Genomic DNA, 70,768 nt, shown 5'->3' with positions numbered 1-70,768 from the left:
TCCCAAGTGTATGAGCCCCACACTCCTGCCACTGGCTCATCCCCTCACCCAGCCTTCTGGTGAGTCTGGCCCTCCCTGCTCATTCTCCCTTCGAACTGCCAGGCGCTTTTACATTCCCCCTCAAATTACAAGCTTTAATTTCTTTTGCTCCTGGCACCAGAGAACCTGTGGTTTCACCCTTTTGCAGAGAAATGGCATTCCCAGCCTGACAGCCACATGGAGTATGGACAGATGGACAGTACCTACAGCCTCCAAAGGATAAATTCTCTCTTACTCGTAGGTACTTTTCAGTTGATAACAAAAAATTAAAGGAAACCCAAATACTATGGCGATAAACCTCCTGTTAGTATAGACAACAAGGAGTCCTTGTGGCATCTTAGAGACTAACAAATTTATTTAGGCATAAATGTGTTAGTCTCTAAGGTGCCACAAGGACTCCTGGCTGTTTTTGCTGATCCAGAGTAACACGGCTGCCCCTTTGAAACCTCCTGTTAGCGGGAGTTTGGTCTGAGCCAGCTGAAAGACTGAGAGTCCTGCTGGGCCAAGGCTCTGACTCTGCAGAGTTTTGTAATTCCCAGCAGCAAAGGCAGCTCAGTGGACACAATAAATCCATGCTGGGACCCCAGGGGGGCTGCAGTCTGACACTGCCCATATTACTACCCTACCGCTCAATGGGGGCCCTGGCTCTCACCGGCAGGGAGTGAGAGCAAGAAAGACACAAAAGCCAGGGGAAGTGAATAAACTCAATTAGATCCTTGTAATTGCAACAAGGATGAGTGTGGGGGTTGGGCACATGTGCTGGCTTGGAGCAGTAATTAAAAGGACCGTGTTTGCTGTGCTGGAGAGGCAGCCTGCTGCGTCCCAGCAGTGCCCTTTGAAAAGCTCCACAACGGAGTGTCAGTACTTTGGAGTACTTTGGACTCGCAATCCCCAGCCCAGTGGGAGAATTCCCTGGTTTTCATTCCCAACAGTCTGGCTAATTTTGGAGTCAGGCTTTGATGTGCGCCGGGAGCCCTGTGCACCGCACACTTTCCCAGCCATGCTGCCCCCACTTCTCATAACGCTTTATCCTCCCTCCCCTCAGGCCCAGCCACCACTTCCCTCTTGTGCTCGCCTGGCAGGGCTCCTGGAGGGGAGTCTAGCCTTCTGAAATAGATTTAAAGAAGGGTTGGAAGGGAAGAGGTAGGAACCTGTGGGGATTAGAGGGACACATGATTAGCTGCCTCTGCAGTAACCAGCCCCTTGGAGTCAGAAGCCTCTTCTCCTTCCCCAGGGTCTGTCAACCACCATGTGCCCAGAGCTCTGATAGCACCAGGCTCCTGTGCTTTCCAGGTGCCCAGCTGCAACCAGTCCCAGTCCCTCTCTGCCTCAGCTGCCAGCGAGAGGTGGGGGGTCATTTGTCGTCCTAGAGACAGTGAAGGTGAGGTTGGACCACGACTTGTCAGGGAATTGACGGCCTGAAAAACGCCCTGCAGGGAGATGGGCACAGGCCAGGACCAGCCATGGAACTGCAAACCAGGAGTCTGCAGGAACGAACCGTCTGCGAGGGCCTACAGCCGTGGTAACTGAGCTCAGGCGCTGCATGCCCGTGCTGGGGTGAAGGGAATCAGCCCTGGCTCCTGATGAGGGCGAAAGAGGAAGCTGCTTTTCCCAACAGGGTAGCCGGCCAGATGCAGAATACACCACTGAAATCAAAGCTGCAGCGTGGATCAGAGAGGAGAGTTTGAACCTCACGCTCCGGCTAGTAATTGCCTCACACACCCAGTGCACGAAGCAGGAGCCTGGCAGTGCGCATGCTACTACCACCGGGTGTCACTTTTCAGCTGATTTGGGAGCAAAGGTGCCACTGGGTCTGGGTGTGGAACAGGTGAGTGGAGTTAATCCTCCTACTCTCTTGGTGTCTCTCAGGCTGGCAGCCCTGCCTCAAGCCCTGCCCTGTTTCTGGGAAAGTCTCTGGGCAGACTGGGGCTTGAGACTTGTGAAGGAGGAGCTCAGCTTTCATGAATCGAATGCCTAGAGCCCAGGGAGTATGAGTGGGGCAGACCCTACTCACAGAGCACTGGGGCTGGCATCTGCCAAGGGAATGGGAGCCCAGGGTGCATTCGCACCTTTCCTCCCCAGCTGGTTGTTGATAGATTGTGGGCAGGGTGCACACGGGATCCCATCCCCCCAACGCAGGAGCAGCTGTGAGAAAAGGAAATATTTGAGGACTCCATGCTGCAAGCCTGTTCCTTCACCACCGTGGCTCTGAAGAGGGATTGAAATATCACAGCAGTTCCCTGCAGTGCGGCTGGCAACACGGAACAGCCTTTTCCCAGGCTCTGCTACCGGTGCCCACCCAGGGCATGGCGCAGGGGCTGTCACTGAGTGGTGGAATGAGAGACTGGAGGGATGGAGCAAGTAGGTCATTGACTCTGGCTGCACAAGCTCAGGCCCTACAGTCTAGTCAGTCATAGAGCAGCAGCATGGCCACTAGCCTGGGGGCTCAGGGTTCAAGTCCCCGCTCTGCCACAGGCTTTCTGTGCGTGTGCGTCTGCGTGCGCATTGGCGTGTGTGTCATTGTCAAGTGGTCTGGTTCTGTAAGCATGAAGCTTGTTGCATTCACGGGAAGTATTATTAGCGGCAAGCAAAGGGACTGGGGCTAGTCCAGCCATTTCTTGGTGCTAGCTCTTAGAGTTGATGTCCGAGAGCCCTGAGGTCTGCTGACGAAACGCCAGCCTCTTCCCTCACGCCCAGTGAGGGTGACCAGACAGCAAATTTGAAAAATCAGGACTGAGTGAGAATGAGGGTAATAAGAGCCTATATAAGACAAAGCCCCAAATATGGGGACTGTCCCTATAAAATTGGGACATCTGGTCACCCTACGCCCAGCCTCATCTCCTTCTCCCTCCCTTCCCCTTCTACCGGTCCCTGCTGCTAGGTGACTGTTACCAAAACAACACAGCTTGCTGCCAACCCGTTCTTTACAAGCTGGCACTGAGCCCCGTCCCTGTTTTCTATTATCCTCTGTGTTTGGCACAAAGGGGATTTTCTCCCACATCCTTTTGGCACAGACTGGCTCTAAAACCAACAAAACCCAAGTTTGTACTTGCTGTCCTTCCCACCATGATCCCTGCCCTGCATGTTTTCAAACCCAGGAGTCAGGAATCATTGGGAATGGCTGGCAGGGGGTAGGGGCTCACTACAGAACTGTCCCTCAAGTCAGCCCTGACACACACACGGGAGGCCATGACTACATGGCCTTGAGCTCAGTCAGGGGCTCTCGGCAGGTCCCAGAAGAACTGATGCTCCCCACGGGGTAGTTTGTGAAGTTCAGGGATGATATGCACCCATCAGAGCTTGGCAGCCTTTACAGAACCGAGTGCCCTGTGCAGCCAGAGGAGGAGGATGTAGTCCTATAAAAGATCCATCATTGCCCTGGAAGAGCAGACAGCCCAGAGGTCTGCCAAAGGCTGTCTAGCTCACTGGTTCCTGACACTGTCAGGCCTGTGTTGTTTGAAGCCCTTTGTGCCTGGGTCATCTCGATGGCAAACACTAGGGCACAGTGTGACTAACCTTGCCCACGCTGGCGTCTCCACGTGGCACAGTGCCCGTGGCTGGGCAGGCCAACTCTAGTACTGCTGAGCTCTCCTAGAGCCACTGGGTGCTCAGCTCACTCCTGAAAAAGCCCTGGGCCTTGAATGCTCATGTGTGATTTGTTTCCGGGAGAGAGGTTCCAATGAGCTTTCTCTTGCCACGTCTCCCTCAGAAGAGTTCTGCTGCCCTTTCCTTCAATTCCCGGACCACACAGCTCAGCTCCTCCAAGAATACCTAAGCCACGCAGGACGGGACCCTGCTGTTCAGAGACATTGCAGGTTTGGCCCCTGCACCAAGCTGGGTTAGTTAATGCTATAACATGTGGTTCTGAACAGAAAGGCTTAGGGTGGAGGCCCAGATTTGGGCTTGAAGAACAAGATACAGAAATGAACCAAAGGCTGTTCCCATGACAGGGCGGCGGCGTGTGTGTGTGTGTGTGTGTGTGTGTGTGTGTGTGTGTGTGTGTGTGTGTGTGTGTGGTGTGTGCCTGCGCGCGCAATCCAACTGCAAACCTCGGCTCACGGAGGGAGGTGCATTGGTAGGGGAGGCACGCTGGTACTGGATAGCAACAGCCTCGGGAAACTCATTACTTACCTGGTTTGTAAACAGAAAACAAGACAAATATATTTGGGCAGATGGGAGGAACCCGAGAGCCAGGCTGTGGATTTCTGCAAGAGAGGAAAATATGGCTCCCTGCTCCAGACCGCAGGGTCTGGGCTGGACCAGCCACTGGGTGGCTGTTCCCCTTCCTGGCTGCACAGTGCTGTGCGTGATGCGATGACAAATCACCCAGCGCCAGCATGTCGCCATGGCAGAATTTACAAAGCACCAGGGAGAAATGGGATCAGGAGGGCAACCCGTCAGGGACGCAGAGGGCAGAGTGCCCAGGATACTGCTCGTGCCACCAGAATAACTGACCAGGCTCTCACCGGGCCCCAGAGGAGTCACTCTCTAAGTTAACAAACCAGACATTTCTGTCACAGGCAGGAGCCTGCCCTGAATTGCACAGAGGGGCTGTCAATTAGCCTCTGATTGGAACTGACTCCCAGGACCTCTCTTTGCTGCTGTCCAAAGCTCACTGTATCCTGCCTGTGAGGCCAGCCCAAGCTGTGGAATCGCCTCTCACCAGCACACCAGGGGCTTCTGTAAGAGGAATGAAACCCTAGTCCACACCCCAGCCTGTTCCACCCAATGGTCAGGGCATGCACAGCACCCACAGGCTGGGGCAGCCTGTGGAGGGAGAATACACAGCAGGAAAGGGGAGCCACTGCTCACCATCCCTCATATGTGACACTTCTCCCATCAGAGGCCTTCAAAGGCTGAACTCAGCTGGGAGGCTGATGTAGTCTGAACAGCAGCTAACATGTTTGTAATTTGATTATGCGACTTAATATGTTTACAAGCAAGGAATCCTACTCCAGCCTCTCCCACTTGATTTCATTCACAATTCTTCCTGGCCTGTCCAGGCTATAGATGGTGTTCAGATTGCTTTGGGAGGACCGTTCCTGACCACACAAGGATATACTCATAGCACCACTGAGTTACAGAAAGAGACTTTCGTTCATATCCACACTGAATTTAGGAAAGAACTAAAAGCACAGGAAACTTCTACAAAGAAGAACATTAATAATATTTGAGCAAACTGTTCAGTCTGAAGGGAAACACAGTGCTACCATAGCCCGAGGCACAGATTCTGGCAGCCCTCCATGTCCAAAGCATATATAGTGTATCTAATATAAATAATATACAGATGCACAAATGAATAGCTGGGTCCTTTCTTTTAAAATAATCTGTAACCGGGAGAAATACAAGTGTAAGCCTGCTTCGTGCAGAATAGGACCCTTATGTATCAATTCTCCCCCTCTCCACACCATCACCACCTCCCAAAAAAAAATACCACAACAACACTCTGCAGACACCGTTCTTCCTCAGGGAGAGGATAAGCGAGAATGGACCACGCCTTGCAGCTGTTAGTTATGCACAGCTAGACGGCACCCAGATACTAGGTGATGAGGCAGTGTAAGAACATATGTGGAATCAAATTGAATCCCTCTGCCAGCTTCCTCTCTATTTATTTTGCTCCATGGTTGGTAGAAATGAGTTTAGATTTCCTGTGTAATATCTTGTGATAAGCATCTGCTTGTTATCTCAGCACTTTTCTATGAAATAGTCCCTTTGGCTGCACAGATTAATTAATATGTGAGCCCATCTGTTTTATTTGTGCAGTTCCAGCGCACATTCACCCTTACGTGTGCTAGAGTCAGTCCTGCTCTTGTAGTAGTATTTATTCTGTTACGGGTTGTGAGCCAGCAGACAAATTCCCTACAGTCTATATTAGACAGAGATGCTACAGCTCAATATCAGGCCCACGAATAAGAGGAGACAGAACTGGCACAGAGGTGGGTGGTAGAAGGTTAAGAGAAAGAAGTGAGTTTTGAAGTAGGATTTTAAGAAGGAACAGAATGACACAACCCCACAAACTTCCACTGCCAACAGATGCAGCCTCATTCAAAACCATATGCTAACTCACTGTTCCTTGTCAGTTTCCGACAAGAGGAGTTGGAATTAGACTATTTATGAGCCATAGTGGGGCGACTGAAATTATGAAATGGATGCAATGAATTTTCTGGTTACCACAAGCCTGCATTTGCAGTTACAGATGCATGAAATGCAGCATCCTGTCTATGCTTCAGCATCGCCTGTAAATATGTTGCACATGTCATCTGTCCTCCCCTAAACTGCAGCACTGGGTCTGCAGCCAGGAAGCGGACTCTGGGCACCCTCGCTGTGACAACAGGGACAAAAGAAATTAACGGAACTCTTCCCTGGGGAAGTCAGCCTCTTGTAAACGTGTAACACGTGCGTGGCCCTCAGCAAACATCCATGGAAGCTGCTTGCATGTAGGGCAAGTCTGTGGTATTTATGTTGCGACAATTTTTCATTCCTTTGGCACATAAAGAGCAACGACCTCCTTCTTTCGGATTAGGCAATTACTGTCATTCGTTTCAAGTGAAAACTACTGGCTCATAAAAGAAAAGCATCTGAGACTCAAAAAACACTTCTGAACGGGCCTCAGGGGAATGTGGCTTGACTTACCCTCTCCCGGCAGTGCTGGGGTTGGGCACGGAGCCAGTGCTTTGGGGCTTCATCTCCATGAAATTTACACAGTGAAACTGGATGTTTGCACAGTGTTGTTACTGAAAAAGGCAGCTGGTGAGCAGTGACAGGCACAGAGCCAGAGGCTTTGACACGCGACCCATGTGCCAGGCATCTCATGGACAAAGCCCTCACTATTGGCCGGGATTTCAAAGCAGTTTAAAGGAGCAAAGGGCCCAATCCCACTGCAATCTTTGGCCACCCACTTGCTTGATGTGCCTGCAGAAATGCCAGGCTCAAAACCCATTGGTGCCCATCACTGGAGAGCTGATGCTTTAAGGCACTTGCCAAATCTGTCCAGACAGTCATTGCCAGGTGAGAGTAACAAAGTCTGTGTGTTGGAACTTCCCCGTCCTGGATCTAGAATAACCCATAACCTCTTCTGTAAATCCGACCAGTGTGACGAAGCACCCACCCCACCACTGTCTCACTCATCATCTGTTCTGCTCCCCTGTATCTCACAATAATTTGTTCTGAGCTACTGATGCTACCTGTTGGTTTTTTACCCTTCATTCACACTCGGTTTCCTTTGGTGCCTCAGTTTCATGGATTTTAACATTGGAAGGGACCATTCTGATCCCCTAGTCTTACCACTCTGAATTCTAAATTGAGTTACCTTTTGTTGGGTGCAATAATTTCTGTATTAGAAACTTGTCATCTATAATTTTTAGAAACTCCAGTGATGTTTTACTACAGGCTGCTTGAGAAAACCCCAAGCCAATCACTTAATGCTCCATCATGCAGCACTGTCCTTGCTCTGATTTTCATGGCTGAAGAAGAATACATGGAGAAGAGAGCTGAAGGTAAAATATAGTAGGGACGTTACTAGAGAAAAATCATAAATCTGGATGAGATGCAAACTTGCAAGGACATTTTAGAAGAGTCTATCAGATACCTGTTAAACTTCACAGCTTCAGTTTAAGAACTTCATGAGGTTATTGGAACAGCCTGAAAGAAAGAGGAAGATTACAAACACTTGTCATTGGCTTGAACTGAGCTGCAGCGACTCTAGAAGGTAATCCTTATTGTTATGTGAGATAGAATAGAATAGCCCTGATCAAGAATTCCTTTCACTTGCCTATTGAGTGGCCGCAGTGTGTTTTTGATACCAGTGAAATTAAAATCATGTTTGACAGGAAGCTTGAAGGTTCAGAAATGATCATGTGAAGGCGCTGGGCTTGTCCAAACATCTCTGTTTATTGGCCTTGGGGATAGCTGGGATCTCCTGGCCTTCTGTGCTCCAGATTGCACCCACCAATTGTTTTCCCTTTATATTACCATCCCACAAGGCTGCATGGCTGGACTTGAGTTTGAGAAGGAAAGGCTGAGGCATCTGTCCTAGCTGGCAGAGTTACATGAGATAATTGATGTCTGCAGTGTTGTTGTTGCCCCTTGGCTCTCTTGAAACAGGGAGCTGTATGGCGTGGGATGGAGCGGCCCACAAGCAATTCCACTTGCCCTGTTTCAGCTCTCCTTGGCCTTCCCACACTGCAGTGGTTTCACTTCCTGCTGGGCCAGATTCTTGCTTCTGCAACCTCCATTTGTTCTGCTCTTCCACACATCTCAGACTGAACTCACCTCCCTACAGCAACAGGGCAAATGGAGAATGTATTTGGGTGGACTTCATTTGAAACATTATTGCCTTGTTGGGTTTTTCCTTTCCATTGTTTCATTCTAGGTCTGTGTCTGGAGTCAAGGGATACAGTATGATGCTGGACACATTTATACTGTAACCCATGTAAGCAGTGGGAGCCTCTGCTGCTCAGCACCTTTGAAAATCAGTCGATTTTTATTTGGGTGTCCAAATTTGGGTTTAGCAACCTAAATATCAGGCCTCCAAGCTTGAAAGTATTGGCCTCTAGTGAGGGCCGGCTCCAGGCACCAGCATTCCAGGCTGGTGCCTGGGGCGGCAAGCTGCAAGAAGCGGCAGTCCCTGTTGTTTTGCCCCCAAGCAACGCGCCGAATTGCCACCACAGGCGGCGAGGGCAGTCCATGTACCCTTAGGGCGGCAGGCGCGTTTCCGTGATGAGGGCAATTCAGCAGCAGCTTCTATGTTTAGCTGTCCGGGGTGGCTTCAGCTAAACATAGAAGCTGTCGCCAAATTGCTGCCGCTGTGGAAATGTGCCTGCCGCCCTAAGGGCACACGGACTGCCCCCCCAACCTGCGGCAGCAATTTGGCAAGCTGCTTGAGGTGGTGAAAACTGTAGAGCCGGCCCTGCCTCTGCCTGTATAAGAAGTTGAAATAATAGGACTAGGGTGACCAGATGTCCCGATTTTATAGGAACAGTCCCGATTTTTGGGTCTTTTTCTTATATAGGCTCTTATTACCCGCTCCCCCACCCCCATCCTGATTTTTCACATTTGCTGTCTGGTCACCCTAAATAGGACTGAGCAAATTCTGAAGAATTTACACTTGCTAAGTACTGTAATTTGGTTACTTACATGAAGTATAAATATCCTTGAGAAACCAGTAATAATCCAACAGAACTGTTGGGTGGGAAAACACCTGGGGACTGATCCTACTTTCTTTGCTTGGGCAAAACAACCACTGGCTTCAAGTCAGGTGTGCAAGGGCTTGGAGTTGACAGGCTAGTCCGCTACTCCACTGTCTATTGCTAGGATTGAAAACAGGTGCATTTCTGCCCTGTGCTTAGGGCCAGAGCAAGCTCCATGCACAAGGTCCAGCCCAAGCCCTCCAGATGAGGGTATTGCACAGAGCATGTGCTCGTCCTTTGCACTGGGGAAAATTTCACCCCCTCGGAATCAATTTCGCATTTAATCTTTCTGTTATTTATTTTTCTGTAACAAAAGAAAAGCTGAAAAGCAAAATCTGAAGAGGCTCCAATGCAGGGAGCTGCTGGATCCAAACAAATGGGTCCTATCCTTTGGATTATATAAATAATTCACTGAATACAAACACATGTGACTGTGGTCTGTTCCTCACCCTTCCATGCTTTACTGACAACACAGAGGCTTTTGCAACACTTGTTTACTAGGGAAACTGCATATAGAGTGAAAATAATTTGCTAGGCCTTATGTTTCCACTTTGATTCCTGGAGTATAAAAAAACCTGTGAATTTGCTAATGGGTTATGAAAATAGATATTTAAAGGGAGGGCTGCATGGGTTGGTGAGTTACAAAGGATTAGAGAAGGAATGAGGTTTGCTGGAAAAATTATTCTGCTGAGAAAAATCCAGAACAGCTGAAAGATTGAGGCTTGTTTCCATCCAAGGAAAAAAAACAAACTGCTGCCCCCAGAATCAAATCTATTTCAGGTGTGAAGCAAGCTGATTTATTCCTTGCTTTTTATATACTTGCCTTGGATTTTAGTGTCTTATTTAATGTGTTCAAGGTCCAAATATAAGGTAGCATTTCCCACCACAAAGTAAAGCTTACAACACATCTTTACAACTCACTCTTGAATAGGGCAATTGGCTATGCTGAGGTTAGAACCAGAGGGCCACTGCAGAGCTCCTGGTGTGTTTATGTAGTGTACTACAGAGTTCAGCTTGCATGACAATTGTCTTTTAGCACTTACAATGCACTACAGGCCTGGGCAGGCCTTCTGGAGCTGGTGGATTTGCTAATATTCCTGTTTTGGGAATCACAAATTGTTTTATTCCCTTCAGTTCAATCCAAAGTTCTTTTTTTCCTCCCAAAGCTAATTCAGTTTTTTAAACAATGTTCATTTCTAGCTGAGAGCAGGCTGTGCAGCAGGGATAGAGGAACTCACTGTAAGTGAATTAATAATTGGGATGTAAGTGAACAACAATAATAATACTTAATAATGGAGTGGTACCTAGGCCAGGTGCCGGCCCACTGCACAGGAGTGTTTCACCCCAAATGCTTTGCAAACAGTCTCTAGTTCTTCCTCCCTGGGCAAGCCAGTGTGTGTGGTAGGAGGTTATTCCATAGTGCTCAGCCCTGTGTCAGAGTCACTTTCACAGGGGTTCCTGGCAGAGGCAGCTCTCATGTTCCAGCCGGTGGAAACAGTTTGAATAATATTTAAGGGGGGTCAACCAGTGGTTTCCCTTCCCCTTTATTTCTGCCTTTTTGTTAATAAATGCTCCCACCCCATGATACAGGAGCTACCAAGGGTGACCCAGCAGTTTCTTCCAGCTACAACATCTAGAAGACTGTGGCATAAACTTGAGATAAAAATTGATGGCTCAGCTGGCCTTGCTTCCTTGGTTTCAAAGGAGTTGCACCATAAGAACACAAGAACATAAGAGCGGCCACACTGGGTCAGCCCAAAGGTCCATCTAGCCCAGTATCCTTCCAACAGTGGCCAGTGCCAGGTGCCCCAGAGGGAATGAACACAGCAGGTAGTCAGCAAATGATCCATCCCCTGTCGCCCATTCCCAGGTTCTAGCAAGCAGAGGCTAGGGACACCATCCCTGCCCAGCCTGGCTAATAGCCATTGATGGACCTAGCCTCCATGCACTTATCTCATTCTTTACACCAATTTATGCCAGCTGAGGAGCTGGCCCTATATCTTTGTGTTAGTCAAAGTTCATCCCACTAGGAGCCATGAGAATGCCCAGCCAATAACCAAGGGGTCATTCCAGTTGATTATTGTATGAACCCTCCGCAGCGCTGCACACTCGCCTCGCCATGGACAAAGTGCAGAAGGAGGGCATGCTTCTCCAGAGCAAGGCAGAACTGGCAGCTGACAGGGGCTGGAATCAGAAGGAAGACTGCCTCCTGTCCTTCCCCGTTGCCCCAGCACTGACTGCACAGCTGGCTGCACTCCCAGGCTGGCATTGGCTCGCTCTCTGCTGCTGGGAGCAGGTGACCCGTCAAACAGGGGTGCACAGACCAGGCCAGTGCTGCCTTGAGCTATTCCCGTGTGCTTTGCCCTGAATGTCAGGGGAATGTGCTGTTAACATGGCTGCATCTCGTCTTCCCCTGCTTCTGAAGGACATGACAACAAGGGACACTAAGTACAGACCCTAGAGGGATTGTCAGCCACTGTACTAAATCCTGGGAGTATGTTTGTTCCCCTTGTAACCTTCTAGCCAGGGCTTTTGTAGCTTTTTAATCCCCACCGTGACATGCAACTGAGAAGAATATCGAAGCCTTCCTGCCCGGGCTTCCTAAGCTCTGGCCAGCTTTTAAAGAGCCCAGCAGCAAGAGACCCAGGCTGAAAAGGTTGGAAATAATCTTACAGATGATTCCATTGAAAGTAAATAATGTTGCTCACATGAAGGGGTGACAGCTAAGCAACAACATCTGCTTCAGTGAATTCTTATATTGCTATAAAATAATGCTTCCTGCAGATTTCACGTCATCGCTGTCTGGGCACCGCTGAACTGTGAAGGGAGAAACTTTTTTGTGGTTTCCAAAGGAGCCAGAGTAAATCTGGAGAGGTGTCATGGCAAACCTCTGCATTTCAAGCCTGGATCTGTCACTGGCTGCTTGGCCAGTGTGTCATGGGATATGAGTTGGACAACTCAGAGAGCACCACAAACAATGGCCTGGAAGGAGTCAATGCACACCCTTCCCTCCTGCACAGCTGCAACCAACAGGCGGGGCTCAAATCTAGAGCACCAGCAGCCATGCTATAAAATAAAGACACTGAGAGGAAATGCCTGCAAACCCCGCCCCACCTCTCCTCCTACCGAATGAAAACAAAGACGCTGAAATAAACCAGTTACAACATTGAGAGATTTCATGGAGTCCAGAAGGACACTTTCTGAAAGCTCCTCTGACCTCCTGCACAGCACAAGCCAGAGAACCCCACCGAATGATTCCTGCACTGCTGCCCAGAGAGATGTTAGTCTGCGTAATCAAAACCACTGAAGGCAGGCCAAGAAGTGAGGGCCTTAGTCTGCAGCAAAGGAGATGAGGTTTAGGTTAGATATTAGGAAAAACTTTCTAACTCAGGCTAGTTCAGCTCTGGAACAGGCTTCCAAGGGAGGTTGTGGAGTTGGCAGTTTTTAAGAACAGGTGGGACAAACACCTGGCCGGAAAAGTCGAGGTTTACTTGGCCCTGCCTCAGCGCAGAGGGCTGGACTGGGTGACCTCTCAGGGTACCCTTCAGCCTAACTGTTCGATGATTCCATAATTACCAGCATGCACTGCCCCAGTCACTCCCCCGGTGGAGGGATACACTCCCCTCCAACTTCCCATTATGGGTTGGAGCCATAGAAGCAGATCCTTTCTACTACTTTAGGCCACACTTTTCAGAACTGAGGGTCAAACACTAGACAGCTACCTCTGTACTTGGATCTCTGAAAACCACGCCCCTCTTGAAGGGCTCCGTCATGGACTTGGGTGTCCAACTTTAGGTACCTGCCTTCGAAAACATTGCCTGCCGGGGTCTGAGCATGGGGCTGGACATACATAATCTTCCTGAAATCACAAATCTGAATCCCCATCCAGTAAACCAGCCCTTCACCTGGCCCAGGCAGAGAAACTGAGGCGGGTCAGTGAACTTTGTGCACCTCTTCCTGGTGATCCTGTAACAACCGGGGTCCTTTCTGCTTTGCCTGGGCATCAGAGTTGGCAGGGCACTTTTCATAAGAGTAAAGGCTTGGATCCTTAGTCAGCAAATGTCCCCAGCCTGGGGTGTGCTGTTTGTCTGCATGGTAGCCAGAGGCAGCTTCCTGACCTTTGTGTAGGGTTTGCAATGGCCTCTGGGCTGAAAGACACAATGGAATGGGAATAATATTATTCAGATAATCTCCCTCACCCCAACAGCAAAGTGTTGCCCCAGCCAGTAATGGCACAGTGTGAACATGGTGTCTGCCCAGCCCAGTGACAAGTCACTGTCAGTCAGTGACCCTCTGTGTGGTGTCATAGCTTTGCTGGGGAGGACAGAAAGGCAGCAGAGGAGCAGGACCAGGCGGCTGACATGACGGGACTCATGAATGCTGATGAAAATCAAGCCCTTGTATGAGCCATTCCCCAAGAGGACTCTTTTTTTGTCCCCCAAGGCGTCCGTGAAGAGTTCTGCAATCCAGACAGTCCCCAGCTCGCTTAGGACTCTGCACCCTACTTCCCTGCTGATCACAGCCTTCCATCTCTTCTAGGAGCAGCACCACCGCCTGCTGCATAGGACGTCCCCTCAGAATCCTCCTGACTGTCACCGACTCTCCTCTTTGCTTGTAGCTCGGGTAAAAGAATCAGTCCATCTGTCTATGTGCTAGCGTGAGGTCTGTGAGGGGGTGCCTGCCCCACACTGGGCTCCAAGGGGTTAATAGAGCGGTAGGGAGGCTGTGTGGGAGGCAGCCAATCAGGGCTGGGCAGGCCCATATAAGAAGGGCCGCAGAGCAGAGCAGCTTCAGTCACTCCCTGGAGCCTGAGGAGGGAGGAGGACTGGCTGTCTTGCAGGCTGAAGGCAGCAAGCTCCCTGGGCAGGGCAGTGCTGCAGGCAGAGACCCAGGGAGCTAAAGGCAGCTCCTGATGGGCTGCAGGGATCTGCAGGCTGAGGCCCTGAGGCAAGGCCCAGGAGGGAGCTGGGGCCGCGGGAAAGTGGCACAAGGAGATCTATAGAGTAGTCGGAGGGGATGCTGCAAGTTGCAGCTATCTACTTGGTCCCTGGGCCGGGACCTGGAGTAGTGGGTGGGCCTGGGTCTCTCCGCCTCACCACTGAGGAATTGGCCAGACATTGGGCTGCACTCGGCACTGAGGGACATGGCTGGACCGTCGGGCTGCAGTACATTCTCCCGGAAGGGCAGAGCACAGTTTGTGGCACAGCCAGAGGGCTGCGTCATGAAGAGAACGCTGCGGTCCTGGGGGGGATGTGGGTCCCTGGCACAGCAGTGAGGGTGGTGAGATGCCGCCAGAAGATGGCACACTGGCTAGCAGAGCTGATCCCTGGGACATCCACCAGGGGGTGCTGCAGGGGTGAGTTGCACCCGTCCCAGGGTCATACAGTCATGTCTCCTGGGCATGGTAACTTTAAACCTTGCAGAGTCAATGTGTCCTTGCACTGGGATGTTCCCCTCACATTATGGAGTTCAGGCTCTATAATCAATATTTAACCCTGCTCTTATCCTAGCCTTCTGGGACTCTGGGAGGCCCCAAGTTGTTCCTCATTCCCAGTGCAGGCTCAGATGGGATGGCCTTACTCATGCTGAACGTATTTACTCCCATGGACGCCAATGGGCCACTCAGCAGGAATAAAGGCATGACAATCTGCCTTTCACACATCTAATTTCTCTTCCTTCCAGCGCTCTCTAGCTTTGTTTGCAGCTGGCATTGTCTGATTTCCCAAGGCATCTACGCACCATTCTGCCTCCACGGCTGTGACGCTCTTTGTCCGAGAACATTTCAAACGCAGAAGAAGACAGAGACACTCTTTGTGTCTCCACTTGCAGAGCTCAGGGGGCTCTTGTTCCCATTTAGAGCAGGGAGATGGCAGCCTCAAAGTGCCATAAGGCTAATTGATTGGAGACACCAGACTTATGAATCAATCTCTACAGGACGTTGTCCAAGACATGGTGCTATGAATCCTCACTCCAGTTAAGATCATGGACTAGTCTTTGGCTTAGTGATTCCACTGATCTGCAGCAGAGCCCCGCCAGAGTTACAGTGTTGTAGGTAGAACCCTCCCTTTACCAAAGTCTCTGGAGCAATATGTAATATGAAGGGCAGGGCATTTTCAAGGGATAGAACTTTTCTTCTCTTGCCTTCAGATCTCCTACTGTTGACTTAATTGTCTGTCTCCTGACACTGATGCTCACAGCTCTCAGACGAGGCCAAAGTCAGGAACTGCCCACTTCTTTGACTGGGATATGAGCACTGCCAGATGTCTGGCACTGCCCCTTAGAAGAGTTCTCCTTTAGAAGTGCCGCCTTTCACGCCACCACAGTCACCTTAGCTAGGTGACCCTTGTCTCTGTGACGCTGTACAATTCAGAGCAACATTTCCCAGGGATTTGGCTCCTGTACCAATGACCTAAGTGATCTTCCTAAAGGCAGGATGAGGGCATTCCTCCCTCATCAGCTGCACAACAGCTCCAGACACTTGGGCAAAGTGCAGTGAGTGGCCATCTGGCAGCATCCCCTGCAGTACAAATACCTTTTTCAAAAGCCCATCTACTTTGTTTTCCTCTGTAACACCGGTCCTGGTGCGCATAGAAGAGTGTGTTTCTCTCTAAGGTATTGATTTGCCGTACAGCCCAGCAGGTTCAGTGGTGACAAAGAGCACGAGGCCTTTCATGTTTTAGACACTTTGCACTCATCAGGAATCTCCAACTTTCTCCAGATCTTTTTCAGCATCTGAACTGCTGACCTGGGTGAGGCTTGGAAAGGGAAAGGAACAAGCAGTTTTGCAAACAACAGATGCTGGTGATAGCGCAGCAGAAAAAACAGTGGCAGGATTTATGTTCTGTCCCCTACAAATGATTTGGCTGATTTATTAAAAGCTGGCTGGAGCACAAAAGGATACGTATTCAAATTAAATAGTTGTAAATTTCAAACTAAATTTATCCAGCAAGTTCTCCTACATGCAGCCAACTAAATTTATGCTTCTACTGACCATGCAAACTTACCTACTGTTTATTACAAATAACATTATTGTCCCAGACATATAATTTCATATGTAAAGTACAATAAACACAGCCTGATGGGTATGACATGACCTCTTCAGATAGATTTCAGAAAGGCAGCATGTATTTTTCTAATTAATTGAATGAAAGCTGTTCCATTCCAGGTGACTAGAGAAATTATCTGCAGATGTGACTTTAGCAGCAGTTGTTTACCAATTGCCCTGCAGCTCAGAATCAATAAATCAGAAAATGAAAAGACAGTGAATCAAATTTTCAGCTGTGGCAAGTGATTTTGGACGTCCAAGCTAAGCTGCCTCAAAGGGGCCTAATTTTCAAAAAGTACTGAGCAGCCACCCTCTGAAAGTCATCTACCCTTAAAGACACCTTAAACTGAGTGGCAAAAGCAGAGGCACCCAAAATCACCAGTGACTTTTGAACATGTAGGCCTGAATTAAGGTACGAAATTCTGCTTCAGGTGCACCAATGCAACACTGCAGAAATCAGTGCGCTTGCCTGGGGGTAAATAAAGGCAGAATTTGGTCCCATATGGTTAAATTCTGGCCTGGTCTACACTAGGCGGGAGGCACTACACTGAAGTGCTACAGCAGCATAGCCGCACCAGCGTAGCTGTGCCGCTGTCACCTCTGAAGAGCAGGCACACCTAGATATGTAAATGCTGCCATGCATCTTTATCCTGCCAATTACCCTTTAGCAGGGAACACGCTGGGCCTTACTCCTAGGGGATTGTGAAATGTCTCCAGAGTGGTAGGGACTCCTAGGGGTGTCTAATTGCATCTCCCTGCTTTTATACTTCATTGATTGGTCTCTGTGACAGGATGGCTGGCCCTTGGGCTGGAGAGCCTGGGGCTAACCTGAGCCCTAAGGACAAGAGGAGCCCCCCTGAGGGGAATCAGAGCATTCAAGCAGAAGAGTTGCAGGAGGGTGTGGTTGAGAGATGCTCAGGAGATACTAACAGGAGGTGTCATGAGGGCCAGGGGGCTGAACTCCTGCCAGAAAGGGTCCGGAACTGGTGGATCAGATGGAGCCGGCAGACAGAGAAAGAGTCTGGATGTGGCTGAAGAACCAGAGCCAAGTCTGAACTGTTGACGTGTGACCCATCGAGGAGTGTTTGGGTTAGTTTGCGACTGAGGACTCTGCCCTCTGTGTGAAGGTTCTTTGACACTAATCCAGCCCCAGAAAGGCTGCTGGGAGCCACCGCAGTGTCTGGAGTCCCTAAGGAGCCTCGAAGAGGGGGCTGATCAGGGCAAGGTGCCTGTCAAGCATCCCTGGCCATGAAGGGTGCTCACTAAGTGGCCACCCTGCTACAGCGTCTTTTAAATACCCCCCGATGGACCTGCCCCCAGGTATGTACAACTCGTACCAAGGCAAACGAGATAAGCAACAGGAGGGACAAGGTGGGTGTGGTAACATTTCCTCCCCCACTGGGTCTCTCTAATATCCTGGGGCCAAAACAGCTACAGCCGCACTGTCCAGTAATCCAGAAACAACCTCCAAATGCCCCCCAGAAGGAGCCGGCAAGCTCAGAGGAACCTCAGGCTGCCACACACCTTCCGCTGTGGGTCTCTCTCCACTGACTAGACACTGGCCCTAGACACTGAGTCCAGGACTGGTAGCCAGAGCCAGGCGGCTGAGTGGCAGGAGAGAGGCTGGGATCCAAAGTAAGTAAAGAGCAGCTCTGGCACTTTGGATTGCAGAGAGAGGAACCAGTGCAGCCTCCAGAGCCCAGCTGTTCTGTGCTCTCTCTGCAGCCAGCCCCACTGAGCCAGTGACCTCTACCCGGGTTACCAGGGCAGCTCCACAGAGAGCACCATGCAGAGATCCCGTGAAGGGCCGGGAGTTCACTCTCCGCAACCCCATTCCATCCTTGGACACTCTGCTGCGCCTGCAACGGGCAGCCCATCACTGTGGCCCCAGTCCAGCAAAGTGCGTAAGCAGGTACTGACTGAGCTTTCAGCATGGGAGTGGTCCCATTACAGTCAATGCAATTCTGCGTGTGCCTGCAGTTAAGCACGTATTTAAATGTTTTGCTGGTTTGGGGCCTAGTGCTCAGTATCTTACAGGATCGAGCCTTGTGCATGGTGGGCAGGCGAGCAGGGTTTTGACATGGATACTTGTCCTACCACAGCAAAGCTTCTTTCCATCCCCAGCACTCTGGAAGTGGTCTGGATTAGTGACCTGCAGTGGCCAAGGTGCAATCTCTAGTTACCAACCCTCTGAGGCATGCAGACCTCTGCCCTAAATGAGACATATTTTAAAAGATACCATTTGTCTTTAATAAATTGTCCTTCAATAAGTCTCCTCCCCTGGGATAATTCTATTAAATATTTTTTACATGACAGGGTTATGAGCAAAACCTGATGTTTCCATTTCATTACCATGCATTTCCCTCTAAGACAAATACCAACTCATCTTCTGCTTCATAGCAGCCTAATGTGTACATTGGTTTTGTATTCCTGCTTATAAAATTCATATAGCTCAGCTTAATGCCTTTCAGATTGCAGCCGGGTCAGACTCCACCCAGAACCTGAGCTGGGGACACTCTTTCTTTGGCAGGAGCTGATGACATCACGTGCACCTCAGCAGGGATGAGAAATTCAGTCATTCAGTCACACTCACAGTCCCCAAAGAAAGTTGCACAAAAATATGTGAATGCCAGTTTTAGGCTCTAAACTGCGATCCAGGGTTTGACACAGAAGATTCCCTGGCGTGTTTTATTTGTAAGGCCAAAGCTGCCTTTTGTTCGTTTGGCACACATCCTAAAAATGAATCTGAGGTGCACCAACAGCTTCCGTCTGATTTGTAAAACACCTCTGCATTCCACACCCTTCATTGCTCTGTAAAAACCGCAAACAGCTGCTCAGATTGCAAGCAGCAATATTCAGAACCTCCATGCTATCCCCTTGTCACTGTCCTACCCTTAGTGTTCCACACACTGCTCTGTGTGATTTCTGTAGCTTAGCTGATAAAAGGAAATACCTCATGGGTAGCTAATGCAATTCCTACCTGACTGACCGGAATTTACTGCATCTCTCTAATGGATTCCTCACCAGCTGCACAACTCCTCCAACGGTAAATAAAGCACCTCCGATGGTGTGTGTTTATTCCCATCATCCCGTCCCATTAGAGCTGTAAATCATGCACTAAACCTCTGTCGGGCCCAAGGTTTTTGTTTAACAATTGTCATTCAAGCGGTGTCATTGCATTTCTCAGCTGTTTATAACAAAAGCCAGTGAAGTAATCTCTGCACCATGAGAAGTCACCCTGAACGGCACCACCTTGCAAGCTGTTTCTTCACAGTTTGAAGCAATGTTCTGCTTCACGAAAGGTCCTACAGCTGGCTTCAGAGACGCACCGAAAGATTCAGCTCTTGGGGGTGCTGGCCAGAGCTGATACAAGTGAGAGCAGATTCTTCCATAGCGTTTCCCCTTCTGGCAGAAATGAGGAAGACCAGAAGCTCCACCATGGAGGAGGGTTCTAAATTAACCCCCACAGAAATTAGCTGAATTTTTCCAGCCTGAAAGAGGCCTGGCTCGGGTTTGGGCCAGTACTAGTCGGAGTAGATCTCATGGTGAGGAGTCAGTTATAAATACCTAGACAGGTTAGACAGAAAAGTCAAGACAGATTTTTGTCAGAGCCAGTTCAGCAAATTGCTACAGCCAAGCTCCAAAGCGTGACAAGCTCGCGACCGGACAGTTGAGCCACAGACGAGCGTCTTTCATGGTTCGTTTCTGTGGGAGGGTTTTACACTTTCTCTAGTGGCCTGACTGCAGGAGGCTGGAAATTTCACCGGTTCACCCATTCCCTTCTGTAGACCCACAGGTGGGAAAGGTACCACCTCCTACAGACTCCAGCTGGAGTCCCGACTGCCCCACACCCCTGGAATCAGGCCCTGCATCTGCTGGACGTTTTTATTTCCCCATCGCAGTGTCCAAATGGGCAGCGACATATTTTGTCACCAGCAGCGTCACTAATGTCAGTGCAGGCTCCAGGGGCCGGGCTGGATGTGAGCTCTCTGACCCGCAGCAGCCGCACAAAGATGTCACAGGAGATGGCGCAATCAGTGGCTGCTGTTTGAATTTATTCTGGAGCTGCAGAGAGAAGGGTGGGGGGTTGGAACCCACAGTCCTTTGTCACCCTAGCGCACTGTAACAGCCCTGCTGTTCTCTCTCTCGGCTCTGAACCTCCACTGGCCCAAAGAAGGGGGAAGGCAGAGAACTCTCCTCCCATGATGTTGAATGTTTTGCACTCCCTCCCCAGACTCTTCTCTTCAGCTTCTTACTGCTGAGCAGAAGGGGCTAATTGGGACGCAAAGCAACAGTCTGATTTAGTGAAATCAAAGCAAGCCAACGAAATGAGCAATTGCATTCCCTGGCAAGGCAGAAACTACTGAATGCAAACCTGCCAGCAAACTGACGTCTCAAAGGCTTATAGACTAATCTTGTTAAACTCAACCAAAAAGCCTTTTAGACTTGGTGGAACAGTGTCCAGCTCAAGGGGCTCTGGGTGATTCCACTAGCATGTTTGGGTCTTCTCCAAACCATTGACCAATAGCAGTGTCCTGTGTCAGCACCTCCAGGCAGGTCTATCCACCGCTGCAGCTCTTAGCCAGTGCACTGCTACTAGGAAGAAGGATTGTCTTGACAAACTCAGGCTCTCTGGTCCCTCTTTGCCTTAACTGAGGACTCCGCATGCCCGAAGATTGGCCTTTTCCTGACATGACTGCAGCAGAGATGTGACTAATGCAAATGGGAACGTTAGATTGTTCACTAATCCCTTGTTAGCAGGACATTTTGTCTGTGTCTGGGATATCATGCCAGCTCTGGCTGCCACAGACAGTTGGACTTTGAGCTCCTGCCAGGGATTCAGAATCACTTCAAATCCATTTTTCTTTTCCAGACTCTCTCTCTCGCTTCTCTTGCACCCATACCCATTTTTGACATCTGGCTCATGGACAAATTCATAGAGCACAAAACCCTCTTTGGGGCAAACAGCCACAAGCTGGGCACCTTTCAGGAGCAGAACTGCTGTTTTTCCCCTTCCACAGGTAACTCAGGACAAATACTCCAGCCCAGTCTGTCTCGGAGGACTCCATAAAGAAGCATTTAAAGGTAAATCACTGTGAGTTACCCCAGGCCATTGCACCGTGACCCCCTTCTGACAACAAAACTTACTACACAACCCCAGGAGGGGAGACTGAAGCCTGAGTGAGCCTGATTCCCACTGCCCTGGGTGGGGAAGCCAAAGCCCAGCCCCCACTGCCCTGGGTGGGAAAGGGTCCAAGCCAAAGCCCAATGGCTGCAGCCACAGCCAGGGGGCCTGTAACCTGAGCCCTGCAAGCCAGGGTGGAATCCCTCAGGCTTCGGCTTTCGCCCTGGACAGTGGGGCTCTGGCTTCAGCCCAGGCCCCAACATGTCTAAGCCAGCTCTCACGATCCCTTAAAATGGGGTTGCGACCCACTTTGGGGTCCCGACCCACAGTTTGAGAACTGCTGCCCTAGTCCATGGCATCACAGGAGCAACATCCAAGGTGAACTTTCTCATGTTGGACATTTCCAAGCCAGCTGAAGATGAAGCATTGTGCAGTGGTTAGGAACACCAGCTTGGGACCCAGGTTCAATTTCTGGCCCTGCCACAGACTCCATGGATGACGCTGCACAAATCACTTCACCTCTCTGTGCTTCACTTCCCCATCTGGACAAGGGGAATGATTGCATTGCCCCATCCCACAAGGATGCTGCCAGCATAATACGTTAAACCTTGGGAAGTGCTCAAATGCTGCGGTAATGGGGTCTCTTTAAGCAGCTTAGATAAATGAATGGGAACCTTTTCCTGTTTAACAAGGCTTGGATGGTGAGGTCACTTTGTTCTGAGCCAATAAACAATATTTATTCTTGTGGCATAACTAGGAGCTATGGGGTAATTGTTGCAGACATTCAAATGGAAAACGCCCAGTAGAATATCCATCCTGGTCCCAGCCAGGCCAGGCCAGTTCCTACTGACAATTCCTGAGAGCCTGTGTGACCCACGCTCCAATAACGCCATGGTACAGATCTTTCAGCTTCTTTTGAAAGCCTCTTCCAAAATCTAAGCAACATAATTGCTAGGAATTTTTTTCCCCCTAATAACCTAAATTGTCCTTTGCTCATTTTGATCCTGTCACCGCCAGTTATTCCTTCCTGAGCATTTCTTCCAACGCTTGAGGCTGGTCAAATATTTCTAGGCTTGGCTCCAATCTCAGTCTCTTCAATCCTCCCCATCTCCCCTCCACCACCACACTTTGAATTTATTAGGCACAAGGAAGGGGACATGAGAGAAGTTTGTAAAATTGCAGGGAATATGAGAGTGGTGGGTGCAATAAAATTATCTGAGGAAGGGTTAAAACCGGAAGGGCACTAAGCAAAACTGGGAAAGGTGCAAGCACCAGTGGAGAGCATTGGGCACCTAAACCTCAGCTGGGAACAGGCAGACATGAATGAGTCATGGAGTCAGTGATAAGAAACGGCAGTGCAGAGAGAGGCAGCTGCCTCATCTCATGGCTGTTACTGTCTGAGGTGGGAGGTCATTGCTTTGATGAGAGGGGTCAGGGAGACCTGATGAATTCCCTCAGCCAGCCTCCTGTGGTGCTTTGCAGGTTTGTCATGGTGCCAGAGGAGGGTGGTGAGAAGACAGGCTCTGGGGAGCTGAGGAGAATATAAGCAGAGCTTCCCACTAAAGTGCTATCAGAGTCTTGAATGAAATGGGCTAGAACAGGGCAAACTATTATGCTCTTTATGACTGACGATTATTGTAAATGCCATCCTCAATTTGGGTGCAGTGGAAGACTATGATCTTTCTAAAATGTTGATTGTTGGTAGTTTTCAAGGCCTTATACAAGGCAGATGTCAGACTTCTCATGTGACTTCAGTTTGGAAGTATAATTGGTTTTGCTCAAACTGGTGAGAAGACTGGAAAACAAAGGGAGCTTAATTTAAGAGTTAGGAAACCAAGAATAAATGGGGAACGAAGGCAGAACTGCTAAACATAAAGGGTCCTAGGCATCTGGAATGGATTAGAGGGAAGGCAACTGGGACAAGGAGTTCTAATGAGTTCAAGAGACACCTACTGTAGACATGTTTCTACAGAACGAGAGGGGGTGGAAGGGCATAGGGGAAAAGCGGGAAGGTGGATTATAATTGAAAAAAACAGAGCTGGCAGAGGAGGTGAGTTAGGCTGGAGTACATTTGACAAGTCTGGCTGGACTGGCTGTGCGAGGCTGCAGAACAGTCCATCCTAGCTGTGCTGATACCATAGCAGGGACAGGATGGACTGGAGGTGGTTGGCTGGGTCAAGCCAGATTGGGCTGGATGGAGCATGCCAGCCCCGAAAATCTTTTGTTCCATAGATTCCCCTGTTAGCATGACCTAATTCTCTACTCTGCTGGAGCCTCCTGTCAGCTCAGAAGAACAAAAACTTCCTTCCCATTTACATGTGTTCCCATTCAACCCCCATCTATAGGATTAAGAGCTGTCCCTCTCCTTGGGACTCAGCAATGAATCAACAGGACAAATGCTGTAATAAAGTCAAAAACACTAAAGAAACATTAGAGTGAAGTCAGGAATGAGAGAGCCTGAACTTGTTCATGTACAAGGGGCGGGGAGGGGGTTGTTTTATTTCTGAGTGGATAAAACTTAAGAAGCCCCTGACGCTGCCTGCAATCACAAAAGAATTCTGTTTGAGGCCAAGATGAAAGTCTGAGAGAGGAAGTGTGAAAGCCACGGGGGCTTATGGAACTAAATGGCTCCTGGAGCTTTTTGTCCCACATTTCTGTCCCTAATTAAACCTTAAACTGAAATTCAAATTCCAAATCCCTTTACCATTTCCTATATGGCTAAACGCCATTGTACTAAATTCAGATTTCAAATCTACTTGAAACCCAGAGTATTCTGCTCATCCCTGGTAAGGAGCCCAGAAAGTACTGCTTTTCATCAGATCGGTAAAGTCTGGAGTTCTGAGTCTGGGGCTAGACACCTGTATGTTTTAGTCTCATTATAAGAACATAAGAGCAGCCAGACTGGGTCAGACCAAAGGTCCATCTAGCCCAGTATCCTGTCTTCCTACAGGGGCCAATGCTTAAAGGTAGAGGGAGTCACAAGGGGTCACAGACTCAGGGAAAAAAAATAAAAATTGAGCAGGTCACTGATGGGCGCACCGTAAGTACTTGGTTTACCAGAACTGCTGCTCCCAGATTATGATAGACCCCCCCCACACACACACTTTTTTCAGACCACTGGTCCCAGCATGCCATAGGGGCATGGTTATATGAACTTGGTTATATGAATTTGTCTGCAGACCAGAGTAAACTCATGTGCATCCCCCTTGTCAGAAAACGTACACCTTTTAAAAAGTCAAACACTAAATGTCAAACTGTTCTCATGTGCATCCTCCCTGCTTCCCCAGCTGCCGGCTTCATGCCAGCTTGCCAAGGTATCAGTGAGCCAATAAGGCACAGAAATATATGCAAAGACAAGGCTCAAGGGAACAGAAATCGGCATTGGACTGAGCCTGAGAGCTATAGTGCCTGCACTACCTCGAGGGATATTAGTGAGATGCAATCCCAGGGCTGAAGTCCTGCTCATGCAGAGGCCAGCAAAGCCCCAGGCCTGATACCAAAGGGATGTGATGTTTTTATCCACAAAATCCTTTGGCAAGGAGACAAGACAGTCATCAGAGTTACAAGGTCAGGGGCCTGGTATTTCAGATGTGGGCAATGGCCAGAATGAAGTGGAATCCTGCAGGCCAGAGCAAGGCAAGGCACTGGGAGAGGCTGTTCACCAGTGAAAGCCTTCTCTAAACAAATGACAAGCGCCTTTATCCACCTCATCTAAGGGCTGGGAGTCTGGACCTGTTCCTCCCAGATGAGGACCTAGCAGCCTGCTACACAACCCTGGAGGTGGACTAGCTACCAGTGTCCTGGGCCCTCCTCTGGCTCCCAGTTTGCTTCTGGATCCAAGATTCTGGTCCTGACTGTCAAAGCCCTCTGTGATCTATCTATCTATTAAAGATCTTATACTGTGCCCATCTCCATGGTGGGTGAGTCCAGACTATTCAGACAGCACCTCTCCATCGGGGTCCCACCCAGACAGGTTCACTCACCAAGGAAGCAGAAACTAAAAATGCTAAGGGACATTTTGGGGCATTCTCAGTTCTAGGTGCTAGACTATGAGGCAGCTTCCCAGAGGAGGAGGTCAGAATGAGCTCAGTGCAAAACTCCCCTCTCTGCAGACGCCTCTACCCACAAGGAGAAGGATTTAGAAAGAGAAAAAAATCTAAGCAAATGGAACTCTCTGAACCTTAGGCAAGAGAAGCAGCTATTTCAATGGGCTTTTGTAGTACTTATCTTAAAATTGCATTTAATGCTTGCAAACTGCAGTGATTTATATGTAAGATAGACAGACAGGCATAAATTTGGTGCAAGGGTTCTCGTTTGGTTCCTATTTTTTTTCAGACTGGTTCATCCACATTCATTTAGCTGCCAAGCGTGGGGTCATTGTCACATCAGTTGGAGTTCAGGGCAGCTTTTAGACATACCTGCGCTCAAGAGCACTTCTCAGACACAATGTTATTACCATCTGGCAAGTTTCCGAGGCATATTGCTCAGTAGTCCCTAAATTTGCTCTGATGGTGGCAAGACCAAAAGAAAAAACAACGAGAAGTCCTTGTGGCACCTTAGAGACTAACAAATTTAAAGCGAGTTCTAGCCCATGAAAGCTTATGCCCAAATAAATGTGTTAGTCTCTCGTGCCACAAGGACTCCTCATTTTTTTTTGCTGATACAGACTAACACAGCTACCACTCTAAGACCAAAAGGAAGAACCTTTATTAGTGCTCAGTGAAACAGCAATGGGGAAAGCAAGAGGCAGAGGAGAGGGAAATGCACTGAAAGTCAAATTACCCTTAGCAAATCCCCCATGTTTCAAGCAAAGCTGTGCAGAGATTGCATCACATTTGAAGCTCACTGCAAAGTCTGTACTAAAATGTTGCTTATATGAAATACAAACTAGCTGATAAAAATCAGCTGCTTCTATAAACGCTTTGTGGTTATTTAATTTTAGTAACTGATTTATTACTTTGTGCTTTTCCTGCAAATGAAAAGTAACTATTTTCACATTAAATCAGAGGGGGGCAGAGCTGAAAATCAAAGCATAGACTTTGTACTCTATTTTAAGAGGATAGCTCCAGCTGCTAATCTTGCTTTATTGCATTCCTGAAAGACAGAGCTCTGCCCAGCATACTTTTTAAAGGAACTTTCTCCATGAGTAAAAGAGCTCAGCTTCACTTTCATTTATGTCTAGATGTATTTATTCAGGGTGAATTAGTCACATGGACTGTGATGCTTCTATGAAGATTAGAACTCTGAACCTTCAGCCCCCAGTATAAGCACCCCCAGAGAGCTATAGATTGTGGTATTAGGAGCTGCACGGGTAAGGGCTGAGCCCCCCAGACAGAGAGGCTGAATGGGGCTCTGGGAAGTTTTTATTATTGTTCTGCCCAGCCAGTTGGAACCAGGTACAGAATAAAGCAGAACTCAGGCACTGAGTGGTGACTGAACACCACCCTGGAGATTCCTCAGGAGGAAGAGAACTTCTGTTCTTGGGCCAGGATAGGTCCTCAGCTACCACAGTAATGAGATCAGCCAGACACGGGCCAGCCAGCCCTTCATCCGGTTTAAACTGGACAGTCATCTTTTGGGGTGGTTTGATCCCATCCCATATTGAGACAAAACCAAATATGGCTTTGTCTGCTATTGCATGGGGGATGCCATTTTGAAGAGGGTGCCGTCCCAGTGGCATGTTCTTCAAAATGGCATCTTCAGTGCAGTGTCATTCCTCAGGAAGGGTCAGTGCCTAACTGGCCCATGACAACCTGTGGGCTATCCCCGGGGAGCAATCGGGTGCTCCAGGCGGCGCCTGTTAGCTAATTAGAAATATAGCCGCTGAGTTTGGGAGAGACTGCTGGAGTAGTACAAAGAGGACATGGCCCGGGGGAGGGGAAGGCTCTCTGTGGAGAAGTCCTGCAGCTCTGGCAGGCTGGAAGAACCCGTAGAAAGTGGAATAAGTGGGGGACAAGCCCTGAATGAGGGCTAAGTGTTGGCAGGAAGAGCCTCAAGAGAACTGTCTGGAGAGAGGAACGAGTTGGGAGCGCCTGTCAATAAGCTGTAGGAAGAGTGCAGGCACCAGAGAGGCCTGCAGTGTAAGCCTGGCTCCTAGGAAGGGAGTAGGAGGCTGAAGGGTGTGTTGAGAGGGAGCAAATAAAGAGTGAACCCCAGCAAGGACAAGCCAGAGCAGCTGAGCCTGGGAGCGCAAGAGGTGCTGCGGGCGATTTTCTGAGATGAGGAGAAGAATAAGACTCTGGTGAGGTGAAGCTGATGCCTGGGGCCATTTCTTTATGTTAGTTTATTGGTTATTAATGAAGAAAGTTCTGCCCTCTCCCCCCTAACAAAAAGTTATTGAATTAAAGTTTGCCTCAGGACTGATTTACATAGCCAGAGGAGAAACTGAGGCACAGCCCGACGACAGGGCGTGTGACAGCATGTAATGGGACTTTCAAGAGGAAGAGTTGTGAAAAAACAAAACTTTAGCCTGGTCTACACTTAAGAGTTAGATCAACCTAGCTCAGGGCTGTGAACAATGTTGCGATATAGTTAGGTTGACCTAACCCACACTGCAGACACTGCTAGGTCAAAGAAGTTCTTCTGCCGCCCTTGCTACCACCTCTCCAGAGTATGGATTTACAACAACGATAGAGGAACTCCTTCCATCACAGCAGCAAGTGTCGACACGACAGCGGCCCAGCTGCAGCAATGCTTGTAGCATAGACATGTTCCATAGCGCGCTCTGGGTCACGGCACCTGCCTGGCTGGTGCTACAAGGGATGCTGACTGATTAAGTGTTTTCAGATGCTGCTAAGACTCTGTCCAAAGGACCATTCCCAATTCTCCTCCCACACTTTTCCAGAGCAAAGCTGAGTGTTGAGAAATGTGTATCATTTCTGTAGAAACCACCTTCTCTTCCACAATGCAGACTAGTGATGTCCTGAATTCACAGCTTCAGTGTGGGAAGCCTCGTGCCCTGCAGAGATCCTTTGATGGATTCTGGCTTAAAAGGAATTAACACATGTGAGGAAAGACATTCTTGTTAACAGCTGGGGATCTTGGCAGGCTGTCTGAGCTGTAAGGTACAGTTCCCGAAATCCATCTCAGCCCACAGTTGTATTCAATTAGAGTACTCTGATGTGAAGATGTGTCTGGGCCCTGGCCTTCCCAGAGAACTGCAGACAAATGCCCTCAAAGGAATGTCCTGTCAGCTGTGAGTGCTACAGCACCATGAAATAATCACCTCCAAAATGCAGTGGCACCCAGCATCATCTCATTTGGAGTCAGAGCGCTGTCACGGCCACCTGTGACCCATCAAGATCTCATGGTATTCTTCAAAAGTGGAGCAGTGTGGCCAGCCCTGGGTCACTGATTATTAGTTAACTCATTCCAGAAGAACGGCTCCCCAAAAATCATGACGATAACTAAAAAATCATTTGACTAAAAATAAAATTGGTTGGTTTTATTTGTTTGCCTTCTGGCTTCTGAGCCACTAGATTACATTCAGGTCATGTTTTCAAGCATTTCTCCATAACCATGAGAGCTAGAAATAAGTGTTTTAAATGAAGGCTCTGTATAAAGTTCTGCATAATGGACAGACATATCTCTGTGTGGGGATAGTTCAGATGCCTTCTGATGACTGTGGAACATTGTCCATAACTTTAGAAGTTCAATAAAGTTGCAGCTGTTATGCATTGAAAACAGCTCCCTGATTAATGAGCTCTCAACAGTCCTGGTCAAATTCCAACTCCATTATATTCTGCCTCCCTACAGCTTCAATTAGACAAGACAGTCTTCACTTCCTGTCCTAAACTATGATGTGCAGGTTACGTCCTAGGGGTGAGAGAAGTAAAACCCTCTATAGCCCGTAACTATCTCCCAGAGCCGCTGTGAGGCTCAGTGAATTTAATCTGAGTAGAATTTTCAAAAGTTTGCACTGGGCTAAATCTGCTCCCAGCAGAGTGTCTGGTGAAACTCCCATGGGCTGTAGTGGGAGAAGTATGATGCCAAGGCCAAGCACTTCTAAAGATCCCACCCTATATCATTTTAATATGTCAGTGCAGATTCAGCTAATCCCCACAATGCACAGGTATAACCGGGCTCTGGCAGTCTCTGGGATCTCAGGATGTGACACCACATTGGACAGAGGCAAATACCACCAATAGCAGGGTCACATTCCAGAGTCCCTATGTACTGGTAGGGGGAGATGATTCACAGAACTTCTTACAGGAACCGGACACCCATTCCCGTTCCTTTGAATGGAAATGTGGCACCCAGCTTTGAAAATCTCAGCCTAACTGTCCATCCACAGCAATTCAACAGCATCAGCTGAAAAGGACAAAAGATTATACCAGCGTGCACCACACACAACCCAAACCCCTGGCTTGTGACTGGCTGAGAGCATATGGCAAGTTCATACTGGCTTGTGCCAGGTCTCCGGCTCCATTCCTCCTTTATGAAGCTGCGCTTCAGAAACTCATGGTCAGAGTGGAGGTTTCCAGACTCAGAGCTACATGTAGTGATGCATGCAGTACACAGGCTGCCTGGCTCTGGGAACATCATGATCTATTGTCGCCTGAGATTTCTGGTGACCAAGGCAGATCCCTCAACCTCCATCTCAACAGAAGTCAATTTCTGATCATTGTCTTTGCCAGCATCATGCCATGAGTGCTGGGAATGAGCCCACAAAGCTGTTCTTCATTAGGTGGGGCTGCCAGCCCTCTCAGATTCCATCCCTCAAAAACCAGAAGGGCGTCAGCCCATGTGCTTAATGACATTTGAAGAGCTGATCATCAGCATTTGCAGTGGGACTGGCATGTTTTCCATTAGCCTCTTCCCTCTTCCTGCAAGATCTGGCTCCTAAACTCCTGAGATTTCATGTTTTGCTTTGTCTTCACTGATGCTGCTTCAGAACCGGGGAATGATGGTCACTGAGGGATGCAGCACTGATGGAATGGGTCTGGATGAGCCTGTCCTACCCACGTATGACACACAAGGTGGTGGGGGGAGGTGCATTTCCCGGACAAGCAGCTCAGAGGAGAGTGACTTCTAAACCTTAGAAACCCTGGTCTTTAGTTGTGGACAGTTACCCAGAACAGCCTGACTTCCTAGCTGCTAGTCTTACTCAGGTGGGATAGTATGTTACTCTGCAAATACTCTCATTGATCTGGGGCTGCCTCACTGCATCATGTAAGGGCAGCAGCATTTGGCCCACAGCCTTTGCTTTAGCAATCAAATTGCAGCCCTGCCCCTTAGAAAAACCATTGACAAACTCAAGTATCTCACCTCTGACTGGCATTTGTTTTGTTCCAGTGTTGTGGCATGACTGGTGCAGGGCAGGGGCTGGGGAAGGGGGTGAGATGAGGCTCCCAGGCTTTAGTATCACATTATCTGCTTATAGCAACTCTTTGGCCAAGCAAGTTTTCTTAAAGCTGGCTGGGTGCATGCTATTAAATCTAAGAAGGTGTTCATGAGTGTCAGTCATGGGATGTGAAAGCCAGAACACAGCAGGCCGAAAAAAGCCCATAAAACATGTAAGCTTGATGCCAATATGCTGATGGGATGTGTCAGCATCAGCTGCTTGTATTACCAGCTGTTCGCATCCTTCTGCACACACTCCAACTATGTATAAAGATGGAGCTTAGAAGCAGCATCTCTTCTCCTGGCTGGTTCGATCGGGTGTACAAAATGAAGGCACAAGGGACTAAGTTGCAGCATATACTCTGAAGCAAGGTGTGATCATCCTGACACAGCTGAGAACTGACTTGGGTTTCCCCGCCAACTCCCAAACGCTACTTGTTCCCAGAACATTTTACAGAACAAAGTACTATGTTCTGCCAGCACAAGCCCTGTGCATGTGTACGGACCTACAGTTCTGCAATAGTTTGTCCACTGCTTCAAACCCACAGCAACTGAGGGGAGGAGGCAGTGATATGACCACGGACACCTGGATTATTTCTTGGGAGCTTTAATTTCTATGTGGGCAAGGGGACTTCAGTTTGAGCTCCCCTCCAAAGGCCAGCACTTTGGAGGATGCATCAACCCATCACAGGGAACACCACCAGCACTTGCACTCGGGCACCAGAACCTCACAAGCCCACAGAACAGCCTCAGTCCTTCCCTTTCACCTTCCATAGCTCCCCCTCAAGCCCAGGAGAAGAAGGCAGGATTTCAGGGGAACCTGGATGAGGTGAATCCCAGGTAGCAGCCAATGGCTCATAATTCTTAACCAGTGACTCTGTCATTGGGTGGGACACAAATGGTCATAAACCAACCAGAGATAAAGCCAGGTGCTGAATTTCAGAGGCTGGGTGTGGAGTGGGGGGGATAAACTCTCAGGGTGGGGGGAATGTGAGATGAAAGGAAACACGAGATGCTGCCCCACAGCAAGGTACTCAGGGAAATGTTCATCAGCCTCATTAATGGACTGCAGCCCTGTCTGTGCCAGTGGTAGAGCAGCACTAAATAGTGAGAAGCCATTGATACAGGCCACGGAAGGGAGCGAGTGGTGGGGTTTGGTCAGTGGTGGGCATGAGGTTAGAAAAGAGCCTCTCTCTAGAGAGAAGAGTGCTTCCCCTGCAGGGTGGAGCATTCCTCCAACCCTCCCAAAGCCAGGCTCTTCAAGGCTGAGCTCCCAAACTAACATCTTCACCACATCATCTGCTTTATCTTAAAACCCTGCCCGAGGAGGAAGAGGTCTTATCACACTTCCCTTACAGGGAGATGACTCACTGCAAGGCTCTGGGATAGTTCACAGTCATATTCCTGTGTGAAGTTTTTGCAGGGAATCCACACGCACATGGAATTCAAGCAGGTTTGAGCCCTTCCTTTAGCCAATCTGCCTTTAATGCACACAGAGGGCAGCATTACTGTAATAAATGCCTCTTGACAGGGACAGAGGCCACCAACCCTGGAAGTAAGAGTCCATCTCTTGACGGAAGACAGAGCCTCTGTGGTGAAATCTCTAAACCAAGCATGTGAGAAGGCAGAGTCAGGAGTCTTATCTCCCTCCAAGCTGCTTCCCCTGGCACAGAGGGGGAAAGCAGCATGGTCTTCACCAGGCAGCCAGCCAGGCAGCTCTCACCAATTGCAATAAGCCAAAACCCAACAAGCATTGTAACTCACAAGGCTGCTACTGCACAAGCAGGACTGCTGGCATCTCCTGCGCCAGTGCTTAAGTTGCCATGTGACCTCCCTTAGTCCAGCTCAGAGGACTGCAGGGTGCTGCATGCCCAGTTGATACCCCTGCTGTTGCTGGGTACAAATGCCTTCTTGTTATGTGAGAGATGCATTAACCACCTTTGCCTTAACTCTTAATCACACATGCTGCAGGGATGAGGACTAGTTAGATGGAGCCGGTGTGAGAGCACTGCCCCCTAGCTAGACACTCCCTTTGACTGCTGAGACAACATGTACACTGCATCTGTACCCAAGGGGTCCCCTTGCATCTAATGTACGCTCTATATTAGCAGAGGAGGGACCAGGCTGGGCAGACCTGAGACACAGCAAAGGCAGGGAGGCAGCTCTTTTTATCTTCCATTCCAATTAAAAGTGCAGATAAAATAAAAATTCATAAAGCCAACACTGTCAGCAGATGGGAGGCGTTTGTGCTTCCAGAAGCACACAGCTGATATTATGGTCCTCTCTGTAGGCAGGTCTAGCAGTGCCCTCACGTGGCCAAATGGCTCCTTGGGCTTGAGAGTCATTTTGTTCTAAAAGCAAAGCACGAAGAGGCATTTCTCTCCCTTTAGCAGTAAATTCCTATTAACTTCACAGTGTCTGGGCCCAGGAAACAAGGATCTACGTCTCTTACTGAATAAGTCTTTAGAAGCGAAAGCTATCTAGTGTCAGCCTAGGCCCAGCATAGCACAGTGACCGTGCCAGTTTGGGACATTGCTGATCTCCCCAGGCAATGTCATCAGAGGCCAGGTGCCTATCCCTCATGGTATCTTTACAGCTGTCAGCAGCCTTCGATATCTAACCGGCTCATGGAAGGGGAGATGGTTTGCTGCAGAGCTGAGGACCCTTGGGTTTGGAATTCACTCCCCCCAACATATGATAAGGCTCATCTCTTTGCTCAGGCCGTCAGGCAGTGAGTGGAGGTGGGTTAGGACGAGCTACAGATTAAGGTTTAATAGTTCAGTCTATTCTGGCATCTGAGTGTCTTGCCACCAGTAAGTGGTGAGGACCAAGCATTCACATTTTGGGGAGAACACCGCCTTCTTCATACATCTCTCAATAACGCCTTCAGTGGTGCTTAAGGCACCCACCCTTGTTCTCTAGGCTGCACAGAGAAACATAGGGGACAAGTCTCTCAGTATCCTGTGCCACGTGCTTTTAGAAAGGTGTAGAATTAAGTCTTCCGTTCCCTATTCAGCACATACCTGCCCCAAGCAAAAGGGTGGAGTGTTTTTAGCACGGAGAACATTGGTCTACATACTGCTTTCAAAATCTCCATCCCGTCAACCCACCCAGAAGGAAAAGGGAGAGCTGTATAGCAAAGGGCAGCACTTTGTTACCAGTACCTTCCTGGTGGGGACGGGAGGGATTGTAAGCAGTGCCACAATAGTCAACTTTCTCCCTTTTACAGAGGGCAAAGCCCTTCCTTTTCCTGGCACCATCCCCTGCAAAACTTCTTAATTAGCAAAAGAACTACAATATCACCCCTTGTGAAGGAAGATGAAAATGTTAAACTTTTCACAATAGGATGCTTGGCCATTTTATTTTCCCCACTGGTGTGCATAGCATGGACAAGCCCTCACCTTCCACTTCTAGGACAGAGGTCAAATCCATCTTTAGGTCTTAAGTGAAAATACTTTGGTGTTCTCAGTTCCAAAACCATCAGTCTACAGCTAAATGGATTTACACTGCCCATGGCTCCCACTAACTGGTGGGAGACCCAGAAGCACAGCATACTGGATAACCTCTACCCCGCAGGAGCCCAAGGTTCTACACGTAAGGAGCCTGCACCCCACCAAAGGCAAATACTAAAATCAGGGGGAGCTTGCTCAGAGCAGCACTGATAGGAAGCTTGCCTTACAGCTGCCTGGCTGGGGTATAAAGCCAATTTGAATTGCTTATCACTGTCTGCTCTGTAATGGAGAATTATCTTACTTTTAAGTATTAATCACTTTACCTCATGGGACAGAGAGCGGCAGTAAAATGCCAGCCCTTGCTAGAGAAGTGAGCTAGAATCCTTTACTTGACTTGTATTATCTGTTCTACTTGGAGCCAGCAGTTTGAAATGTAGTAAATTCAGAAAATATTAAATGTAGTTTCTGCAACTACAGTGGCACCTGCCAGTATTTCAGCTTCATAATCATCTTTTGAAAACAGGTTTTTCTTTGGCCTTGCTGGGGGGAAGGCCCCACACAAGTAAAAAAGGAAACAATGAAACTGAACAGACAGATTGCTTCTTTTTTGCATTTGTGAGCAATCAGAAGTGTCTCTTTAGACTTCACGCTGTAGCAATCTTTAGCGTTACATGTAATGACAGGAGGTAAGCACCACACAAGGAATATTTTTAAGTGGAGGTTTTTGCTCTAACATTTATTTAGCTACCTGGGGTATAACTGCCGTGTGCCATTAACCACAAATACTCAGACATTTTTTTATTAAAAAAATATATTTCCTTTAGCATACAAAAAGTCCACAAGTGCTGCTGCTGGCAGCTCTCCCTGAGCTAAAGAAGAAAGTCCACATCTGTCATTTTCCACTTGTCTTCAGTTTATGAACCCAGCCACTGTTTCAGCTGCTACATCAAATCCACTTTCATAAGCCAAGGAAGCAGCAGGGCCCTCACACTGGGGGCCAGGTACCAGGCTTGTTTGACTTTTAACAGACCACTTAGCTCACAGCAGAGAGCCAGGGAAACTCCTGCACTGGGCTAGCTCATTCAGCAAATCCAGGTTCTTTATGGGTATCCTGAACAAGTATTATCCTGGGCACCCAAAACGAATCATTCCATACAAATCCTCTGGTGTTTTCTCTCTGCAAGTTGGTTAATAATAGAGCCACTCACAGAGTCTCCAGAAAGGAGACCTTCAGAAGAGTGTCTAGGTTGGGAGGAAAGAAAGGAAGCCATTAATGTTGCGGTAAATGTTATTTTTGTACACACACACACACACACACACACACACACACACACACACACACACACACCCCTTCCCCGCTTATTGCCAAGGACCAATGGTGAGTAAACCACCAACAATGCAATATCTTAGGAGGACTGGTAAATGGGATACCGAACCTATTGCCTCTATTCAAAGGTCCTAGTTCCAGTCAACTCCAGGTTTGCAGTGACTTCCAGTTGTTACCATATAGTGATTGTTCAGTGACTCTCAGTCCAGTTCCCAGAGGACAAGTGTCTATATAACAAATACTATCCCGAAATGCTAACGCTAATTGATAGAGCTTGTTGCGGCTGCATGGAATCATAGGACTGGAAGGGACCTCAAGAGGTCATCTAGTCCAGTCCCCTGAATTCATGACAGAACTAAGTATTATCTAGACCATCCCTGACAGGTTTGTCTAACCTGCTCTTAAAAATCTCCAATGATGGAGATTCCACAGCCTCCCCGGGTAATTTATTCCAGTGCTTAACCACCCTAACAGTTAGGAAGTTTTTCCTAATGTCCAACCTAAACCTCCCTTGCTGCAATTTAAACCCATTGCTCCTTGTCCAATCCTCAAGAGGTTAAGAAAAACAAATTTTCTCCCTCCTCCTTGTAACAACCTTTTACGTACTTGAAAACTGTGTTGTGTGTTCTCCCCCCATGTCTTCTCTTTTCCAGACTAAACAAACCCATTACAGTACAGGTTCAGGTGATAAACAGTGGCCTTCAGTCTCCAGGGCCACCACGCCAGCCCCTTTCAATAGTACTAAGCTCACATTAAGATGTTTAAGAGTTGTTATGAAAATACCTTGAACCATGTTTCGGCTATTGTGCTCCAAAACCTTCTCCCAGGACTGTGGCAGGGTTTGCATGTCTGGCAAGTTGTCGTATCTGATTTGGAGGAGGAGGAGTTTACTCTCCAAGTACCTTTCTGGAAGGTAAGGATTGAAATGTGGGGCCAGTAGGAGGTCGGGGAAAGAAGGAAACACAAGCCAGCTGACTTCTTAGGAAGTTATGAGCTCAAAAGAGAGTAGTGCCCCATTGTAGCCCTGCAGTCCAACTCCCCCTCCCACCAGGACATGCTGAGAGAGCTCAAATTGTTGTTCCTTGTCAGAACCCACTAACGATAGTCACCCCAAGTATCTAAGCTTCTTTGCCCTCTATGGACTGTATTTTCTAAATTCTTTGAGAAATTCACTTATTAAAAATTTCCCCTATTCATCTCATTTCCCATGGCCAAACAGCAGGGCCAGGAGACTGACTCCTGAAGGTGGGGGCAGGAGCAATCTGACAGAGTTGTCCATCAAAATCCTTGGTGTGGTTTTATTGTGACCTTATTGGTCACCAGTTGATGATAACCCATAAATAAAGAAAGGTAAATCCAGTTCTGTTGACATGAATCAAGACAACAACCTCCTTGACCTGTTTGAGCTACAAACTTTTAGCTCTTCTAGTGAAGGATACACATGTCGGTAATATCTCTCAATATCATGCAGCCATTCCAACATGTCAGCCAGCGAGGGGATAAGAGCAGTACGCTGCACAGAAGCCTCAAAACCTAGCACATCCGCATGCTGCTCATAGAGTTGGAAAACAGTGCCCACGTAGCCACTAACTACATCCCGCACTTTCTGCAAGTCAGCTCTGCGAAAACAGAGAGTAATACTCAGGGCTGTGTTTTCCAAAGGGTGGCCTCATTCTAAGTACTTGCTTTTTTTTTTTTTTTTTTTTTAAAAGTGCTTCACCCTGCAGTGACAGTTTGGTAAGTTGAACAATATGCAGTACGTGTAACCTGAACTGGAACTAGGGAATTCATGCGAGGAAAAGGCAAACCTATGTGACTACATAACTGATAATATAGAGCATGTTACTAAAAGCATGAACAAATTACATAATTCAAAGAGACATTGTAACTTGAAATCTAATGAGTACTATTAACTCCTCTAAACTATTAAGTATTACACATGACCGAGACCCCTGATAATTCTTGTGATTTTACAATTATATATTTCTTCTTTTTTAAAATGCTCATCCCACACAAACTTCCAAGATTCTGTGAGAAAGACTGACACAAAACAAGGACAAAGGGTGAAAACAAATATTTAACAATACTCGGCCAGATTCTTAGCTATTGTAACTCAACGAAGGTCCAACAGAGCTCATTGGGGCTACACTGATTGACACCACCTGAGAATCTGGCACACTATGTAAAGTCAAAGTAAACAAATTGAAAGGCAGGGGAAATTTTTTTTTGCTCATCACTTTCAGTTGTTATGATTTTACTTATTGTTAGAACAAGAGGTACAACATTTCCAGACAGAAATGTGATGCTTAGGTTTACATTATCACCTCTCCTTCAGATGTGAATTCTGCAAACAGGCCAGAAGGGGAAATTGCACCTCTGTCAGCATGTTTGCCCAAGCTTTCATAATGCTCACAACTTGACACAACAGCCTCTTACACTTTGCCCCCCAGTTCTTCCAGCAGGGTCTCTGCTGCACAGCGCTGCTTGTACTTTAACTGCTCTTCCAGATCCGGGAAGGCTTGCAGTGGTGTATGTGCAAATGTGACCTTCTGACAGGCCTGCATCTGCTCCGCCAGATTGCTGAGGGAGCTCAGGAGGGGCTTACAGCCTGTCAGCGCTGTCTGCCAAGCCTCTTGCTGCTGCTGTATGGCCTGGAAGCACTTTCGCAGGGACTGATGAAGGACCAGGATGGCTGAGCTCTCTGACATCCTCTTACAGGCAGACCTGGAGCTGCAGAAAGTGAGGCTCTGGTGATGGGAACCACATAGAAACCAGCAATAAGCACACACAGGTAGAGAGACCCTAGGGCTAAAGGGCCCTCCCCACCGTCCAGTAAGCAGCCATTGTTCATGCTCCCCACCCTCCCTCCACAGACCAGCACCACTGGCTGAGGAGCGCAGGCTCCAGGGGATCAGGCAGCGCCTAGACAAGAGTTTGCTTTAGAAATGGACAGGCGGGGGGGGGGGGGTAGACTGCTGCTTATGGGGGTGAACATATTTGAGGGAAGAGCCCTGCCAGAGCTGGGGGAAAGTGAAGGAGGGAGGAAGGGTCTCCATACGGGGCAATGGGGGGGCGTGTCTCCATGGGGGCAGATTTGGGAGGGGAGGAAACGGGAACAGGCCCCTGGGGGGGGAATCTCCATGCGGGGCCCCGGGGGGGGAGCAGGGCACCGGGGGGGAGGGTCTCCATACGGGGCCCCGGGGGGAGGGTCTCCATACGGGGCCCCGGGGGGGGAAGCGGGGCCCCGAGGGGGGAGGGTCTGCATGCGGGGGTCGGGGAGAGGTTGAGGGGGGTCAGGCTAACCCCAGGGCCCTCCCTTACCTGAGCCCTACACAACCGGGGCCCTGGGCAGTACCGTTGCTAACGCTCCTCCGACCGGAAGTGAGACCGTCTACTGGGGTGACGCGCTCTCGCGAGAGGTGGAAGTCACCTGCCTCCCCAAGGGCATGCTGGGAACTGTAGTTCGCTCGTGTTCCGTTTTCTATTGGTGGAGGGAGCGCATGCGCGTTTGAGCGCCGTCCCGCCGCATCGCTGATTGGGCGCTCGGGTTTGAATGTAGGTGTTCGGGTTCGCGCGCGCGTTGGGGTCACCGGAGCGAGCTGGTGAGTGGCGAGGGGTCCCGTCCCGGGGAGCCGGGGGTCGTGACCGGGAGGGGTCCGGGGGGGCAGTTTGGATGGGAGGGGACACGGGGGGGCCCGCTCGTAGGGGCTGTTTGGGGGGGGGACGCTGGGGCGGGTTACGGGGACCCCGCTCGTGGGTGGGGGGGATGGGGGCTGTTTGGGGGGGACGGGGGGCCCCCGCTCGTGGGGGGGGATGGGGGCTGTTTGGGGGGGACACGGAGGGGCCCGCTGGGGGGGGTTACGGGGGCCCCGCTCGTGGGTGGGGGGGATGGGGGCTGTTTGAGGGGGACACGGAGGGGCCCGCTGGGGGGCGTTACGGGGGCCTCGCTCGTGGGTGGGGGGGATGGGGGCTGTTTGGGGGGGACGGGGGGCCCCGCTCGTGGGGGGGGATGGGGGCTGTTTGGTGGGGACACGGGGGGGCCCGCTGGGGGGGGTTACGGGGCTGGGCCTGTTTAGCTTCACCAGCCCAGAGCCCCCACCGCTGGAGCAAATCAGGATCAGCCCTATGTTCGGACAAGCCCCGGCCAGGCTTTTTGCCCCATGCCACCAGTGGTGCATCTGCTGCCTGATCATGGTCCTGGGGAACCACTCCGTTGTGTAGGGCACCAAAGCAGGCTCTCTGCTGTGGCTTGCAATAGTCTCAGGATCCCTGGTTTTCAATAGGGATAGAGCAGTAGTAGCTCTCAGCATCCCAGAAGACTAGGGGCCTCTTGTCTCTGACTGGTAAGTATTCCCTTCTTGTATGAACCCAACTGGCTGTTTCCCTTCTGCCGCAGAGCTCCATTTGACACCATGGCACCATCCAGGAAGAAAACAGCCAATAGAACCAGCAAAAACAATGTGAAGAAGAAAAAGCTCACTGCATTTTTAAAGGACTTTGACCGTGAAGGTAACCATTGCACTTATTCATAAAGCTTATTTTCTACAAAGGCTTCAGGGTCCCAAGTTGTTTTCCAGGTTAATTTAATGGTGATGAAAGTTATTGTCTTTACAACCCTGGAGGCTGACACCTCAGGACACTGAAGTCCTGTACAGGCAGGACAGACACAGCGCAAAAGCCATAGCTTTGATCCAGAGGGATGACTTTGAGGGATTTGAAAAGGGGGTTTAATCCTTGATGCTCATGCCATCCTTGCCCTTTCCTGAGGCTTCTATCCAGTGGGCTAGTTGTGATAAGAATGCTGCAATGTTGATGCAAGTCTATTAGGAATTAAACTAAAATAGGAACTCTTTTCAGAGGGCACTGGCAGCTGACAAATATTAATATTGGATGCTTGTCAATAGGATATTTAGAGACATGGTACGTGAAGCAATATCTCTTATTGAACCAACTTCTGTTGGTGAGAAACAGGCTTGCACGCTTACGTAGAGCTCTTCTTCAGATCTGGGAAATGTATGCTCAGTGTCACAGCTAAATACAGGTAAAACAGATTGTTCAGTCTAAGTAGTTAATACATATTTCAAGGGACCATTCAGTGTGAAGTGGCCTGTTAATACCTTTCCAGTTATCGGGAGAGGGTTTAGTGCGTTATAGATTGTTGTAGTAAACCATAAATCCAGTGTGTGTGTGTTCAGGTCATGATCTTTAGTATCTAGCACAGTTATGGATTTAAGTTCCTAGACTCATCTTTTGAAGGTGTTGCACAGGTTTCCTTTGAGGATGAGGACTGAGAGGTCAGACATAGAATTATCACTTTGTGAAAAGAGTGCACCTCACAGGTGATGTGGTATTTTTGTCTTTTATCATTTTTCTGTGTGAGTTCATTCAGAAGCATAGTGATTGCCTGGTTTCACCCACATAGTTGTTACCAAGGTATGTTTAGTGCACTGGCTGAGATACACCATGTCTTGTTATAGGCATGTGTAGAAGCCATGAGAGGTGTGTTGTAAGGTGTGTTCATCATTGCAGCAGTGGAGATATGTCTACAGGCTTTGCATCTGTTGTTCTGGCAGTGTCTAGTGCTGCTTTGAGTTAATGTATCTTGATCTGCACAGAACTTTTTTCTGATGATGAGATTGGGGGGTTAATTCAAGGGCAGAAGAGAGGGTTCAGGAAAGATTTCTTTCAGGATGTGGTCCCATCAAGTATGTGTTGTAATTGTTTAATGATACCGCCCATATTGGAACCCATACAGGGTACATAACAGTCTGTTCCACCTTGTGGAATTCTTCCACCAATCTAGCTACTGCCTCTTGGGGAGCTGGATTGCCTACACCAATGGGCGAAACCCTCCTGTCGATATAGGGAGTGTCTATGCAGAAGCACTGCAGACATACCTTTATACAGTTGAGTTAATTTTCTACCATTGGCTCACAGCAAATGAAAATGTAAGTGCTCAAAAAGGCTCATTTGGGAAGAATGAAATAGATTTGATCAGAAAAGTGTGTACACAAGGGAGTAGATTTTTGCTGATATTCAGAGAAGTATAAATTCTAGCCCTAATATGTAAATCCCTGAATAACATTTGTGTTCTATGTAGTAATCAATCAAAATCCTTTTTTTCTTTTAGTCCAAACGAGAATTGATCAGCTACAAACAAATGGGCAAAATCTTCTCAAGGAATTGGATAATCTTTATAACATAGAAAACCTCAGACTTCCTCTGGCACTGAGAGAAATGAACTGGCTTGACTACTTTGGTATGGTCCATCCACTCCAATATGTATTGACAAAATAGTTCAAAAATGTACTAAATGTAGAGCTATAAGTGAGCTAGTGGACTCTGCTTAGTGACATATCCTAGTTGCGTGATTTTCAGAAATGTAATTACTATTTACATTGCTATGTATAATAACATTACATTATTTCTTTTGTAACACATCACATTTAAAGTCAGTATGTTGGATAATTTTATTTGTATGAAAGTGCTAATTCAAAATTAGGCTTCAAATGTTTTTCCTTTGGATGTCTTAAACCCACTGTCACATGAGACATGAGGTGTGGCACTGGCTTGACTGATTGCAAAATCATGTGTTTAAAAAAAATCTTTGGGAACAAGAAGAGGCAAATTGAATATCCTATCCATTCATAGACAGCCACAGATTTTCTGTTTATGATAAATCCTGCTTTCCCACTAGTTTCTTTATCTTAAGCTAGGCATTAACTGTCAAGAAATGCTATTTGTTTGGATGTTTATTGTTTAATTCTACCCAAGTATTAAAACTTTAATATTGCATAAATTACTCTGGTTGTACATTAATAAACAATGTTCTGTCTCCAGCTAAAGGAGGAAGTAAAAAGGCCCTAGAAGAAGCAGCAACGGTAGGTAACATACATCTAGTCAAATAGAAACTTCTTTTCTGGTACTGCTGTACAATGTTTTTAGGAACCCAATCTTTATTTAAACCATTGCATCATTTTAAGAGTCTTAGCACAGCACTTGGTGAAAGGAATAAATAAGACATGTAATGTTTGTAGTGTCTTCTGTCTGTCCAAAGTGCTAGCCTTCTCTTTCGATTACTTGGTTTATTGTAAATCTTGACGCTCCTTTCTCCAGGATGCATATCCAGTCTCCCTTGCAGTGCATTTTAATGACTATTGAAACTCACTTCATTGTTATGGGTGCCACCTAATACAGACTTCTCCAGAATCTTTACTGAGGCCAGGTCTACACTCAAAAGTTAAGTCAGCTCAGCTGCATCACTATGGGATGTGAAAAATCCACACGTCTGAACCACATAGTTAAGCTGACCTAAGCCCCAGTATAAACAGCCCTTGGTTGATGGAAGAATTTTTCCACCACCTAGCTACTGCCTTAGAGACATGGATTAACTATACTGATTGGAAAACCCCTCCCTTTGCTATAGTGAGTGTCTACACTGAAGCTCTACGTGGCTCAGCTGCAGCGTTTCAAGTGTAGAGAAGCCCAGAGTCTGAAGCACTTGGTAACTGGAAGACTTGTTCCTGAGTTCTGTAACTACCTCTTTGTTCCTCTTACTCAGAGGCTTCTCAAGTTTCAGAAACTGACCTTGTAATTCAAGCTGTGTCTTGGCAGTTGATGGTGGGTGTCTGTCTTTGATTTTTAAATAGCAAGTGTCCTGACATCCTTTCACTCATCGTCCAGATAGCTGAAAGTTTTCAGTTTTAGCAGTCTTCTTATAGGAAGCCATTTTTCGGCAATGAAATCTTGGCTTGCCTACAAGTGATACTAATCAACTAAACAGACTATCAGTTAAACAATGTTTTCTTACTGTTATCTTGCCCTGCCTCACTCACCAGAGAATATGCATTTCTTTGTAAACCAGAAAACCTCTACGCTGGGATTGGACTGAAATGTCTGGGGGTTGGGAATAGCTGTAGTAGCTGAATAAAGCCCTTCAGTACTAAATGCTGTGCAGGTCCTGCAAACTGTTACCATTTCTAAAATACTGGGGAAGTGCGAACACAACAAAGTGCAAAGCAGCATAGAAGCATTTTTATTGTAAAGTAATTATGGGTTTACACTGCTGTTTGCAGGCAGTTAGGAATGAGTTAGTTATTTACTAACAATACACATGGTATTCTGATTGCTCTTGGTTTTAGGCAGATTTGGAACTATCAGAAATAAACAAACTTACAGCAGAAGTTATCCAGACGCCTTTCAGAATTGTCAAGAAAGGTCAGTTTGTTTACAGGAATTGCTGAATGTTCTGGGTAAAATCAATAGCGGAATGTTTTTTCGTTCCTTATGGATCTTGTCAACTATCTTCCAACGCTTATTAACTGGCCTAAATAGGTTTCAAAGAAACAATTATTGCTTCAGTCTATGTGATGTTACATCTGGAGTGTATTAACTTAGATTTGCTAAATCTTATAGAAGTGTTATTCACATTTGTTTATGCCTTCCATAAAACCGCTTTCCTTATAAAATCCTACTTTATCGCTATATAAGTATATTACTACTAGTTCAATAACTTGTTTGCCAAACAAACTTCACAACTGTTTTCTTTTCACCCTACCTGTTCGTGGATAATTTAATATGCTTCTAATTTTTTTCAATTTGGACACTATTTTCTTCTTCTAGCTGAAAAATCCAAACAGGATATCGATGCCATTGAAGAAGAAACAGAACTTAGTTTGCTCCCTGTAGCAAAGAAGAGGAAACAGGATAACAAAGCCCTTGAAGAATCAGAGCCAGAACATGAAAATGTTAATCCCAAAATAGGAAAGGTAAATAACTGATATATTGTGGTGATGGCCCAGGCAGAAAGTGAGTTGACTGTTGTTGATCGAGGTGATGCTTACAGGCTTGCTTGCCGTAGGATAGCTACTTATTTTAATCAGAATTATAGGTTTATATAATCTTTTTATTTTAAATTTGTAAAATATAACTTTACAACTAGTTTTATTTTGCAGAAGAATATGTATATTTCTCCTCTGATGCAGCTGAAATCACATGACCATCTGAAAATGTTATCTATTCTATTTGTAATATCCAAGATGATTATAATAGGAAGAGAGACATTTCTCATTTTGTTTTCTTGTGCATTTGAAAAAGTTCTCTGCGTAGTCTCTTTCACTGTTTTCCCTCTGTACTGTAAAGTCAGTTTTCCTAGATTGCCTCTGTGTGAAAGACCACACATTGGGGAGAGAATTTCTTTTAAAAGGGGGAAATGTGTAAAACCACAAACTATCAGGGGACTTCAGGGTATTTTCATATATTTTGTGTTTCTCTAAACCTTCAATGAGAAACTGTAGTTTTCCCCTTTGCTTCATAGCCTGAATTCTTTTGGGGGATGGGATAGCTCAGTGGTTTGAGCATTGGCCTGCTAAACCCAGGGTTTTGAGTTCAGTCCTTGAGGGGGCCATTTAAGGATTTGGGGATTGGTCCTGCTTTGAGCAGGGGATTGGAGTAGATGACCTCCTGAGGTCCCTTCCAACCCTAATAATCTATGATATGTGAGTGCCTTAGATAGATTCTGTTATAAGGTAGAACCCAACCACTTCTGAAATTGTAAAGAAACATTTCATATTCCTTTTCTCTTAAATTGTATGTTAAACCTCCATCATGTTCTGGGAGCAGGCGTCTTTTTACCCAAGACTGCTCTAACTAACTATTGGAACTTTGATATCTATGGGAAAGAATTCTGCACAAATCCCTGCATCTTCCCCAGCTCAGCTCTAGGTTATGATAAAGCCAAGACTCAAAAGGGAAAGGTTTTCCACCATTTTGATCATCTGAGCAGGGGAACCCTGAGTCTTGTTCTTCAGTTCCTGTTACCAGTGTTAGTTCAGTTATGGGAACACTTCTTCAGAACTGGAGGTGAGCTGTAGTTTGTTCAAGAAACTAATAATTCACAGAGTTCTGTGTGTTCCAGATGAAGACATCAACCAAAAAGGTGCCAGTTTTGAAGAGCAGAAGAGCTCCATCAGCAAAAGTGAAACGCATTAGTAAAAGGTAAGAGTCTGAAGTGGTGTGAATCCCTCTTCTTCCCTGTGGGGATGGAAAGGAGAGACCAGAAATGATATTCCCAAAGAAGCCATGGTTGGAGTGGATGGATGGAGGAGGAAGTGAGCTGTTCTGGAGGAGCTAACCCAGGTATAGTAGGGGTGAATGGAGGAGCTCTACAGAGGGCAGTCTCCAGTCTCATAGTAGGGTGAGGTGACTCACCAGCTATTCTCTTTGGGGGCGTGTGGAGTTTTACACTGAATCAAGCTGTCATAAAATTGCAGTCTTTGCTGCCATGTCAAGAGGCATGACCTAAAATCAAGAGAAACCTGAGGTTTCCAAAAAGCTTCACATTGTTCTCAGCTTTTCTAACTAATAAAACAGATGGTCAGAACTGAGAAGCAACTACTAAGCCAATCTTTTAAAAGGGCATCATCTTACCATAGCCAGTCTCTTTGAGCAGGTCAAGCAAAAATAACTTTGCCACTCCAGCCCTTGGCCGAGTCCCCGATGCCTGCACATGGGGAAGGACCGCCACTGTCACCCCTAAGTTTGATTCCAGGTGAGTGTGCATTAATTAGCAAAGCCACGTAACTGTGTATTTATCATATCCTGCAAAATGTCTCTATTAAATATCAGCATTTACCAGGTGTCAAGGCATCTAGCGTGTCTTGTCATTAGTCTTGCATGAGATAAGACAGAACAGTTGCAATATAGATCAGCTTGTTACCATTCTGCCCCATGGCAGTGGCTGTTCATATCTGATGCATGTTATAAGAGCCATAATATAACACTTCACATATTCAAAGTGCTGTAGAGATATTGACTAACCTTCACAACCCTGAAATGTTAAGGATGAGATAACTGAGGTAGAGAAGTGTGATTATTTGACTACTGTTAGTAGAGTGTCACCAGCGGAGCCAGGATTAGAATTTGAGACTTCATGATTCCGTATTCATTTGTGCATAGCTTAATGTGCTCAGTCTTGTACTGTGAAATCAGCAATATTGTAGTCTATTTGTTTGAACCGTCTCCACACTGTCCCTTCTCCCTCTCCTTTTCCCGTTTTTCAAACGTGCATCTGATATGTGCAAAATTACTAACAGTGGTATGTTACCTATTGCTTAAGTCAGCCTCTGTACTTGATGAGAGGAGGATAGCTATTATAACACCGAGTTTTTAAGAAGGCCCCAGAGCAATCCTGGCAATTACAGGCTGGCACACCTAAATTCAGTAACAGGCAAATTGGTTGAAACTACAGTAAAGAACAATTATTAGATATGTTGGGAAAGAGTCAACATGGGCTTTGTAAAGGGAAATCATGCCTCACCAATCTATTAGAATTCTTTAAAGGGGGTGGTCACAAATATGTGGATACGGGTGATCCAGTGGATTTCGTGTACTTGAACTTTGACAAGATCCCATACCAAAGGCTCTTAAGCAAAGTAAGCAGTCATGAGATAAGAAGGAAGATCCTCTCATGAGTCAGTACCTGGTTAGAAGATAAGAGACAAAGGGCAGGAATAAATGGTTAGTTTTCACAGTGGAGAGAGGTAAATAGCAGGATCCTTCAATGATGTATACTGGGACCAGTGATGTTCAACATATTCATAAATGATCTGCAAAAGGGATGAACGATGAGGTGGCAAAATTTACAGATGCTACAGAATTACTTAATAGTTAATTTCAAAGGAGTCTGTGAACAATTGCAAAGGGATCTCACAAAACTGGGTGACCAGGCATCAAAATTGTAGATGAAATTTAGAGTTGATAAGTGCAAAGTAATGCACATTGGAAAACATAGTCTCAGCTGTGATGGGGTGTCCATGCCACACAAGGCAGAGCAGGTTAAATTAAGTCAATTAACCTGGTAGGCTGCACCTGGGAGGAGACTTAGGCTTGATGGACAGGCACTAAGTGAAGATGGAGTGCAGCTGGGCAGGGGCAGGCTGAGTTCATATAAAGCCAGCAAGCTGAAACCACAAGGAAGCTGCAGAAGTAGTCTGCAGTCACTCCCTGGGAGGAGGAAGTTTGGGTTGGTAAACTCAGAGCTAGGGGAGCCAGAAGATGGAGCAAAGAAGTAGAAAGGAGTCCAGGGAAAGAGCAACAGGGAGCAAGCAGACCATGGTTGCTGGACATAGGGTCCCTGGACTGGAACCCAGAGTAGTTTGTGGGCTGGGGTTCCCCTTCCAGCCACTGTGAAAATGGCATAGGGCCTGGCATCAGATGGGAAGATTGTCTGGAGAAGACGAGGACAGCTGATCCAGTGGGACTGGAAGGGGAGGACTACATAATGACCTAGGTAAGAATCGTGAAGAAGGAGCACTACACATCCTGTAGAGTGAGGGGGGGATGCAGTGAGAGCCACTAGTGGGCAGTGGGAGGGGGCAGCATCAGACCTTAGTGGAGCTAATACCCAGATGAGGCCATAAGGAAATACCCCAAGGACAAGTGGACCTGTGACGTCAACTATATATACAAAATGGTGGGTCTAATTAGCTGTTCCACTCAGGAAAGATCTTGGAGTCATCATGGAGAGTTCTCTGAAAACATCTGCTCAATGTGCAGTGGCAGTCAAAAAAAGCTATCAGTGTTAAGAACCATTAGAAAAGGGATACAGAAAATATAATGCTGTTATACAAATCTGTGGTACCATCCACACCTTGAACAGTGCGTGCAGTACCAGTCACCCCATCTCAAAAAAGATATATTAGAATCGGAAAAGATACAGAGAAGAGCAACAAAAATGGATAGGGCTAAGAAACAGCTTTCATATGAGGACAGATTAAAAAACGTGGGACAGTTCAGATTAGAAAAGAGATGACTGAGGGAGGGATATAATAGGGATCTAAAATTTCAGAAGAAGGTGCTTTCATTTTTAAGGTTGGGTGCTTTTGTTTTTTAAACCCCTTGGGCCTGATATTTAGAAGTGCTTATTGTTCTCAAGTAAAGCTGTAGTCAATAGGAGCTGAGGGTGCTCATCATTTCTGAAGGCTGGGCTCAGGATGTCTGGAGCTGTGCACATAAATCCCGAGTCTGCTTTTGAAATGTTGGCCTAAATATAGACTCATAGACTCTAGGACTGGAAGGGACCTCGAGAGGTCATCGAATCCAGTCCCCTGCCCTCATGGCAGGACCAAATACTGTCTAGACCATCCCTGATAGACGTTTATCTAACCTACTCTTAAATATCTCCAGAGATGGAGATTCCACAACCTCCCTAGGCAATTTATTCCAGTGTTTAACCATCCTGACAGTTAGGAACTTTTTCCTAATGTCCAACCTAAATCTCCCTTGCTGCAGTTTAAGCCCATTGCTTCTTGTTCTATCACTGGAGGCTAAGGTGAACAAGTTTTCTCCCTCCTCCTGATGATACCCTTTTAGATACCTGAAAACTGCTATCATGTCCCCTCTCAGTCTTCTCTTTTCCAAACTAAACAAACCCAATTCCTTCAGCCTTCCTTCATAGGTCATGTTCTCAAGACCTTTAATCATTCTCGTTGCTCTTCTCTGGACGCTCTCCAGTTTCTCCATATCTTTCTTGAAATGCGGTGCCCAGAACTAGACACAATACTCCAGTTGAGGCCTAACCACCGCAGAGTAAAGCGGAAGAATGACTTCTCGTGTCTTGTTTACAACACACCTGTTAATGCATCCCAGAATCACATTTGCTTTTTTTGCAACAGTATCACACTGTTAACTCATATTAAGCTTGTGGTCCGCTATGACCCCTAGATCTCTTTCTGCCATACTCCTTCCTAGACAGTCTCCTCCCATTCTGTATGTGTGAAACTGATTGTTCCTTCCTAAGTGGAGCACTTTGCATTTATCTTTATGGAACTTCATCCTATTTACCTCAGACCATTTCTCCAATTTGTCCAGATCGTTTTGAATTTTGACCCTGTCCTCCAAAGCAGTTGCAATCCCTCCCAGTTTGGTATTGTCCGCAAACTTAATAAGCGTACTTTCTATGCCAACATCTAAATCGTTGATGAAGATATTGAACAGAGCCGGTCCCAAAACAGACCCCTGCAGAACCCCACTTGTTTTATACCTTTCCAGCAGGATTGGGAGCCATTAATAACTACTCTCTGAGTACGGTTATCCAGCCAGTTACGCACCCACCTTATAGTAGCCCCATCTAATTTGTCCTTTCCTATTTTGTCTATAAGAATATCATGCGAGACCGTATCAAATGCCTTACTAAAGTCTAGGTATATCACATCCACCGCTTCTCCCTTATCCACAAGGCTCGTTATCCTATCAAAGAATGCTATCAGATTAGTTTGACACGATTTGTTCTTTACAAATCCATGCTGGCTATTCCCTATCACCTTACCACCTTCCAAGTGTTTGCAAATGATTTCTTTAATTACTTGCTCCATTATCTTCCCTGGCACAGAAGTTAAACTAACTGGTCTGTAGTTTCCTGGGTTGTTTTTATTTCCCTTTTTATAGATGGGCACTATATTTGCCCCCTTCCAGTCTTCTGGAATCTCCCCGTCTCCCATGATTTCCCAAAGATAATAGCTAGAGGCTCAGATACCTCCTCTATTAACTCCTTGAGTATTCTAGGATGCATTTCATCAGGCCCTGGTGACTTGCAGGCATCTAACTTTTCTAAGTGATTTTTTACTTGCTCTTTTTTTATTTTGTCTTCTAAACCTACCCTCTTCCCGTAAGCATTCACTATATTAGACATTCCTTCAGACTTCTCAGTGAAGACCGAAACGAAGAAGTCATTAAGCATGTCAAGTGTCTTCTCCAAATTAGTTCTTTCAGTGTAAAATATGGAATATAAAGATGACTACAACACATCACTTAGTGGCCTTAGCTTTTGGCCTCAGAGTTTTGATTGACTAAGAGCCAGAAGCCTGTAGTCCCACAGGAGAGGGTAGATGGAGGTCATAGCTAGAAAAAAGAAGATAAGATAAATCATGTCCTAGTTTAATCAGAGGTTTTTTGTCAGTACAGTTTTGGTTTCTGAAAGCTCTGTTGGTTTTGCTCTTCAAGTTACACATTTTTCTCCAATCTTCTGTTTCCCTTGAAAATGAAATGTTTGAAATCTCTAGTTCGGGAGAATCTAATGAAATGTACTTCTGATCATTTTAATTGGCTGGAATAAATTATTGATCAGGAACTTGGGAATGTCTTTCAGGCTTTTCAAGACACCAGGTCTACGCACGCCTGCAGCGCGTGAGCATGTCTACATAGTCTCTGCAAACGGCAGCCCTCTTGCTAACAGCAATGATGTCATCATTACAGTCCCTGTCGGAGGAGGGGAGGTAAAGCAGAAAGTTATTAAAATTGTAGGGAAATCTTTTAGTGGGTTTTGAAGTCCACCACATGCAACTTAAAATAATGGTTGATAGCAGTATGTGCCATGGTGCAATACAGCAAAGGTGTGAGATGAGTCTGTGGTCTCATGCTGCATCTGGTCCTCTGCTTGTAACTAGTCCTGTTTTATCAGTGACCTTATGCTGTTCCCAGGACAGTGGGTCCATTACTTGCTCTAAAAGCAGTACATGATTCCCTGCTCTTAAATATGGTGGTCTATCAATCTTTCTAATATACAATCCAGATGCTTCAATCTTGTTTGGCTCTTTCACTCATTTCACTGACAAACTCACATGTACCAGTCTGACACAGTTGAACAGTAACTGAGACTTGTGGTCTTTTCTGTACAGAACATTCGTTTAGCAGCCAGTGAGCTGACCAAAAGGAATTTGAGTCATCTCAATCCAGAGACCCTGGGAATTATGAAGAAGTTATCTGTAAGTCAATATATACTTGGCTATGAATTGAAACTGGTCTGTTGTGGTGCCTAACATTGTCATTGTCCCTGTAGCTAAGTTAATGGGCCATCAGTATCCATTAGATTCTGCCTGTAATCTTTCTTCTTAAATTCTTTTCCTCTTGTGTCTGCGTGGATCTTGGCGCTCCCAGAAAATATGGTTTTACACAATGTGGTCCGTTCAGCTAATCAGGAAAATACACAGACTTGGGGCTTACACTCAGCTGGGCTGTATACAAATAGTGCTTTCATTAGTGGGAGAGAGCTACTGGTAGTGCTTAGGATTTAATTCAAGGGTGAACATGCCCTCCGTTTTTTCCAGCGTAGGTGACGTTAAGACAGGGGTGGGCAAACTTTTTGGCCGGAGGGCCAAATCTGGGTATGGAAATTGTATGGTGGGCAGGCTCCCGGTGGCACTTACCTCAAGCAGATTCCAGAAGCAGCAGCATGTGCCCCATCCAGCTCCTATGCGGAGGCGTGGCCAGGCAGCTCTGTGCGCTGCCCCGTCCCCTGGCGCTACTCCTGCAGCTCTCATTGGCCGCGGTTCCAGGCCGATGGGAGCTGCAGGGACAGCGCTTGGGGCAGAGGCAGTGTGCTGAGCTCCTTGGCTGCCCCCTACATATAGGAGCCGGAGAAGGGACATGCCACTGCTTCCAGGAGCCACATGGAGTGGGGCGAGCCCCCGGCTGGAGTACCAGAGCAGGGCAAACCCCAGACCCCATCCCCCAGAGGTAGCTCGAGGACCAGATTAAAATGTCTGGAGGGACGGATGCGGCCCCTGGGCCGTAGTTTGCCCACCCCTACTTTAGGATATGGCAGCATGTGTTCTTTACAAGTGCTATTTGTTAATCTTTCTCCTCTTTAGGTTCGTCTTGCACAAGCATGCAGCAGCACGAATACCCAAAGATGAAATTTCAGGGATATTGACTTTCTTTGTAAATCTGGAACATCAATTTTAGGACTACAACCTGAATTCTTACTCTGTTGTTTTACCTTTCTGTTACATGGTGGAGGTTAGGAACAGATTTACAGCCTGTAATATATAATATGATTAGAATAGGTTGACTTCTTTTTGTACAGAAAAAGCTACTTAGTTTCCTGTTTCAAGTAGCTAGCTACACCTTGGCCTTGGATCCTCCAGAGTGCATGAGAGGCAAGTCAGGTGGATACAGCTGCCCTGCAACCTGCAGAAGATCAAAGCAATGGGACCTATTGTATTATGGTGTGATTGACAAAAGTTGTATCTGGTCTGGGAGCAAAAGCGGTGGAGCTGCTCAATTACCAGGCAAGTCTTCTGTTTGTTGATGTCCTCGTTGAAAGGCGCTAGTTAGTTGTATTCTAAGAGCTGGAATATGAACCTCAATTACAAGTAGTTAACAGGTGGGTGCTAAAAGAACATTTTCTTGCAGACTGGCTAATGAAGCTGCCACTGGTGATAGGGGTACAACGAATCCTTTGTTTTGTTCTTCTCACAGCAGCCACTGAACTTTCAATCCTGCTTTCCAGTTTACAGTGAACAATGTACTTGAAGTCTTTTATTGTACATCCTGCCGTTGTTTTTAAAGAAATGAATACACTGGTATGTTCTTAAACCCATAATTTTACTGAGTTTTAAAGCTTCTATCTACAAAAACAATCATCTAGAACTCCAGTCCGCTAAGGCACATACACTTATGGTGCACGTCCCTTTAGAGTGATTGGAGACAGCCGGTGGAGAGCTCCCTCTGCACAGGGGAACTCTGCTGCTTCCTGCACTAGCTCCTAGGGAGGAGATGGGGATGTGGCAGAGCCAAGTTCCACTATGTCTGGGTCTCCACTGGAGTGTTCCCTACATTCTTTTCATGAACCAAAAAAGTTTTACGTAATAAATACTGTTTATAGGTGGAATAAAATTAGTTACATATTCATTGACTTCTACTGTTTTAGAAAATTCCTGCTTCACTTAATAGTGCATGGACAGCACTGATGCATTAGAATGGTCAGTGTCCAACACCTTACTCTTCTCCAGCATCTCTGTGATGGAAAAAGCCTGGAGCACTTCATAACCTCTGTGTAGGAATCATTTGGCGGAAACTTGGCCTGGAACAACAACAACATCTGTTCTGTGTCTTTACACACAGTTTGCAGAGTTCTGAAGAGTAACTTCAAGAAGCCAGAATAAAAGTTCAGAAAGCTGAACTGTGCAACAAAAGTTAACACCCTGTGTCTTTCCAGAGTGGAACATGAGCCCCAAATTGTCTGGGCTTCTGTTCTGTGCTTCATTCCAGAACTACAGTAATAATGGCTTGTCAACCTCTTTTCCTCTAATATCTGTTTTTCTAGAGTGTACTTAATATTATATAAACTAAGGCAGTTCTTAACAGTAAACTACATGCCGTCTTCCGTTTCTCTCCCACCACATAATTCCAGTGACACTTAGCATATAGCACTTGGCTATAATTCTCAATGCGCATTACAAAAGGTAACTATCATCCTCTTGTCAAAAAAGGGAATGGGACTACCTGGGGGGAAAAAATCATGGGAAGAAAGTTCATTTGAACTTTTTTGTAAGAAAATTTTCATTTAGACTTTATTTGAATTTAAATTTCAAATTTATGGTTTTTTCCCTTTCCAGACCACCCTTTGCTTTTTTTCCTCCATTGGCTGCAATACGATGACTGTCTAGGGTTTGTCTTTTCACTTATTTCTTTTCAGTTTTCCTTTATCTGTTATAACTTTTCAAATCCTTCTCCAACTGTGGAAAAGTTGAGTTGCAAAAGGAAAAATGAAATTGCAACTCTGCCTCTCTGTAACTTTCCAAAATTCCTTCAACTTCAGAGAACCTAGAATGGCAAACATTTTCAAAGCTGAGGAAATTTTGAACTGTTACAGTGGCAGAGTTACAGGCTATTTTAACACAGGGAAAGAGCTAGAGGTCTGTTTGCGTATCTGACAACCTGCAGGGTTTGGAAGAAAGGCTGGACTTTTTTGTGGCTCTTAGTGGTGATCATACTGCAAGGGTTTGGAGGGGAAATTATCAGAATTTAGGAGCCACAGCCCTGTCTTGAATGGGACAGTTTATCCTGCGTCTTTGTTCATGCTGCACATCATACTTTCTATGCAGCTTTGTGAGGCAGTTGGATTCAAGGGATGCCATCAACTTGAAATTCCCAACTTTTTTTCATTTTTCAGGAGATTGAAAAATCTGCACAAAAGAGAGGTGAAGATAGGTAACCAGCTGCATAACATCAGCAAGCTGGAAAAAATAGGAAAAACATTTTGACTCCCTATTAGAGTAATGTTACTTGAGCCGATAGCATTTGCAAAAATGTAGGCAGAAATGTAATTTTATGTTTTAGGTGGACAGTGTTCCTTTTAAACATGTAAACATAATCACTTTCTAGCCCATATATTTATATGGAAGGATTGCTGCTTCTGAAACAACCATACACGCACACTCCCTGCTCCAGTAAGAATAACCTGGCCTCAAAGATTAGAAAATGATAGCACTTCATGGAAAGCACTGTTTCTCTCTGCTGGTAGCCAGCAATTCACAGCCTCTTTACTTTCAGCCCACAGTGAAGAATATTTTAATACAAAATATGATTATGACTAGAAAGTAGCTAAGCATGTCAGCGCGTAGTGCAAGCATTGGCTGCATACAGCTGGGATACGTCTACCCTTCAGTTGAAGGTATGAACATAGTGTAGGGTCGGCATACCTGTGCTAGCTTTAGTCCGCTATCACGGCTAAAAATAGCAGTGTGTGATGTGGCGCTATCCGCTAGCAATGTGAGTCCACAGGCAGTGTCCAGGGCAAGCTTTATGCAGCCTGTGCCACTGTTTTCATTTCTAGCCATGCTAGCACATGTATACTTACCTCAGCTGCAGTCACACCTCAGATTGCAATTTAGACATACCGTAAAGAAGCTCAGTTATTTACATCTTGATGGTTTTGGCAGCCTTCTCTAAATCCTAACTGCAGGTGGCACTCTGCAAATTATTAAGCCTCAGGGCTTTCTCTCAGCTTTACTACCTTGCTGAATTCCACTGACATGTAAATATGAAAATGATCATGTTGGTTTAGAATCTAATTGCTTTGTAAATACTGCAGTTTGGAAGACAGAAGTCAAAGCCAAAAACCTGCGTTAAGTATGTTTTTCATCTTTCAGTGCTTCTCCATGTAAAAGCAAATTTGTCCAGCATAGATCAAACATTTCCCTTATTCCTCTGCCCTCTACACTGGCTCTCTATCAAATCTTGGACTCAATTCAACATCCTGGTCCTAATCTTCAAGGCCCTACTTTTGGAGTCCTGCAAATCTGCAGCTATCGGCAGACCATGTTTGCAGATCGCGGATCGGAGTGGATGAATCCGCACAGGGCTCTATCTACTTCGGCTTGTGCCTAATTACTTTAGAATCATCAGTCTCTGTGGCCCACCAGTGAGCTGCAGTACTGCTATTGCTGATCAAATATTCAGGGGCCAGAGCATGGCACTTTTGGTGGAAGGACAGAACTCAAAGCGCAAGACAGCTCTGTGCAAGCCTTTCCCCGATCATGGCCCTTGAAGAATATACCCTGAAGCCAGAACAAACTACAAGATGTGGATGACATGGTGCTTTTGGACCTGGATTGTCATTTAACTAAGTAACTTGCTTTGACCCAAGGTGCTATGGAGAGGAGCCTATTAGAAATGGCAAAGATTAGGTGCACAGATCAAACTTTAAATGAAGGCAGAGTTTGTTCCTGCTTTGCTCTATACTGAATGGTGTATCTATACATGACTTCATGCAGCGCCAGTAGATACGCTATTGTTAGGGCTGTGAGACAGTTTCCACTTCCAGCTTCCACTGATTGCTAAAACTAGGTTCATGAGCTCCCCGTTCATAGAAACCATCAGTTTCTAGTGCTAGTAGCTTTTGAGATTGCAGTTATTAAAATCAGGCGGTGGGAAGAAACAAGATACTAATTGGAATGACTTGAATTTATGGTCTGTTGTCTAATAACATACCCTAGACAAAAACAAATGCCTTAGACCCCTAGCCTGCCTTCCCAGCTCTCCAGTGATGGAATACTGCCTTCATTCCTAGCTCTAGTGGCTCCTGAGATACTGGACTTTAAAACTGGCGCTGATCCCTACAAACAGCAATGCTGCTTTTTTCAGCTGAACATAGCAAGTCCTAACCCTCAAAGCAGTGTCCCTGAAATCTTGCTGAACATTTCTGATGTTTCTGTGCAATGAAAGGCAGTTGCATCCACGCTGGCACAAGAATTAACACAGCATTTACACCCGCAGCAACGAACAGCCATAGCAAACTTTAACCCCTGGGAAGTGGGACAAAGCAGGACCTAATGTTTTATGGCTGCATTTCTAGGATCCCTATCTAATTTGTTTCCGTTTGGGTTGTTTTGAGGCCAGTACGAGTCACTAGGCCCTAGCATGGGATGGACTTGCTCTGTGGGGTCTGAGGGCGTGTTAGCTGCAGGCTTCCTTGGGGCTGGGTCAGTACCTTCTGAGAATGACTCTGTTTTTGTTGTAGTGTAGCAAAGAATACTGATAATATTCAATTTCATTTGCAACTGGTGTCAGCCAGAGTTAATTAGACCAGACATGAATTAAAGCAACCTGGCAACCAATAGATAAACCCATTCATTACCTGAGTCCATTTCCCCATGCTGCCTGTGCTGTTTGCTCTCTGGAACATGGATAAGTAGTAGTTCATTTTTCTGCTGTTCTATCACTCATGTAAATTACTAGCAACACTTCTGGCCCCTTTACACATTACATGGCAGATGCATTTTGTTTAACAAAATAATTACAACTGCCCTTTTCTGCTCAGAGCAGGGATTACTGGAACATTACAAGGAAGGAGTTAGGGGTTTTGTGCTTGTGTGCATTTATTTGCATGTCAGCCTGGTTAGTGCCAGTATTGCCCTTTCGAACTAAGTCGTGGGAAATGAAAAGCAATGCAGCAAAACGATGATTGTCAAGTTGAAAAAGCATCTGCATGCGTCACTGACGGGTGGTTGAGTGTTTGCTATGTGACTGAAGTCAGCTGTGTGTTACATGCACAGTTGCTGCGGCTGCTAGACCTGAGAGTTTTTCCTTTGGATGGGCATCAATAATTGTATGGACTGTGCTATGTGAAGGGAACACCCCTCGGAGGAGGAGGAGGAAAGGCCTGGTGCCTCTTTCCCACACAAAGAGCCCAGGAAGGCATTCTCAGAACAGCGGCTCTGCAAATATTCATCTTGAAAATCAAAGCAAAAACACTTCAGGGCTTTGTTCATTGATTTGTGGTTATAGGCTTTTCTTTTAAAGTAGAAGGCACTGGGAGACCTCCACTTCTCATGGCTAGTTCCCTGGAATGGGGGTGGTGCTGGGTGTGCGCAGAGGTATCTCTGCTAAAGCTGGGAGCTGTGGTCTTTCCTGAGAGGAGCCTGGCCATCCCTTGAAACAAGCAATCAGGAAAAGTGATTTCATTATTTACTTGCAGATGAGGTGGCTGGGGCCGAGCACATCTTTCTAGGGTCCAAGCGGCTTTCCTGGGCCCCTGGAATTTTAAAAAGTTTCTCCTCTAATGGGTTGGGCAGAAATAGAGCCTGTGCTGGTCCCTAGTGTGTAGGTGACCCAACGTGAAGCAAGGCAGCAGCAGTGAGATGCCTTGTTCCCACAAGGTGCTTACATGTTAGGAGAGCAAGAATATCACAGAAAAATTCACCTCCCAGCTGCCCACCTGTAAAGCTTACCCAGCCCTCAGGACAGCAGTTCAGGCTTGTGCCAGATGGGAGCAGCAGAAAGCCGTGCTTTAGGGTAGCTCTTGTATGCATGCTCCAACCTTTGCTTGCCGTGGGTTTCGTTCTGGGTATCAAACTCCAAAGTTCAGCCCAGATTTATAATGGAAATCTGAAATAATATTAATCTTCAGGAATATAATGAGCAGAAAAGATACCCAGCAAGGTATCTTTCCCAAGATGCACTAACATTGAACTTCCCACAAAGGGATTCTGTTAGATAATGATCCTAATAGGGGGCTCTTCTAGGCAAATTGATAGATGTGCGCTATCAAGCATTGTCAAAAATAGCTCCATATATAAAGCAAGCGTTTATCATCGTGGACACCTTGCAGGTGGTCACCAATTCTGTGACATTGTAAGAAGTAAATAGATGATAATTCCCTGCCTGCTGATAGAAGGGATGATAGCTTAGAACAAATTAGAGATGGCTCTAGGCAGTCACTTTCTGTGGGAGTTTTGGATTTAAAGGTGCAGGGTAGCACATGTGCTCCTTCTTTAGCTGACATGTCTGCTTCATACCCAAAGTCAAATCATTTTTGTCATGTGCCCGGGGTCCGAAGGGGGTGTATCTTCCAGCCACAACTAACTTTTGCCACTAAAATGAAATGTTACTCAGCAGGGTGTGTAAAGCTGCACCATATGAATCTCCCTGTCTTTTTATAGAAGCTGGGACCAGCAGTGAAATAGTTAATGTTGGCATTAATTAGTCACCTCATTATTAATCCCCTATTAACATCCCATTGGGATGGATAGGGAATGCCTTCCACTATTATCTCAGAAAGTTTTTCAGGCTCTTTCCCAACTTAAGCAAACACCGCTGCATCAGTTACACGTGGCTCATGTTTTCAAGCTTTACTTTGCCACCATAAGGGCTAAAGACTTGTTAGATGTAAAAAATTATATGAAACTGATTCTGGAGACTAAAATGGCATCCTGACAGATGATATTGGACCACTGACCTGACTCGATTTGAGTCCATACATACTCAGCAGCAGGGCTTGGGAAATGGAATGGGAATGCTTCAGAGCAGTGATGGTGATATGACAAAGGTGACCATGTGTCCTTATCCATCACCTTCAAGGCTATCCTTCCTGGCCATGTTCCAACTCCAATTCAAATTTGCTTTCTTGGTTTCTCAAGATTTCCCTCTATGACTTCATATCTGCCCGCTCCCACTGATGAAACCAGTGCCAAGCCTCTCCAGAAATCAGCCGCTTGAAAAGTGTAGCATTGTATCTGTGATGCAGTAGGGACTGTCTGTGTGGGGAGTGGGAGAGCAGGGGAGGACTTTAGGGGATGGACAATGCCAGGGCCTGTAACCTGAGCTAGGTAAGGGAGGGGAAAGGTCAACATCTTTGCCCGGGAAGGGGAAAAGGAAGGGGGTGGCAGGAGGAAAGCAGTTTGAGTTTGGGCTTGGGGCTGGATGGGTGGAATTCAGGGTATCCTAGCTAGGATCCAAGCACCCTGAAAGCCCAGAAGGACTCGATGGAGGGGTCCTGACTGTGCCTGCAAGCTCTGCTGTAACCTGTGTTCCTGTTGTCCAATAAACCTTCTGTTTTACTGGCTGGCTAAGAGTCACTGTGGGTCCCAGGAAAAGGGGTGCAGGACTGGACTTCCCACACTCCGTGACAGTGTCACTGGAAAATAACCAACCATCTGTTGCTTGACCAAACCAGTGCTGCTGGTGGGTGCAGTCCATGCCTGAGCTGTGAAGCAAGGTGAAGCTGGATGCTGCCTTTCTGTCAGCAGCATAGCTCTGTAATTTGTACAGGTGCCTAGATTTATTTTCACTGGACAGAACATCCTCTGAAAAATCTGTACCCCTTTGTGGTCTTAACATCTCTTTGGCACTGGCCCTCCCAACAACAATCTTTCACCCTGTGCTGCTCCCTCTGGAGTAGCCAGGGGAAAATACCTCATTCCCAGTTAAAGTGAATAACTACAACATGGCAGAATATTGGTTCCAGGGCTCAGGGTTGCCTTAGACCCTAAGCTAACCATGAATTTTAACCCTTCTGGTGTGTTCAGAAGTTGCATGTAGTACAGGCTCAAAGGAGTGGGGAGTGTCAGTATAGTTGGGCTGGAAGAAGGACAGACGTGAAAAAGCAATTCCTGTGTATTAAGAAAGGGATTACCTGCTCTGGATTGTGCTTAATGTAGCGCTGTACTAGGGTGATGCATCAGAACTGATCAAATGAGGACCACACTTTACCCATGAATGCTCATTAGAAATGTGGCCTTTTTGTGTTAACTTTCTGCCAATACACACGTACAGGTACAGTGAATACCTGGAAAGAGCAAATGCTCAAATGGCAAAATGTGTATTAAATACACAATGCAATTTGCAGTTTGTGATGTATCGGTTAGTTACATGGTGATATGCATTGTTTCTGTTCCCTGATTGGGTAACTTACAGGAAGTGTGGATACGGTCAAATGCACAGTTTGAAATTTGTGCCAAATTAATTAGTTTTATGGCATAAATTGCAGCATAAATATCAGTTTTATATTCTATTGTAGTATTTGCAAGTAGCAGTTAGACTATACTGCAGACCAAGAATTATCTACTGATGGAATTCATGAACAAATTCCAGAGTTCTTTGATGTGTCCACAGACAATGAGAACAGGTGAAATTTGTTGCATAAATTATCTGTTGCTAATTATTTGCCCAGCTCCACCCTGTAGTAACAAACTGTCCCAGCCAGAGTGTGTACATTTATTACTCACTTGTGGTATTCACGAGTTAGGCCGAATCATGGAGAGACATCCTCGCAACAGTGAACTGTTGAGGTCTCCAGGGGTAAAGGGTCCCATGTGACTGGATGCTGAGGGGCATTATTTAGAGTAAATTTGCAGCATCCACATTGCTCAATGATATTCTAGCTGGACTCAGCCTTGCCAGCTGATTCATTGTGTCTGACTGCAGCTTGGCTGGGACTGTGACCCCAGGGCAGCTGGATGCTTTCCACATTGGAAATTATGGCTGAATAATGAGCAGGGTGGTTATTTTTAAATGAAAAATATTTGTCCCTATTAGAAGATGTGTCTGCTTGGGAACATGGTATCCGTGTTCACGAGTCCTGCTAGGCTGTTTGCTTCCTGCGCCCGGGCAAGCTGGGGCCCCGATTCTGCATTAATTAGAGGCAGAGAATCCATCTGCTATGAGGAGGGATGCTGAGGATCATCAGGATGATGAAGGGCGGTAGAATAATGAAATGGCAGCCCGGAGTGTCTGGCATGCCACAGGGCAGGTCTGGTCCTATTTCACCTCTCCTGACACTGCAGAGCAGTGTCACTTCTCCCTTGGATAGTCTGCTTCTCCAGCAACTCCAGAGGAGCTGAGATGGGGTTAGTGACGCTAGCCACTCTCTACATTTTGTTTCTCACCTTGTTCCCACTGGAGGAGAATATACTGGCAGCAACAGCTGCAGTTAGTGGGGTTGACTGATTATTTGCATTACAGTTGTGCCAGAGGTCTTTATCAGGGCACCGTTGTGCTGGGTACCGAACAGCAATATATATAATAATAAAAAGCTTGTCCCTGCCCCCAGGAGCTGACAGTGTAAACAAGGGATGAGAAATGACGTGGCTGCACCAAGAAATGTGGGAGCCCAAGATGAAAATGGGGATTCAGCTCTGAAGAGCTCTTCTTGCCTCAGAAAGCCACTCACTCAGAGAGGGAGGCCACTGAGTAGCTCAGAAATGAGCTGTGTTTCGGTTTTGCTTCGGCCCAGCACTGGTAGTTACTGGAGCATCTCTGAAGAGGCACAGCATCCTCTCCAGAAATGAGAAGTGATGGCAGTAAGAAAAGGAAGGCAATCCCTCCCAGGAAGCAGCCATCTGCAATCAGGAAATCGATACGTTTGTGTCTAAGGAGGCCCCCTGGGCAATGATGTGTTACCTGGAATCTTCTCTGACATCTGCAGCTTGTGTCAGGTGCCTGGAGATGAAAGGCAGGGCTCTGTCCCTCATTTTAAGTTTCTCTGCTGTAAAATGTCAGTGGTACGAGACTCTTCTACCGTGGCTCTTAGCTGTTTATAATCCCATTGCCAGAGAAGAGGAACTGCTTCATTTCCCAACCCAGCCAGGTCAGAGGTTTGAACAGTCACCATGCTGCCTGTGCTCACTCATCCCAACACACCCACTCTTGAGCCTGTTTCCACATGAAGTCATCGATCCAACAAAGGGCTTGGCACCAGGCTTTACTTAGCCAGTGGTTTTCAACCCCTTTTCATTTGGGGACCCATAAAACATTTCAAATGGAGGTGTGGACCCCTTTGAGAATCTTAGACTTAGTTTGTGGGGGCCCTGGAGCACAAGGTGAAAACCACTGCTTTAAGCACTCTCATTGGAGTCAATGGGACTGCTGCCCTACTTAAAGTGAAGCCTGTGGATAATTGCCTTGCTGAACTGGGTGCCAGTGCTCAACCCTTCTAGTGCAGAGAAGGAAAGTGGCAGGACTGGGGAGAAGGGTTAGGGATAAAGAGCAGAACCACTTCCCTGGGCTCCTCAAGATCCCTGGTGCTGACTCTGAGTTTGGGGTCTGTTGGGAGGTATCCAGGTATGTGCATTACTCACATTAACAGGCTTGTTCATGTTTTGCAATTTAAGCGCCCATAACTTTCCATTTTTTGCTGTCTGACAAAGATTTAACATTTAATTAACCTGACTAACATCAGTTAACAATCGGGCCCTTAATTATGCAGACAGTAATTAACAGATGTGACTGGTGCTGACCTTTCAGAGGGCTGGAGCCTCACTGAATTGAAGCTGTGCTACATGGTGACCAGCGGTGTCAAGACAGATCCTGACATGCAGAATCAGGCAGGTGGGGTCCTCACTACTGTCACCCATCACTTCCTAACCTAGGATCTCGTGGCCTTTATACGTGACCCCGTATCACGTGGTGCAGGTGACAGGGATATCAGAAATGCAAATCAAACAGCAATTCATTGCCAGGAATTCAGCTGCAGTTTGTTTTCCTTTGACTGGTTGTACTGCAGGATTTTGAATGAATCACATACATGTTTAGTGAAAGCAGAGGCTTGTTGCTATACAGTTGCTCCACTTTATGTGCATGTGTATGTACAAGAGTAGACCAGGGTGATCTGTTGGGACATTTCTTTTAATAACTAGGCAGAGGAGGGATAAGTCATTCAGGAATGGTGAATTCTCCCATCTTTTTTCATGAAAGGGGGAGAGAACGCGTGTACATTCTCTTATGGCAGGTGTCCCCAGTGGCTCTGCTACACACAATCCTCAAGTTCTTTTTGTTAGCTTGTGAGCAAATGTTCAGTCTTGGGATTGCTAGTTTTGTTCTGCAAGGCTCTGCACCCAGGGAGCTGTGTGAGCAGTCAGAGAGTTTGCCCTGCCTTGGTCTTTGATTGGAGTAAACTCATGAGGCAGGGTTGCTCTTCAGGAACCCAGGCCTTGGTGCTGGACTGAGCTTCCTGGGAGAAGGAATTGCCCTGCATGCCTTTGTGATCACCACTGTTCCAGGACTGGTACATGAGTAAATGAGACTATACTTGGAGTACACCTAGACGCCACCTCACCAATTTCTCTTGAGCTGAGATTCCTCCCTGCAAGGCTCCAGAATCCTCTCACCAAGGAGCAACATGTAAATAAGGCTAAAATTACTAAGCTAGGTTAGCCTAAAGTTTGGCTCCTGAACCAATGGTTAGGCTCCCAACCAAAGTGGCCCAATTTTCAGCAGTTCTGAGCACCCACAGGAGAGCAAGAGAGAAAACAGGACTGGAAGGGGGAAGAATAGGGGAACGGAGAACAGCAAACACAAATCTGGCAATGTTATGCAGACAAAACTACACAGGATTGTTTCAGGGGGCAAGGCAAAGCTGCCACATTTATTATGATAACAATTTGATCTATAACCACTAGCTAATGCCTTATACACACACACACCCCAAATGTTCTGCAGCTGCTTGATAGTTACCAGTCCTGAACACAGCTTGAGTTCGCAGCTTGGGTTAGTAGCTTGTGGTAGCTAGCTGACCAGGGAAGCCTGGCACAAGGAAGGGCTGGGTCTGCCCTCCCGTGTTGACAGGGTCACTCAGGTTTGGCCTGGCTGCCCCTCTGTCATCTAGAGGGATGGCTGGACCAAACCTGAGTGGCACTGTGATCCGGTGCACCAGGTCACACTGTCACTCACTCATGTCCCATAGGTTTGGGGTCCTCTCAAATGACAGCACCCAGAGCAAACTGCCCTTCCCCCGCCCCCTATCCCCAGCGACCCTGCTCTCTGGGCCCCGTCCAGCCAGCAAGCTAAAGATTTCATATCCTCTCCAGTAAAGCAGTGGACGTTTTCCTTAGCAATCCTTGTCTGGAACTCATCGAGCAGCTCTGAGGTTAGTTACTGGCCTTTTACTCACAGGGTAAATGGAGGAGCTGGCTATAATGGCCAAGCCCTCTGAAAAGGGAATCATTTGTGACTCAAACTCCCCTCCCAGGATTGCGAAGTCTCTCAGGTCAGGCTGCATGCTGGGCTCACACAATGCAGTGAACCAATCAGTGCACTAAAAGCTGCTCTATTGACATTGGGCTTTTCATTCTGTGCCCTCCAACAATCCACTCACTTCTCAACATCATATTCAAAGCCCTTTCTTGTCATGTAAACAATGTATTATCTTTAAAAAGCAGTACCTGCTTCTTCCTCCCTGTAGAGCTGGCCGGGTTTTTCTTTTCACACGCTCAAACAACAGAAAGTTTGATTCTGTCAAGAGTTCAAAATAAGTATAGTCAGTTTATTCATAGATGGTGGGTTTCTTAAAGGCAGGATTCCTTTCACAGCTGTGCTGCAAATCAGACCCAGATTGTCCAGTGAATCTCATTTACAGTAAGATAATATGAAAACTGATGTGGCTGGAGTCGGTTTCAGAGCAGTGGAATTGCAGAGCACCGTGACTCGGCTGTCATATCTGAGTGCTGAGCAAAACATAAATGTCCTCTTAAAATACTGGAATAGGAAGCAAAGCTTACAACGGCACAGGCTTCAGAGCAATTTCACCCCCAGCTCTGATGAGAGCAGGTAGAAAATCTCTATTTCATCTCAAGAAATTAGCAGCCATCAGGCACGGGACCTCACACAGATCTAGCGGAGATGGGAGATCGCACTGAAAATGAGATTAGATGGAATTGTTAAATATTAAATCACATACAGACGAGAGTCTCAAGCAGCCTTTCTGCCTCCCCACCAAAGTTGATATTGCCTGTTACAGTGTAATCAATTAAAGTAATTTCCCATAAAGGGGGAGAAACAATTAGCAGGAAAGGTGTGATTCAAAATTGAGTTAGAAATTCAAGGGCAGAGCTGAGGATGACGGGGCTGAGCAAGAGGAACTTCTCTTAGTCTGAGTAGCTGCCTGGGTCTGGATGGGAATAGAGGACACGTGGTGGTGACCCACCCTAGGAAGGAACTCACTCCTCAGTCCCTGTGTGCCATAGAAGGGTTTTAGAGAGACATGGTGGGAGAGGTAACAGCTTCTCTAAGTCAACTGATATTATCTTGTCAATTATCAGAGGGGTATCCGACGAAGTGGGTATTCATCCACGAAAGCTCATGCTCCAATACATCTGTTAGTCTATAAGGTGCCACAGGACTCTTTGCTGCTTTTACGATATTATCTTGTCTCTCTGATATCCTGGGACCAGCACAGCTATCGCAACACAACAAACATACAAGGGTTTGGTATCCAGAGGCAGCAGTGGCAGACGCTGAGGTCCTTGCACTGCACAATACCAACCCCAGTGTTCTGGGCCCCCAAGTGGGAATGTGGGGCACCCTCTACACGGTGCTGAACTGCAGCAGCCCCCTGGGCAGTGGGGGCAGAGCCCCAGTGGGTGCCAGCAGCTCCTTTCCGAAACAACAGGTTTTAGGTCTGTCTAGGGCAGAAATGAAAAACACATTGAAACTTCTAAATGGGCAGCACAAGGAGCTGACAAAGGGACGTTCATCCGCCAGCACAAAACAGGATTAACAGGGCCTTTACTAGGACCTTTGGACAAATGATGGCTTCATTCTTTTAAGGGGGTTGAGCAGCTAAGGCAGAACTGCTGCTCTTCAGGATGGAAGCAGAACCTTTTCCATCCACGTGAGAAAGCTGCTGTGGCCCTTGACAGCTGCTGCGGAAGAACATGGGGCTCTAGCATGGGCAGGAAAATACTCATTAGTTGCCCTGGTAGATGAATCCATTTCTTGTGGGCCAGGAGCATCCGCCTGGGACAGGATTTCCAGGGCCCTGCAGCCTGGGTTGGGCCATCACACCTGTGCAGAATGAGAGCCAATCAGAGTGGTAGCATGGCACACCCACTTTGCACAGGTGTCAGTGACTGCCTAGCATGCAAAGCAGCAGAGACTCAAGGGCCCATCCCCCAGCATCTCAGGGGATAGTGGTCATTCTTCAAGGAGCAGTGCGAGTTTCTGGGAGGCTGGGAGTTGGGCTACAGGCTTCTGAGTGCTCAAAAGGGGCTAAGAGTAGTTACTCTGCTAGTGCTTAAATTAGCAGCACTGAGATGAAATGTGTCTGACAGATGCCCACAGAACCCTGCTTCAAAGCACTGCATTATCCCTGGGTCACTCACTGGCCCTAATTCACATAAGTGGAGGGCAAATTTAGGAAGAAGGCAGCATGGAAAGAATGAGTGAAAGTAAGTTATTTTTGTCTTCTGGGTTCTTAGCCTTGAGAACTCACATTTTCAAGCTTTCCTCCCCAATCACAATGCCTGAGAACTGATAATCTCTCATAATCACAGGACTCTAGGAGCTAAAGCTTTAAGAAACATACTAAATATTACAAGATTTGTGATCAAATCATAAGAGTTGGCAAGGTTGGAAATCCAGCTTCTAATTCTTATCCCCATTACAAGGTTGCTTACAAAAGTGATGTCTGTACGTGGATAACTGGTCAGTTAATAGACAAGGCTCCCGTAGATGGCACTGGAGCAAACGTGGCATTGTTCACAGGTTTTCTAAGACCAATGGGTAATTGTTGTGCATTGCAAATGGCTTCCTGTGTGAAACTCTGTACGTGGAGCTCTTCATGTTCCCCCATTAGCATTCCTCATGCCCACGAGTGACCTCTGAACTCGGGCTGGTCACACTCCATTGCTCAGAGAGTGGTAACAGGGGAGAGAAAGCCCCACGCCTCAGAACAACACAGTTGAGCCCCAGAATGCAAATATGTATTTGCTTTTACTTGTTTGGAAAGAGCATGAAATTCAGGGCTTTCTTTTCCAAAACAAATTTCTCCATGCCATCTAATCCAGTGCAGATTCAGTTACATGCACACATTCTCTGGATGTGTAATCCCATATAATGGAGTCAAAATACACACAGTCAGCGTCCTTAGTGCAGCCAACCATTGAACTCCACCCTGAGAAAGTCCCTGTTTATTTTTTGAGAGAGAAAATCTGTGTTGCAGTCCAGTGTTATTATACAGCTTGTTATCTTTTGTATCGCTGTGTCTGCATAATCCTATGGTAACGAGCTGAGAGAAGCTTTCAAGGGAAAAATCAATATTTACTAGTTATGGGTCAACCTTCCTTATAAAGAACAAACCCTGATGATTGTGAACTGCTCAATACCACAGTGAGGGGAAAGCCGATACAGCTCAAACACAATTTCAAATTAACTCATTTTCTATAAGTTGGCAGTTGGAAACATGACAGAGATCTGAGCTGTGTTTTTACCCCTCTTTGTTCATGGGGTCAGTAACCCCCCCACGGAAATCGTAGGGCAGTGCCGTGGCTGGAACTAGGAGATGGAGGGAATGAGGAAAGCTTTCTACTGAAGATACTTATATCTTAAAATGAGCGCTCGTGTCTGCCTCTTGCTACTGCTGCACAAAGCAGGTGGTTAAGTACAAGATAATTTATCCTTGTCCAGTAACACTCCTACAAGAGTACCATGGGGTGACAGCTAATTACAGCCTATCTCCGGCAAACACCAGCCAGCGCTGGAGATTATTGGTAGCATCTGCTGGTGTGGCTGTGGACATGTGGAGTGGAGGTGACAGGTGCAGCTGGACAGATTCAAGGAGGAGAGAGGCTTGGGGCATGGGATTGGATGGAGGCACCAGGCAGGCAGGGGAAATGGGATTTGGAAAGAACCAACTAGTCAAACAGGTACTGTTGTCCCAAAGAATGCGAAAGGAGAAACTGGGGAGGGGGACTGGGATGAACCTGGTATTTAAGGAGCATGAGGAAAGGTCCAGGGAACAAGGAGAGCACATAGAGGCTATTAAAGACTAGGCAGGGCAGAGAGACACCGCTGGGCTAGTTATGTGCACTGGGAAAGGGCTCTGCACCTCCATGCTCACTGGAGACTACAGGAGACCCAGTTTGGCAGGACCCCAGCCAGGGACGCTGAAATGTGAGCCAGGCCTGGCCCCTGTAAGCTGTACAGTCTGAGCACGGTGAGTGGAGATCTCTTACACTCAGCCTGCCTACTGCATTGCTTGCTGCTAATGGGGGCTTGTCCCAACTCCCACTTATTTACGTGGCTCTCGGGTGTGACTAATCCACCCTGCGAGCAATGTAAGTTGCACCAACCTGAGCCCCAGTGAGGACGGTGCTCTGCTGGTGGGGAGCTGCTCCCGCCTCTTGTGGAGGTGGTTTTATTATGCCGATGAGAGAGTTCGCTCCATCAGCATAGAGCATCTTCACCAGACGCGCTACAGCTGCTTCTAGTGTAGACTAGGCCCGGGTCACTCACCAGAGAAAGTAATATCAGCTGAGCTTTGCTGTCAACAAAACATACAAGATTGTCCTTTCTGATTTGCAAAGGACAGTCATTCATTGTGAATGGCAGCCGTGGGGCATTTGGCCCTTTATTCTGCATGCGAATGAGTCATGAAAAAGCCTTGGCTTTTATTAATCTATTTGCAATCATTCAATGAACAGCTGAAGTGAAAAATCTGAGCCTCTGGCTTTTTTGCCAACTGCTCCCTTCAACTCTTCACTGTTCTGTATTCCTGGGCGGGGTGACTGGTCACAGAGGTTGCATGATATTGCTTCTGCTTCCTGACTGGATGCCGGAAACATTTTAAGGAAAGTAGAGCAACTAGCAAATGGCAAATAAGGAACAGCGTTGCTGGCATGTGAGTACGGATGGGCATTCACCTGAGGAATGGCCACTCTGCAACCTTCATCCATTTGCTCAAATGTTCATGGATGGAGAATACAGGGGAACTTGACCGTTGTTTGACATTCCTGGTGAAGAGAAATGCCTTAATGCAAGAGGCCAGGCCAGGACTTTGGTACCAGCACTGAGTAGCAATGCAGCTGTTATTTTTGGAATCACTTCTGAATCGCCCTGGAAATGACCCTAGACTCTGTAGCTCAAAACCAGGAGGAGAATATGTTGGGGGAAGGCAGCGAGTCCCTCCAGGGAGAGGAATGACCCTGCTGAAATGCCAGTGCCATTGCGTGGAGACAAGAGCCTCTCACAGAATCCCACCAGGCCTCTGCCCCTCTCAGAAGCTTTTAACTTCATGTCAGGTTCTTCCAGGGTTGCTAGCAAGCCTGGAACCCATGTTGAGTTATGTGCACTCAGCTGCTCTCTACTTCACCAGCCAAGAAGTCAAGTGGGACGTGTTTCATGGCGTGGGCAAGTGACTGCTCTGTCTTTGGGAGATAGCTGCTTTGTGTTTGCTGGAGCTGTGTGAGTACACAGATGAGTTTCACTTCTCTGCAGCCTGCACTGGAGCTGCCAAGGAGAGAGAGAAACAGAGCCGCTTCATCCACCCGGCAGCAGTGAACTGTTGGCATAGAACAAATGTCGTCCAATGTCCAGTTCAGTCACTGCGTTCCCACAAACCTCCACCCAGAGACTGGGGCTGGCAACTTTCACAGGCCTCCAGCTCTGAGTCACGCTGTGTTCCTGTGATGTTGCAGTCTATATGGCTTTATAAACCACCAGATGCTATCATCTGGCACAGGCCCCAGGGAAGGAGGGAAACTGGTTCTATTCTGCAAGGGCTTGTATTTCTAGTGAGCAGGGGGAGCCCTCTGGTGCTGGTGTTGGCTTGGGACTCATCCCTTAGGGGATGGGAAGGAAAGGCGGCTGCACAGGTGACATTCCCCAGCATTAGGGTGTCATGGCAGAAGTGAGCTGGTGTCTCTTGGGCACACACTGCACAGCACTCTGCTCCCATCCCAGAACACCAGGCAAAACCCCACCCCCAGCCCATGCTAATGAGTGAATATAATGTGACTGGAATATGCTTCATGCAAAAGGCTCTTGTAAGGGATCATTACAAAGCTTATAATCTACTGAGTGTGGTCATTGTATTTGTTCCTTTCCCTCTGGGCTTTTCCTGTGTGCTTCAATCAAGCCCTGCTCCTCTCCCCCCATGAATACCACCCCCTGGGCCCCACGCTGCTCTTTAACTCCGCCCTTGTCTCTGCCAGACAGCCAATGGGCTGCAACAATTGTTTTTAAAAAGCGAACGGAGGCGTGTGATTGGCCAACCCACTCGTTTGAAAAAAGAAAGCGAATGTCAGTGATTGGTCAGTGACTGGCTATTTAAAGAGCTGTGTGTTTCTGGCCCTTCAGACTCAGCAGCAAGGTTCTTTGGGAACCAGGGACATTGCTGCTCTAATCAAACAGCATCCCCCTTTCCACCCAGGGAATATTGGCCCTCGGGATATTGTGTGAGGGCAGGGGGGATATGTG

At 47.0% G+C, this 70,768-nt stretch overlaps 2 protein-coding genes across 3 annotated transcripts; one reads left to right on the top strand and one right to left on the bottom strand.

Moving 5' to 3' along the window:
- Nucleotides 1–35,094: 35,094 nt before the first annotated feature.
- On the bottom strand, nucleotides 35,095–38,923 carry C20H1orf109 (chromosome 20 C1orf109 homolog). 2 transcript variants are annotated; one of them, XM_030539200.1, is made up of 5 exons: nucleotides 38,840–38,923; nucleotides 37,955–38,265; nucleotides 36,958–37,137; nucleotides 36,302–36,420; nucleotides 35,095–35,433 (listed from the first exon to the last, which is right to left on the bottom strand). In XM_030539200.1, exons 2-5 carry the CDS (start codon nucleotides 38,224–38,226, stop codon nucleotides 35,396–35,398), a joined length of 609 nt encoding a protein of 202 aa, XP_030395060.1. In that variant the 5' UTR covers nucleotides 38,227–38,265; nucleotides 38,840–38,923; the 3' UTR covers nucleotides 35,095–35,395. The 2 variants fall into 2 exon arrangements, with proteins under 2 accessions (XP_030395060.1, XP_030395061.1); XM_030539201.1 differs by having other exon boundaries at nucleotides 37,955–38,248; nucleotides 38,840–38,917.
- A 107-nt stretch (nucleotides 38,924–39,030) lies between these two features.
- CDCA8 (cell division cycle associated 8) lies at nucleotides 39,031–53,604 on the top strand. The gene is made up of 11 exons (XM_030539209.1): nucleotides 39,031–39,120; nucleotides 39,915–40,027; nucleotides 41,649–41,777; nucleotides 42,359–42,399; nucleotides 43,660–43,735; nucleotides 44,141–44,286; nucleotides 45,435–45,514; nucleotides 45,969–46,067; nucleotides 50,664–50,790; nucleotides 51,193–51,279; nucleotides 52,165–53,604. Exons 2-11 carry the CDS (start codon nucleotides 39,931–39,933, stop codon nucleotides 52,207–52,209), a joined length of 927 nt encoding a protein of 308 aa, XP_030395069.1. The 5' UTR covers nucleotides 39,031–39,120; nucleotides 39,915–39,930; the 3' UTR covers nucleotides 52,210–53,604.
- The last annotated feature ends 17,164 nt before the right edge of the window (nucleotides 53,605–70,768 follow it).

Source organism: Gopherus evgoodei, chromosome 20 (assembly GCF_007399415.2).
Source record: "Gopherus evgoodei ecotype Sinaloan lineage chromosome 20, rGopEvg1_v1.p, whole genome shotgun sequence".
NCBI classification, from domain to species: Eukaryota; Metazoa; Chordata; order Testudines; family Testudinidae; genus Gopherus; species Gopherus evgoodei.
Note: the sequence above shows the minus strand (reverse complement) of the source record. Positions and strands in the feature narration are given on the sequence as shown.

What these genes read in the sequence shown, in the direction of transcription:
- CDCA8 (XM_030539209.1), top strand. Translation starts at nt 39,931, where the DNA reads ATGGCACCATCCAGGAAGAAAACAGCCAATAGAACCAGCAAAAACAAT. An exon ending in CCCTAGAAGAAGCAGCAACG is followed by an intron (nt 42,400 to 43,659) that starts GTAGGTAACATA and finishes TCTTGGTTTTAG; the next exon opens with GCAGATTTGGAACTATCAGA. An exon ending in GAATTATGAAGAAGTTATCT is followed by an intron (nt 51,280 to 52,164) that starts GTAAGTCAATAT and finishes TCTCCTCTTTAG; the next exon opens with GTTCGTCTTGCACAAGCATG.
- C20H1orf109 (XM_030539200.1), bottom strand. Translation starts at nt 38,226, where the DNA reads ATGTCAGAGAGCTCAGCCATCCTGGTCCTTCATCAGTCCCTGCGAAAG. An exon ending in GAGAGATATTACCGACATGT is followed by an intron (nt 36,421 to 36,957) that starts GTATCCTTCACT and finishes CCTTCCAGAAAG; the next exon opens with GTACTTGGAGAGTAAACTCC. An exon ending in TAGCCGAAACATGGTTCAAG is followed by an intron (nt 35,434 to 36,301) that starts GTATTTTCATAA and finishes CTCCCAACCTAG; the next exon opens with ACACTCTTCTGAAGGTCTCC.